The 60,643-nt window shown below is 58.8% G+C and overlaps 3 protein-coding genes and 1 long non-coding RNA gene across 5 annotated transcripts in view; all 4 read left to right on the forward strand.

Annotated features, from left to right (window-relative positions):
* Window positions 1-4,165: 4,165 nt before the first annotated feature.
* LOC311164451 lies at window positions 4,166-5,024 on the forward strand. The gene is made up of 3 exons (XR_014616859.1): window positions 4,166-4,191; window positions 4,261-4,321; window positions 4,671-5,024. It is a non-coding gene; the product is annotated as an uncharacterized lncRNA (long non-coding RNA).
* A 1,417-nt stretch (window positions 5,025-6,441) lies between these two features.
* SAMD1 (sterile alpha motif domain containing 1) lies at window positions 6,442-12,329 on the forward strand. The gene is made up of 6 exons (XM_084223819.1): window positions 6,442-6,836; window positions 6,885-6,995; window positions 8,725-9,007; window positions 9,263-9,356; window positions 9,972-10,083; window positions 11,117-12,329. The coding sequence occupies exons 1-6, from the start codon at window positions 6,465-6,467 to the stop codon at window positions 11,279-11,281; spliced, it is 1,137 nt and encodes a 378-aa protein (XP_084079945.1). The 5' UTR covers window positions 6,442-6,464; the 3' UTR covers window positions 11,282-12,329.
* Window positions 12,330-13,439: 1,110 nt separating this feature from the next.
* On the forward strand, window positions 13,440-35,141 carry MAP2K7 (mitogen-activated protein kinase kinase 7). Of its 2 annotated transcripts, XM_084223900.1 has the most exons (13): window positions 13,440-13,586; window positions 15,796-15,843; window positions 18,798-18,933; window positions 20,140-20,206; window positions 20,931-21,044; window positions 22,328-22,447; window positions 24,036-24,143; window positions 26,350-26,529; window positions 28,671-28,751; window positions 31,365-31,507; window positions 32,648-32,693; window positions 33,745-33,875; window positions 35,010-35,141. In XM_084223900.1, exons 1-13 carry the CDS (start codon window positions 13,463-13,465, stop codon window positions 35,053-35,055), a joined length of 1,344 nt encoding a protein of 447 aa, XP_084080026.1. In that variant the 5' UTR covers window positions 13,440-13,462; the 3' UTR covers window positions 35,056-35,141. The 2 variants fall into 2 exon arrangements, with proteins under 2 accessions (XP_084080026.1, XP_084080027.1); XM_084223901.1 differs by lacking the exon at window positions 15,796-15,843.
* Window positions 35,142-58,022: 22,881 nt separating this feature from the next.
* LOC311164381 (adhesion G protein-coupled receptor L1-like) overlaps window positions 58,023-60,643 on the forward strand; it is a gene marked incomplete at both ends in the record, with an annotated part of 38,133 nt that continues 35,512 nt past the window's right edge. The window contains one exon of the mRNA XM_084223820.1: window positions 58,023-58,102. Coding sequence (XP_084079946.1) covers window positions 58,023-58,102 — 80 coding nt within the window. The remainder of the gene's footprint in view (window positions 58,103-60,643) is intronic.

Here is a 60,643-nt window from a genome sequence, read left to right on the forward strand (position 1 = left end):
CCCGGACCCCCCCGTACCTGCGGGTTCAGCTCCATGCGGCGATCGCGGCGCGACCCCCCCGCACCGCCCCGCGCCCGCGGGCTCCCCCCGCCGGCGGCCGCCGGAACTGCGGGACCCCCGCCCGCCCCTCCCGGCCGCCGCAGCGCCGCCCGCGGCCCGCCGCCGGAACTGCAGCCCCCCCCTCCCCCCACCCCATCCATCACCGCCCCCTCCCGGTCACCGCCGGAACTGCAGCCACCGACCCCATCCCCCACCCTGACAGCGCCGCCCGCGGCCGCCGCCGGGACTGCAGCGACCCCTCCCCCACCCCAGCACCGCCCCCTGCCGGTCACCGCCGGAACTACAGGGACCACCCCCCACCCCTCCCCCACCCCAGCACCGTCCCCTCCTGGTCATCGCCGGGACTGCAGCGACTCCTCCCCACCCCAGGACCGCCACCGTCCCCTCGTGGTCACCGCCCCCTCCCCCACCCCGCCCCGGCCCCTCCCCCCAGGGTCACGGCTGGGACTGGACTGCTGGGACCCCTCCCCCATCCCCCCCATCCCACTACCGCCCCCCGCGGCCACCGCCGGGACTGCAGGGACCCCTCCCCCTCCTGAGCCGGCCTCTGTCCCCCCGTGGTCACTGCCCTGCCCCTCCCCCACCCCCTCACTGTCCCCTCCGTGGTCACTGCCCTGCCCCTCCCCCACCCCCCGCTGTCCCCCCCACCCCCGACCCTCCCCCTCCATCGCCCCCCCGCGGCCACCGGCGGGACTGCAGCGCTGCCGGGCCAGTGAGGGTTGCTAATGAGGGTTGCTAATGAGGGGGTGTTAATGAGGGCAGGGTGTTAATGAGGGGTGCTAATGAGGGCAGGGTAAATGAACGCGGTAATCAGGGACAGTGAATGCGGTTGGTAAGGGAGGAGCGTTAATGAGCAGCGCTGCTAATGACGGGCATTAATGAAGATGGGTGGGGGCAGGAGTGAGCCAGAGCTTCAGTGATGGGGAGTTAATGAGGGAGGGGGCTAATGAGGGGCGTTAATGAAGGTAGGTGTCAGTGGGGGGAGCTTTAGGGAGGAGTCTTAATAAGGGGGAGCATTAATGGAAATGTTAATGAAGAAGCATTAATGAAAAAGGTGAATGAGATGTGGGTTGTGACTTGAGGCTCCTTAAGCCAATTAACAGGCAGGCCCATCCCAGCTAATGAGTAATTAAGAGCAGCAGGAGCCCTGCTAATCGCTGTCATCAGCCATATATTAGCATATGCTAATGAGCTGGGGTAATTAAACAGGAGCTTGTTAATTGTGCAGGGACAGGGAAGGAAGGTGCATTAATTGACACGGAGGACAGAGCAGGGTTTATTGGGGGCCTCATTAGTTTAATTAAGGGGGTTAGTTAATGAGCCCTAGTGCAAGGCACGAGGCTGAGTGCAAGCCACGCCTCTGGCCCACCCAGTCCCTCCCCTCCTCTGTCAATCACGGATGTCCCGCCCCTTTGAGCAAACCCCGCCCAACACATGTCAATCCCGCTCGGCCCCGCCCCCTGTCCGAGGCCCCGCCTCTCGGCGGGTTCGAGGTTAATGAATGGGGCAGGGGCGGGGCGATCTCAGACTGACGGCAGCTTCAACCAATGAGAAGGTGAAGGGGTGGGACTCAGGGCCACACTGGCCAATGGGACAGTGGTGGGTGGGACTCGAGGCCCCGCTGGCCAATTGAAAGCGGGGGCCGGGCGGCGCAGCCAATGAGAGGCCGGAGCGGGGGGTGGGCGGGGCCAGCGGGAGCCCCGGGCCCGTGAGGGGAAAGGCGGCGGGAGCGGGAGAGAGGTGATGAGGTATCGGGATATCGCGATAGAGACCGCGATAGACAGCGAGATATGGGGATAGAGACCGCGATACACAACGCGATGCACTCCGGGATATCGGGATAGACACCGGGTTAGACAGCGGCATAGACAGCGAGATATCGGGAAAGCGGGTACCGGGGAGTGCGGAACTCCGGGATATCGGGACATCGGGATATCGGGACATCGGGATATCGGGACATTGGGGTACCGGACTGCACTGAGCGGGGGTGGAGAGGGTGAGCGGGATACGGGGGTACAGGGGCTGGGGCACCGGAGCACCCGGAGAGCCGTGAGCGGCGGGAACGGGACCGGGGGCCGGCAGGAAAACAGAGCGGGAGGGGGAGACCGGGGGCACCGGGGAAGGGACCGGAGGAGACCGAGGGGCGCCGTGGGCACCGGGGGGCAGAGAGAGCGGTGAGCGGCGGGAGCGGCCCGGGGGCTCCGGAGGCACCGAGGCCGGGGGTCCCGTGCCCCGGTGGGCGAACCGGGGGTCCCTGGGCAGCGGGGGGGGCTGGGCAGGGCCTGCGGGGGGCGGGGAAGGGTCTGGGGTCCCCTCCCCCCCAGGGGGTGTCACCCCTCCCCAGAGGGGCGGGGCCTCAGGAGGGAGCGGGCGTTGCCATGGGACTGCGTGGGGGCGTGGCCTGGGAGGGGGCGCGGCCTGAAGGTGTAATAATACATAAGGGGTGCGTCCCGCCAATGGGCGTGGCCTCGGAATGGGCGCGGCGCCAGTGTTGCCATAGCGACAGAGGGCGCGCGGGGTTGCCGTGGGGACGGGCGCGGTCCCTAGAAGGGGGCGTGGTCGGTTGCTATGGTGATGGGGCGTGACTGAAGAAAGGGGCGGTGCCAACGTGCTGTTGTCATGGTGATGTGGGCGTGGTTTGTGGAAAGGGGAGTGGCCATGCAGGGCGTGGTCCCGGGGGGGGGGGGGGCCCTGCCGCTGCCCTCGGGATGGATTTGGGGGGGCCCGGGGGGCGTGGCCGGGTCAGGCCCGACCCTCCCCCATTCCCGGGGCTCGGGAACAAAGCCGGGGGGCACGGGCGGCACCGGGAAACCGGGGGGGACAGGAGGGGACAGCGGGGGGACGATGTCCCCCGGGTGGCCCGGCTGGGGCTGGGACCCCCCGTTCCAGCTGTGGGTGCAGGCGCTGCTCTGGGCGCTGCTTTTGGGGCGCCTCATCCGCTACGGGGGGGGGCAGGGCCGGGGGGAGCCCCCGCGGGACCAGCCCGGGCCGGGGGCCCCCCAAAACCGGGGAGAGACCCCCTCAGAGTGACCCCTGATTAGGGGGGGGACAGAGGGACACCCCAAAGATCCCTCCTTGTGCCCCCGAGTCGTTTGGGGGGTTGCTCCTGCCTCAGTTTCCCCGATCGGGGAGTCAGTGCCCCCCCAGCGGGGTCACTGGTCCGACTGGGCCGTACTGGGAGCCCCCGGGGACAGCGCCCGGCGACAGCTCCAGACACGGTGAGGGGGGCCGGGGGATGTGGGGTGGCCTCGGTCCCTTTTGGGGTCCCCCCTGTCCCCTCCCGTTCCTCGGAGTCCCTCTGGGGGTGCCCAGTCTGCTCTGGGGGGGCTCTGTGTTTTGGGGTGTCCCACGTCCCCTGGAGCGCTTCCATGTCCCTTTCAGGGGTCCCCTGTCCCCTTTTGGGGTGTCCCTTGTTCCCTCTGGGGTGTCCCCTGTCCCTTGGGGACACTCCCACATCCCCCTGTCCCCTCGATGTCCCCAAGGACCCCTCTCCAGTGCTGTCCCTGTCCCTCCCGGTGGTTTTGGGGTCCCCCCCGTGGTTTTGGGGTCCCCAAAGCGGGGCCAGCTCGGGGCACGGGGTCTCTCGGCTGGGGACGGGGGGGGAAAACGGGGACAGGGGGATGGGGACAGAGGGGACAGTGGGGACAGGGGGACCCAGGGACAGAGGGGATGGAGGGGACACTGCCATGAGGGTGCTGGACAGGCAGAAGGGGACACAGGGGGACATCAGGGGGACATCAGGGACACAGGAGGGGACACGGGGGGACAACCCCAGCATGGGGAGGTGACAGAGGAGGGGACTGGGAATGCAGGGGGGTTGTGGGGACACTGGTGACGTCGGGTCTGGGGACATTAATGTCCCTAGGGGGGGACAAGTGTTGGTGTCCTTGGCCTCGAGGGGACGCTGGTGTCCCCAGCACGGGCGGGGGAGGGGTCTGGTGGCACCTCGGTGTCATCGCTGGCTGTCCCCAGGCACAGGGAGGTGACCGGGATGTCCCCAGGATGGTGGCAGTGTCCTCAGGGGTGTGACAGTGTTCCTGTCCCCAGGGGTGTCCTTGCCCCCAGGTGTGTGACAGGCTGGCCCAGGTGTGACAGTGTCCCTGTCCACAGGTGTCCCCAGGTGCCACACAGGTGGCACACAAGTGGCACAGAGGTGTCCCCAGGTGTCCCCAGGTGCCACACAGGTGTCCCTGTCCCCAGATGTCCCCAAGTGTCCCCAGGTGTCCCTGGGTGTCTCCAGGGCTGCCGGTGGCCCTCCAAGGTGTGTCCCCATTGTCCCCAGGTGTCCCCAGGTGTCCCCACGCCCCCCAGGATGGTCCCCAGGGCCATCCCTGTCCCCCCCACTGTGTCACCCTCCTCATCCTTGGCTGTCCCCAAAGTGTCCCTTGTCCCTCTGGGTGCTGGGTGTCCCCAAAGTGTCCCCTGCCCCTCCAGAGAGTCCCCAGGGTGTCCCTTGTCCCCTTGGAGTGTCCCCAGGGGGTCCTGGAGGTTCCTTGGGGACTTCTGGGGGATCCCTGGGGGGGTTTGGGGGTCTCTGGGGGGTTTTGGGGGTTCCCAGGGGGGGATTTGGGGAGGTTTTGGGGGATTTTGAGGCTTTTTCTGCCCCCCAGATCCTGCTGAGCTTCAAGGACCTGCCAGGACCTGACCCCAGAGCACCGAGGGGCACCCGAAATGCACAGCTGGACCCCAAAACTGCACAGCTGGACCCCAAAATCCTATCAAGCACCCCATAAAGCCTGAACCCCCAAACCTGGAGAGGCCTGAAGTACACCTGAACTCCAGGGGGCTTGGGGGGTCCCGGGACCCCTGTTTTGGGGTTTTGGGGTGTCCCTGGGTGGTGTTTGGAGGTCCCAGGGCTGTGACCCTGCTTTTGAGGGTTTGGGGTGTCCCAGGGCAGTGACGCCCCGGTTTTAACCCTCCCAGATGGAAGCCTGCCCCCTTTGTCCCCAAATGGGGGTCCCCAAAACCGGGGGGGGTCCCCATAAGGCCCAGGAGGGGGCCCCAGCCTCCCCCAAGGTTCCTGTTGTAAATGAGTTTGGGATGAACCAATAAAGTTTGGGAGAGAAATCGTGTTTGGAAATTTTGGGGTCCTCCCAAAGTGGGGGTTCCATGGCTTGGGGGAACCCCCTGGGTTTGGGGGGCCCTGGAATTGGGGTGACCCGTGGGTTTGGGGTGACTTTGTGGGTTTGGGGGTGCTGCATAGGTTTGGAGTGACCCCGTGGAATTGGGGTGACCTCATGGGTTTGGGGTGATCCCAGTGAGTTTGGGGGGGGTCCATGGGTTTGGGGGTGACCCCATGGGTTTAGGGGGGCTCCATGTTTTGGGGGGGGGTCCATGGGTTTGGGGGAGCTCCATGGGTTTGGGGTGACCCCATGGGTTTGGGGTGATCCCAGTGGGTTTGGGGGGGCTCCATGTGTTTGGGGGTGACCCCATGGGTTTGGGGGGGCTGCATAGGTTTGGAGTGACCCCGTGGGATTGGGGTGACCTCATGGGTTTGGGGTGATCCCAGTGGGCTTGGGGTGATCCCAATGGGTTTGGGGGGGGTCCATGGGTTTGGGGGTGACCGCATGGGTTTAGGGGGGCTCCATGGGTTTGGGGTGACCCCATGGGTTTAGGGGGGCTCTATGGGTTCAGGGGAGCTCCAGGGGTTTGGGGTGACCCCATGGGTTTGGGGTGATCCCAGTGGGTTTGGGGGGACCCCATGGGTTTGGGGGGGGTCCATGGGTTTGGGGGTGACCCCATGGGTTTAGGGGGGCTCCATGGGTTTGGGGTGACCCCATGGGTTTAGGGGGGCTCTATGGGTTCAGGGGAGCTCCAGGGGTTTGGGGTGACCCCATGGGTTTGGGGTGATCCCAGTGGGTTTGGGGGGACCCCATGGGTTTAGGGGGGCTCCATGGGTTTAGGGTGACCCCATGGGTTTAGGGGTGCTCCATGGTTTGGGGGGGCTCTATGGGTTTGGGGTGATCCCAATGGGTTTGGGGTATCCTTGCCATTGGGGGTCCCCATTTTCGGGGCTCGGGGGATCCCAGCGGTGGGCGTGGCCTCTACCAAGGGGCGTGGTCTCCACTGGCAAGGGGCGCGGGCTTGAAAATCTGGGCGTGGTTTAAACCGATAGGCGTGCCTTAATGCCAGAGGGGGCGGGACAGCTGGACGTGGGCGTGGCTTTCCAGATATGTGGGCGTGGCTTAGCTGGAGTGGGCGTGGTTTAAACATCGTTTGTGGGCGTGGCTTTCAGTGGGCGCGGCCGTGCAGGGAAGCTCCACCCCGAGGCGCGCGCGCGCGGCGGCCGCGGCTCCTCCTCCGAACGGGCGCGCGCGGGCGGGGCGGGGGCGGAGGAGGAGGAGGAGGAGGAGGAGGAGGAAGGGGCGCGGGAGGGGGGGGCCGGCGGTGCCGCGGGGGGGGCCATGGCGGTGCCGCCGCCGCCGCCGCCGGGCCCCGAGCAGGCCCCGCGGTACCAGGAGTGGATCCTGGACACCATCGACTCGCTGCGTTCGCGCAAGGCGCGGCCGGACCTGGAGCGCATCTGCCGCATGGTGCGGCGGCGGCACGGCCCCGAGCCCGAGCGCACCCGTGCCGAGCTGGAGAAGCTGATCCAGCAGCGCGCCGTGCTCCGCGTCTCCTACAAGGGCAGCATCTCGTACCGCAACGCCGCCCGCGTGCAGCCGCCGCGCCGCCCGCCGCCGCCCGCCCGCCGCCCGCCGCCCGTCAGCCTCCGCGACACCGCGCGGCTGCTCGGCGGCGACGGCCGCCTCACCCGCGGCCGCCTCCAGGGCTCGGCCGCGCCCGGCGGCGGCGGGGGGGCGGCCGGGGCGGCCCCCGGGGCGGGCGGCGGCGGCGGAGCGGGCGGCGGGGCCCGGCCCGAGCGCACCCGGCTGGGCGCCATCGCCACGGCCCGCGGCGAGCGCGGGAGAGCGGCCGCGGGGAGGGCGCGGAAGGTGAGGAGGGGGCGTGAGGGGAGCGGCGAGGGGCTGAGGGGAGTGGGGGGCCCCGCGCATTGTCAGGGGGAGCGCGGGAAGCGGGGGGGAGCCGTGAGGGGCTGGCAGGAATAGGGGTCTGGAGGGGGCATCGGGGGCTGAGGGGACCCCGAGGGGGCATCGGAGGGAGTCATGAGGGGCTGGGGGGGCGGGGGTCGTGAGGGGGCACTGGCGGGGACGGGACCGGGAGTCGTGAGGAGGAGCCCGGGAAGAGGGGGAGCGATGAGGGGCTGAGGGGAATGGGGGGTGCGGGGGTCGTGAGGGGGCACCGGGAGGGTGCTGGTCGTGAGGGGCCGAGGGGAGCGGGGGGCCCTGAGGGGACGCTGGGGAGGGGCCCGGGGGTCGTGAGGGGGAGCGCGGGAAGGGAACGAGACATGAGGGGAAGAGGCGGGTCCGTGGACAGGGGATGGTGGGGGCACCCTGAGGGGTGCGAGGGCCGTGAGGGGGAGCGCGGGAAGGGCCGGGGGGCTCGGGGGGCTGAGAGGAGCGGAGGGGCCCGGGGGTCGTGAGGGGGCACCGAGCACTGAGAGGAACGGGGGGCGCGGGAAAGGTTCGGGGGTCGTGAGGGAGCACCCGGGAGGCCTGAGGGAATCCTGAGGGTGTGAGGGTCGTGAGGGGGAGCGCGGGAAAGGGGGGGACATGGGGGACCCGGGGGTCGTGAGGGGGAACGGGGGGCTCTGTGAGGGGGGGGCCTTGAGGGGACACTGGGGAAGGGGCCGTGAGGGGTTCGAGGGTCGTGAGGGGGAGCCGGGAGGGCTGACGGAGCCCTGAGGGCATGGAGGGGACTGGGGGGCTCTGGGAGGGTGACCCTGAGGGGGCCAGGGGTGAGGTGGTGGGAATTTGGGGCTGTCCAAGGGGGCCGGGGGGTACTGGGGGAACTGGGGACAGGGGTGGTGAGGGGACACTGGGGACATGAGGGGACCCCTGAAGAGTTGGTGGGGACACGAGGTGGAGGGGACCTGGCAGAGGCAGGACACAGGACACAGAGAAAGGGACTTGGGGAGAGAGCCCGAGGGGATTTAGGGATCCCCTGAGGGAACTGGGGCAGCTGAGGGAACCTGAGGGGGTCTCCTGAGGGGGTTGGGGACACCCTTTAGGGACCTCTGAGGGGATTGGGGGCCTGAGGGGACAGCAGAGATCTCAAGGGGATGTTGGGGACCCCCAAGAGGACTTGTGTGACCTGGAGAGGGGGGAACAGAGACAGGGGAATTTAGGGGACCTGAGGTGACAGTGGGGATCTGAGGGGACAGTGGGGTCACCAAGAGCCAAGACTGGCTGAGGGTGGGGGGCCCAGAGGTTGGGGAAACCCCAGGACAAGTTGAGGGGGGACGGTGACAATTCTGGCGTGACAGCTCTGGGGGAGGGGGTGTAGAATTGGGGGATCCGGGGTTTGAGGGGGAAACCTGCAGGACTGTGGCGGGTTCATTTTTGGGGGTGTCCTGGATTTGGGAGGGTGACTTTCAGGACTGAGAGTGTTCTGAAGCTTTTGAGGGGGCAGTGTCACACTGTGGGGGGTCAAGGAGCAGCTTTGGAGCCCCTGTTTTGGGAGAGCTGTCGATCTTGGTGTCAGGGCTATACATTTTTCGGGGACCACAGACTTTTGGGGGGCCATGGATTGTCGGGAGGGGGGAAGAGTCTCGGCTCCTGGGGTTCTGTGTGGGGTGACGCTCATGGTTTTGGGGACCCCCAGCCCCCCTGCAGCAGCAGCGAGGCCTCGGCACGGGAGGAGGAGGAGGAGGAAGAGGATGAGGATGAAGAAGACGAGGACGGGACGGGCTCGGAGGCCTCGGAGGACGCGGGGCCCCCCCGGCAGCTGAACGGGGAGGGCCGGGGGGGGCCCCCCCTGCGCCCCCCGGGGCAGCCGCCCCCCGAGCGGCCCCCCCAGCCCAAGGCCTGCGCCCCGGGGGAGGGGGGCTGCCAGCACATGGCCCCCCTCAAAAAGGAGGGGGCCTTCGGGCAGCCCGACAGAGCAGGTACTGAGGGGGGCAGGAGGGTTTGGGGGCGATGGGGGCAGTTTTGGGGGTACTGAGGGCAGGTGTGGGGGCAGTTTGGGGGTGGGGGTGTGTAAGTTTGGGGGTGCTGGGGGGCAGTTCAGGGCAGAGGGTGGATGGTCAGGTTGTGCTGGGGGTCACTCTGGGGGTCAGTTGGTGCTGGGGGTCACTCCGGGGTCACTCTGGCTGGGTGGTCACTCGGGGCTGTCCCAGGGTAACCCGTTGCTGTCCCCGCAGTGTCCCCGGCGCTGGCGGGGGCTGAGCCCTCGGTGCCGCTGTCTCCAGGCCGGCCGGGCCCCCAGGCTGCTGAGGGGGCCCCGTTCAGCTGCACGTGAGTCAGGGGCCAGTGTCCCCTTGTCCCTCTGTGTCACCTGTGTGCCACCCAGTGTCCCTTGTGTCCCTCTGTGGCACCCATGTCCCACCCAGTGTCCCCCTGTGTCACCCATGTGCTACCCATTGTCCCCTTGTGTCCCTCTCTGTCACCCACACCCCACGCAGCGTCCCTTGTGTCCCTCTGTGTCACCCGTGTCCCCCCAGGTGCCCCATGTCCCCCCCAGTGTACCCTTGGTCACCCATGTCCTAGCCAGTGTCCCTTGTGTCTGTGTCACCCTTGTCCCATCGAGTGTCCCTCTGTGTCCCACTCAGTGTCCTGCTGTCCCCATCACCATTGTCCCCATGTCCCCCTGGATGTCCCCTGTCCCTGTCACTATGTCCCTGTGTCGCTCCCCTGTTGCTGTGACCCTGTCTCCAGTGTCCCCTGTCCCAGTGACTGTGTCCTGGTGTCCCCCTGTCCCTCCCAGTGTCCCAATGACCGTGTCCGTGTGTCCCCCTGCATGTCCTCGTGACGCTGTCCCTGTGTCCCAGTGACCATGTCTGTGTGTCCCCACGGTGTCCTCATCGTGGTGACCGTGTCTGTGTGTCCCCGTGACGCTGTCCCTGTCCCCAGGGCCGGGCGCAAGGACAAGGCCATGGACCCGGTGGAGTGGTCAGTGCGGGACGTGGTCGAGTACTTCACCGAGGCCGGCTTCCCCGAGCAGGCCGGGGCCTTCCAGGAGCAGGTGGGGCCACCCCTGTCCCCTCTGTCCCCCAGGTGTCCCCACAGTGTCCCTGGGGATCCCTGCCACCAAGAACAGTCCCCTCCCTGCAGAATTCCTCCGTGGCCCCCCCTGCCCCCTCCCGCTGTCCTCCGGGTGTCCCTTCTGTCCTTGCGGGTGTCCCCAAGCTGTCCCCTCTGTCCCTGGGGCTGTCCATCCCCAAGGTGTCCCCTCTGTCCCTGGGGCTGTCCCCTCTGTCCCTGGGGCTGTCCCCTCTGTCCCTGGGGCTGTCCCCAAGGTGTCCCCCATATTTTCCCCATAGGTCCCCACCCCTCCCCTTTGCACCCATCCCCATCCCCCAGGGTCACCCTGGGTGTCCCCTCTGTCCCTGGGGTGTCCCCAGTCCCCCTGACCACACCTCCTCCCTCCACCCTCCCTGGGGTCACCCCAGGGTCCATCCCCCCTGTCCCCTGGGTGTCCCCCCACTGTCCCTCCCTGAGGTATCCCCACTGTCCCCGTGTCCCTTTGTCCTTGCAGGTGTCCCCAAACGCCATTTCCCCCACAGATACCCCCCCTCACCCCACCCTCCCCCATTGCCCGGGGCTGCTCCAGCTTCTGTCCCCTGGCTGTCCCTCACTGTCCCCTGGCTGTCCCTCACTGTCCCTGTGGCTGTCCCCTGTCCCTGTGGCTGTCCCCTGTCCCCGTGGCTGTCCCTCACTGTCCCCAATGTCCCCAATGTCCCCAGGAGATCGATGGCAAGTCGCTGCTGCTGATGCAGAGGGCCGATGTGCTCACAGGGCTCTCTGTCCCTGTGTCCCCCGAGTGTCCCCTGTCCCTGTGGCTGTCCCCTGTCCCCGTGGCTGTCCCCTGTCCCTCACTGTCCCCAATGTCCCCAATGTCCCCAGGAGATCGATGGCAAGTCGCTGCTGCTGATGCAGAGGGCCGATGTGCTCACAGGGCTCTCTGTCCCTGTGTCCCCCGGGTGTTCCCTGTCCCTGTGGCTGTCCCCTGCCCTGTGGCTGTCCCTCACTGTCGCCAATGTCCCCACTGTCCCCAGGAGATCGATGGCAAGTCGCTGCTGCTGATGCAGAGGGCCGATGTGCTCACGGGGCTCTCCATCCGCCTGGGCCCCGCGCTCAAGATCTACGAGTACCACGTGAAGCTGCTGCAGCGCAGCCACTTCCAGGACGAGGAGCCCCCCCCGGAGCCCTTCCCGGCCTGAGAGACCCCCCCGGAGCCATGGGGGCCCCCCCAGACCCCCCGGGCTCCCCCCGGACCGGTGGGGACACCCCCAGACCCGTGGGGACACCCCCAGACCCGCGGGGACACCCCGGGATCCTGGAGGGCTCCTCCCTCCCCCCGCTGCTGCACACAGAGACTTTGGGGGGTGGCTGAGGGTCGGGAGAGGGGGGTCCCACCCCTTTTTTGGGGAGCCCCACCTCTCTTTGGGGGCTCCCACCGCTTTTTGGGGGGACCCACCTCTCTTGGGGGGGTCCCATCCCTGTTTAGGGGGTTCTTGCCTCTCTTTAGGGTCCCACCTCTAATCTGGGCGGGTCTGCTCTCATTTGAGGGGCCCCACCTCACTTTGAGGGGGTCTCATCTCTGTTTTGGGGGGTCCCACCCCTCTTTGTGGGGGTCTCTCTTTGGGGGGGGCACTGCTCCAGGGAGACACCCTTCTTTTGGGGGGGTCTCACCCTTGATTTGGGGGGGCTTCTCTTTGGAGGGTCATTTCTCCTTTGGGGGGGTGCCACCCCTCCTTTGGGGGGCTTCTCCTTGGGGACCCCTCTTTTAGGGAGGTCACTTCTCTTTAGAGGGGACACCCCTCTCTTTTGGGGGGGTCCCACACCCTGAGGGGGTCACCCCTCTTTTTGGGGGGTCACCCTTCTCTTTTGGGGGGTTGTCACCCCTCTCTTTTGGGGGTCTCTCTGGGGCACACTGGGAGTGGGGACACCCCGCTCCTTGTGGGGTCACCCCTCTTTTTGGGGGGTGCCCCTCTGGGGGCGGGGTCACCCCTCCTTGAGGGAGCCCCCTTTTTAGGGGATCCCCCTTTTCTTGGGGGGGATTTTTACCGCGGGGGGAGGGGGTTGGGGGGCTCTGCCCGGAGATGTTTTAACCTTCCCCAGCCCGTGCCCCCCCCCCCAAATTGGGGTGCGGCCCCCCCACCCCTTGGCCACGAGGGGGGGAGCCCCTCCAACCCCCCCCCCCCGCAGTCTGTGCCCCCCCCTCCTTCCCCGGGCCTGGCTCGTTTTGGGTTTTTTTTAAATAAAAACGGAAAAATGAAATAAAATCAACATAAAATCTCGGAGTTTGGGGCTTTTGGGGGGTTACCCCCATTTCGGGGGGTACTCCCACCTTAGAGACCACCCAAAAGGGGTTGGGGTGGAATGGGGGGGGGCAAGGGGGGCATTTGGGGGTCTCGGGGACCCCCAGTGAGAGGAGGGTGCTGCGCATGCGCTGGTCCTCCCGCCCGCCAGGGGGCGCCGTTGGTCCCACAGGAGCCGCTCCCTCCGCTGCTGGGCCAGGGCCGTACAGCGCCCTCCTCTGCGCATGCGCCCTGCAGGAGCAGCTGGAGCTGCCGCGCCTCCTACGGCGGCCGGCAGGGCCCAAAAAGCGCGCTCCATAAACAAGCCTCAAAAATGGCCTCAACTTCTCCAAACAGCCCCAGAAAAGCCTCAGGCGCCGCTAAAACCACAAATGCCCCAATGTTCTTCGAGCCGCTGTGAATCATGCTCTGCCTCCCCACGGCCCCTCCGAACGACAGGACCCCCAAACAGTCCCCTGCTGCCCCCACATGCCCGGAAGGCCCCATAAACGTTTATATGGGATCGCTCCCCTCCGTGTGCCCCTACGGGGGCCGGACAGGCCCAAACTCCGCTCTGTTTTCTCCCCAAATAAGCTCCACGTCCCTCTTTCCTACAGCGGCCGGAGAGGTCCAAAGTCCGTCTGCTACGCGCATGCGCAATAGCAGTTTCCCGGTGAAGATGGCGGCGTCCGTGTTCGCTTTTTCCGTACGGCGGCCAGCGGGGCCAAAAAGCCACGTGCCCTCTCCCCACCCCCTCATCCCGCGTTCCGACAGCGGCCAAAGGAGCCGAAAACCCCTCCTTGTCCTCCCTTCAGCTCTCCCCCATCTCCAGCGGCAGCCGAGGCACACAACGCCCTCCCGTCAATCGCGCATGCGCAATAACGGTCCCAGGGCAAAGATGGCGGCGACCACAGGCACTCTCTTCCTACGGCAGCCGGTGAGACCCATAATTCCCAACACCGCGCCGAGCGCATGCGCATCGCCCGTTTCAGCGGGAAGATGGCGGCGCCCTCCGCTCCCTCCCTCCGTACGGCGGCCGGCGGGGGCTCCCAGCCCCGCCCCTCGCGGGCCCCGCGCATGCGCGACGCGGGGGGGGGGAAGATGGCGGCGTCCTCGCTGGAGCAGAAGCTTTCGCGGCTGGAGGCGAAGCTGAAGCAGGAGAACCGCGAGGCGCGGCGGAGAATCGACCTCAACCTCGACATCGGCCCCGCCCGCGCCCGCCCCAGTGAGCGGGGCCGGGGGGCGGCGGGAGCGGCCCGGGGGGGGCGGGGCGGCCGCGGGGAGGCCGCGCTGGGGGTGAGGGGGGGGAGCGGGGCCGTGAGGGGAGAGCGGGGCTGGGGGCGAGGGGAGCGGGGGGGAACGGGCGGTGTGGGGGGAGGAGGCCGGGACAGCGGTGTCCGGGGCAGGTTTGGGGTGCTCGGGGCAAATTTGAGGAGTTTGGGGCAAATTTGGGGTGTCCGGGGCAGGTTTGGGGTGCTGGGGGCAAAATTGGGGAGTTTGGGGCAAATTTGGGGTGTCCGGGGCAGGTTTGGGGTATTTGGGACAAATTTGGGGAGTTTGGGGCAAATTTGGTGTGTCCGGGGCAGGTTTGGGGTATTTGGGACAAATTTGGGGAGTTTGGGGCAAAATTGGTGTGTCCGGGGCAGGTTTGGGGTGTTTGGGACATCTTGGGGCCGTTTTAGGGCAGTTTGGGGCCATTTTGGGGCAGTTTGTGGGGCCGGGGGGCTTTTAGGGGGCTCCGAGTCCGTTTTGGGCTCTTTAGGACAATTTCGGGCTCTTTGGGGCGGTTTAGGGACGTTCTGGGGCAGTTCTGGGTCCTCAGGGGCGGTTTTGGGGTGTTTGGGGCAGTTTAGGAGCATTTTGGGGTAATTCTGGGGTTTAGGGGGGGTTGTGGTAGTTTTGAGCTGTTTGGGGCAGTTTTGGGGTGTTTGGGGCAGATTTGGGTCACTTTGGGGGTGTTTGAGGCAGTTTTGGGCCATTTTAGGGCCGTTCAGGTTTTTTGGGGTTTTTTTTTGGGGGGGGGCGGTTTTGAGGATGTTCAGGATGGTCTGGGTCAGTTTAAGGGGTTTAGGGACAATTTGGGGCAGTTCTGAGTGGTTTGGGGTGCTGGGGGTATTTGGGGGCTTTGGGGACATTTGGGGCAGTTTAGGGGCGCTTTGGGGTTGTTTGGGGGGGCTCTGTGGGGGGATCCGAGGCTATTTCAGGGTTTTAAGGACAATTTGGGGCAGTTTAGGGTCATTTTAGGTCAGTTTTGGGGCGCTTTAGGGACTTCTGGGGCAGTTTGGGGCCATTTGAGGGCAGTTTAGGGGGACACAGGGGTTTGGGGGGCTGGGAAGGGATTTTGGGGGGGAATTTGGGGGTTCCCAGTGGGGTTTTGGGGGGCTCTGGTGGGGGGAGGTCGGGAATGGGATTTTTTGGGGGGGTTTCCCTCCAGTTGTCACCTCGAGGATCCCCCTCCAGGTAGGAATCCCAGGACCATTCCCAGCAGATTTTGGGGATTTTTTGGGATTTTCCAGGCCGGGGGGAGAAGCCCCTCCCCCTACTTCCTTTCCCCTCCCCCCCTTCCAAATTTAAGCTCACTTTTATCCCCCCAAATTTAAATTTTTCCTCAAATTCATTCCTTAGCTCCCCAATTTAATGTGATTTTTTATCCCTAATTTGAATTCAGTTCTTTGCCCCCAAATTTATTTTTCCCTCTGAATTTTGCTCCTGTCCCCCCCAGTTTCATCTCTGTTCCCTCCCCCAATTTAATTTCATTTAAATTTCATTTATATTTCTGTCCCTCCCAATTTAAACTCAATTTTGTCCCCCCCATTTCATTCCTGTCCCTCCAACTTCAGCTCAGTTTCATTTTCCCCCAATTTAAATTCATTTCTGCCCCACCCTAATTAAAGCTCATCCCCCCAGTTTAATGAATTCCCCCAATTTAAATCCTTTTTTTCCTCTCAATTTAAATTCCTTTTTTTTAGTTGAAGTACATTTAGCTTTCTGCCCTCAATTTCAATTGTTCTTCCCCCATTTAATTTCATTCCCCACAATTTTAATCGATATCTCCTTAACTTTCAACTTCAGTTTATTTCTTCCAATTTAAATTCATTTCTCCTCCCCAATTTAAATTCTTTTCTACGCCCCAATTTAAATTCATTCCCCCCAATTAAAATTCATTTTTGCCCCAAATTTAAATTAATTTCCTCCAATTTAAATCCATTTTTGCTACCCAATTTATTCCCCTGAATTTAAATCCAGTTCTGCCCCCAATTTAAATTCATTCCCCCAATTTAAATTCATTCCCCTAATTTAATTAACTCACCCCACCCCCAATCTCTCCCTTTTTAATTTTTTCTCTTTTTCTTTCTGTTTTGTTTTTTTTAATTTATTATTTTTATTTTCCCCCCTTTTTTTATTTTCACCCCGTGCCCCTCCCCCATCTCCAGTCATCGTCATCACCCTTAGCCCCGCCCCCGCTCCGTCCCAGCGAGCAGGTACCTCCCCTCCCCCTCCCCAAACTGGGGACCCCCTCCCCATTTTAACCCCTCCCCCCGTGCCTCAGTTTCCCCCTCGTGGCAGCTTTGCCCCTCCCCCCCCAATTTGGGGACCCCTCCCCCCATTTAACCCCTCCCCCCCCCGTGCCTCAGTTTCCCCCCTTGGAGCATCTTTACCCCTCCCCCCCCCCCCCCAATTTGGGGACCCCTCCCCCCATTTAACCCCCCCCCAGCGGTTTCTTTGCCCCTCCCCCACCCCGGAATGCCCCTCCCCCCTGGAATGTGTCCCCTCCCCCCGGAATGTCCCCTCCCCCCCCCCCGTGTCCCCTCCCCCCCCTGGCTGTGGCATGGAGTGTCCCCTCCCCCCCCCGGCCCCTGCAGCATGCGGCCGGCCCGGGAACGGAACGGGGAAAAACGGGGGAAAAACGGGGGGGAAACGGGAAAATCTGTGAGGGAAACAGGAAAAACGGGGGGAAACGGGAAAAACGGGGGGAAAATGGGAAAAATGGGGGAAAACGGGAAAAACGGGGGGGGGGAACGGGAAAAACAGGGGAAACGGGAAAATCTGTGAGGAAAAACGGGGGAAATGGGAAAAATTGGGGAAAAATCAAGGGAAATTGTGGGGAAATTGGAACAACTGGGAGGAAAATGGGAAAATGGGGGGAAATGGGGAAAAAATTGGAGGGGAAATAGGGGGGAAATGGGAGGAAAAGCAGAGGAAATTGGGGGCAAATTGTGAAAAATGGGAAATTGGGAAAAATGGGAGAGAAATTGGGAGAAATGGGAGAAAAGGGGGAAAAATTTGGGAAAACTGGGAGAAAAATGGGGGAAATGGAAAAAATGGGGGAAAATGGGGAAAATTGTGAAAAACTGGAGGGCAATGGGGAAAACCACGGAAATTGGGGAAAATTGGGAGAAATGGGGGAGAAAATGGAAAAAACGGGGGAAAACAGGGAGGATTGGGGGGAAATGGGGGAAAATTTGGAAAAACTGGGAGAAAATTGAGGGGGAAATGGGGGGAAATTGGGAAAAATGGGGGGAAAGTGGGAGAAAATGGGGAAAAAATTGGAAAAACTGGGAGGGAAATGGGGAGAAGTTTGGAGGAAATGGGAATTGGGGGAATTGGGAGAAATTGGAGAAAAAATGGGGGGGGAAATGGGAGAAAATGGGGGAAAATTGGGAGGGAAACGGGGGAAATGGGGAAAATTTGGGAGGAACTGAGAAAACAGGGAGATGGGGAGAAATTGGGGGAAACAGTGGGAAATAGGGGGGAAGTGGGAAAAATGGGGGGAAATCAGGAGGAATTGGGAAAGATTGGGGGGGAAAATGGGAAAATCCAGGGTAAATGGGGAAAAACGGGGGGAAGTGGAAAATTGGGAAAAGTGGGGGGGGAAATTGAGAAAAATAGGTGGGAAAATTGGGGGAAATGGGGAAAACAGGGAAAAATGGGGCAGGAGAGGGAGCTGGGAATGGGGAAAAAATGGGGAGAGAGGGAAATGGGATGGGAAGGGGAAAAAATGGGGCAGGAATGGGGAAAATTAGGGGAAATGGGAAATAATGAAGGGGAAGAATGAGGAAAAGTGGGGCAGGAATGGGGGAAATGAGGAAAAATTGGGGGGAATTGGAGAAAAAATGGGGCAGGGAGGGAAAAAATGGAAAAGAATTTGGGGACACGGGGCAAGAAAAGAAGATGAAATGGGGGCTCCCTGTGCCCCCCCAGTTTATGGGGTTCTGACCTTTCTTCCCCCCAAGTTTTCGGGTCTTGACGATTTTCTCCCCCCTATTTTTGGGGTCCTGATGTTTTTCCTTCCATTTTTGGGGTTCTGACATGTCCCCCACCACTTTTGGGGTTCCTGACACCTCCATTCTCTATTTTTATGTTCCTGACAAGTCTCTCCTCAGTTTTGGGTTTTTTTTTTGTCCCCCCCATCCCAGTTTTGGGGTTCCTGACCAGTTTCTCTCTCCCCCCACATGGATTTTGGGGTCCCTGCTGTGTCTCCCCCTATTTTTAGAGTTCTCTCCCCATTTTTGGGGTCCCTGGTCCTTCTCTCCCCGTTTTCAGGGTTCTCTCCCCACTCTTGGGGTTCTCTCCCAAATTTTAGGTTCTCTCCCTAATTTGGGGTTCTCTCCCCCATTTTTTGCATTCTCTGCCCAAATTTTGGGGTTCTGTCTCTCTCCATCTTTGGAGTTCTCCTTTTTTAGGTTTCTCTCCCCTTTTTTGGGGTTCTCCATTTTTTGGGACCTCTCCCCTTTTTTGAGATTCTGTCCTCTTTTTGAGTTTTCCGTTTTTAGGGTTCTCTCCCCATTTTTTAGGTTCTTGCTCATCTTTGGGGTTCTCTCGCCTTTTTTGGGTTCTCCATTTTGTTTTGGGGTTCTCACCCCATTTCTGGCATTTATTCCCCTTTTTTTGGACTCACCATTTTGGGGTTCTGTGAACCATTTTTGGGGTTCTGTGCCTCCCCATTTTTAGGTTTCTCTCCCCTTTTTTGGGTTCTCCCCCCCTTTTTTGAGGTTCTCCCTGGTTTTGGTGTTCTCCATTTCTGGGGTTCTCCCTGGTTTTGGGGTTCCCTCCCCATTTCTGGGGTTCTCTTCCCATTTCTGGGGTTCTCCCCCCCGTTTTTTGGGTTTCCCTCCCCATTTTTTGGCTTTCTCTCCCTGTTTTTGGGGTCCCCTCCCCATTTTTTTGGGTTCCCTCCCCATTTTGGGGGTTTCCCTCCCCGTTTTTGGGTTTCTCTCCCCATTTTGGGGTTCCCTTCCCATTTTTTGGGTTTCTCTCCCTGTTTTTGGGGTTCCCTCCCCATTTTTTGGGGTTCCCTCCCCATTTCTGGGGTTCTCTCCCCATTTTGGGTTTCCCTCCCCGTTTTTTGGGTTTCTCTCCCCATTTTGGGTTTCTCTCCCCGTTTTTGGGGTTCCCTCCCCATTTTTGGGGTCTCTGACTCTGCTCTCCCCCCCAGCCCTGCAGCTGCCCCTGGTGAGCGAGGGGGGCCGGGGGGGGCCCCCCGAGAGCCCCCAGCCCGCGCCCCCCCCCCGGCCCCGGCAGATGCTGGGGCTGCCCCCGCCCCCCTTCCTGGTGCCGCGCAGCCTGGAGAGGTGAGGACACGCCCCCGAGCCCTCATTGGCTGATGGGGAGGAGCCCGGAAGCCGATTGGTTGGTTGGGGAGGGCCCGGAAGCTGATTGGGGAGAGTCTGGGTGCTGATCAGCCAATAGGGAGGAGCCTGGAAGCTGATTGGTTCATTGGGGAGAGCCTGGGAACAGATTGGCCTGAGGGGCTGGGGATCCTGTGCCCTGATTGGCCAGAGGATTGGGGAAGTCTTGTGCCCTGATTGGCCAGAGGATTGGGGAAGTCCTGTGCTCTGATTGGTCAGAGGTTTGGGGAGGTCCTGTGCTCTGATTGGTCACAGGTTTGGGGAAGTTCTGTGCTCTGATTGGTCAGAGGTTTGGGGAGGTCCTGTGCTCTGATTGGTCACAGGTTTGGGGAAGTCCTGTGCTCTGATTGGTCAGAGGATTGGGGAAGTCCTGTGCTCTGATTGGGTCAGAGGTTTGGGGAGATCATGTGCTCTGATTGGCCAGAAATCAGGGAGGATTCCATGCCCTGATTGGGTAGAATTCTAGGGTGATGACGTGAGCTGATTGGCTGAGCAGGAGGCTTATGCTAATTGGCTGGATAGACAGGAGTCGACAGGTGGTGATTGGCCAGAGATTCCAGGGAGAGCTTGTGCTCTGATTGGCTGGAGATCCAAGGGGCCGTGTGTTCTGATTGGCTGGGCTGGAGGGTTTGCGCAGCAGTTGGTCGGATGTTCAGGAGCTGTGGGCGCTGATTGGCCGCTGCTCTGAGGCCTTGTAGGCCCTGATTGGCCAGAGCTCAGGGAGTGGTGTGTTCTCATTGGCCAGAGCTTCAGGGTGATCTTAAACAGTGATTGGCTGGAGCAGAGCTTGCAGCTGCTGATTGGTTGATGGTTCAGACGATCCCAGCTGCTGATTGGCCTGGTGGGCAGGAGTGCTGTGCGCTCATTGGCCAGGAGTAGAAGAGCCCCCTGGGTGCTGATTGGTTAGCTGGCCCAGGAACCCCTGGGTGCTGATTGGCCAGGCAGGCAGGATTCCTGTCACGCCTTTGGCCAGAGCTGTGATTCCCTGTGAGCTGATTGGCTGGGCTTTCCCATAACCCTAATCTGATTGGCTGGGCTCTCTCCATTTCCTGAGCTGATTGGCTGAACTCTCCTAGTGCCCTGAACTGATTGGCTGAGCTCTCCCCATGCCTTGAGCTGATTGGCTGAATTCTCCCATTGCCTCCCTAGCATTGAGATCGACCAGAAGCTGCAGGAGATCATGAAACAGACGGGGTACCTGACCGTGGGGGGCCAGGTGAGTCAGGGGGGTTACCTGGCTGTGGGGGGCCAGGTGAGTCAGGGGGGTTACCTCGCCATGCAGGGGACAGGTGAGTCAGGGGGGTTACCTGGCCATGAGGGGGGGGGGCAGGTGAGTCAGGGGGGTTACTTGGCTATGGGGGGACAGGTGAGTCAGGGGGGTTACCTGGTAATGGGGGGCCAGATGAGTCAGGGGGGTTACCTGGCCATGCAGGGGACAGGTGAGTCAGGGGGGTTACCTGGCCATGGGGGGGGGGGGGCAGGTGAGTCAGGGGGGTTACTTGGCTATGGGGGGGGGGACACAGGTGAGTCAGGGGTGTTACCTGGCCAAGGGGGGGGCCAGGTGAGTCAGGGGGGGGTTACCTGGCCATGGGGGGACAGGTGAATTGGGGGGGTTACCTGCCTGTGGGGGGGAACAGGTGAGGATGGGGGGGCATGTGGGCATGGTGGGGGCCCAGGTGAGGATGGGGGGGGGGGGGGTGTTTACCTGACTGTGGGGGGGTTCCTGGCTCTGGGGGACACAGGTGAGGATGGGGGGGGGTTACCTGGCTGTGTGAGGGGTTACTTGGCCATGGGGTGCACAGGTGAGGACTGGGGGGGGTTACCTGGCCGTGGGAGGGGTTACGTGGCCGTGGGGTGCACAGGTGAGGACTGGGGGGGTTACCTGGCCGTGGGGGGAGCCCGGGCTGTCCCAGGTGGGCCCTGACCCCCCTCCTCCCCAGCGGTACCAGGCGGAGATCAACGACCTGGAGAACCTGGGCGAGATCGGCAGCGGCACCTGCGGGCAGGTGTGGAAGATGCGCTTCCGCAAGACCGGCCACGTCATCGCCGTCAAGGTGCACACTGGGCCCGCCCTGGGGACACCGGGGGGGACACCTGGGACCACCCCCCCGTGACACCTGGGACACCTGGGAACCCCCCCGACACCTGGGACACCTGGGACCACCCCCGACACCTGGGACACCTGGGACCACCCCGTGACACCTGGGACGCCCCCAGGACACCTGGGACCCCTGTGGGACACCTGGGAACCCCCCCATGACACCTGGGAACCCCCCATGACACCTGGGACCCCCTCAGTGACACCTGTGACCCCCCCCGATGACACCTGGGACCCCCCCCATGACACCTGGGACCCCCCCATGACACCTGTGACCCCTGGTGACACCTGCAACCCCCTGTGACCCCTGGTGACACCTGTGACCCCTGGTGACACCTGCAACCCCCTGTGACACCTGTGACCCCCAGTGACCCCTGGTGACACTTGTGACCCCCCCGAGACACCTGTGACCCCCCATGACCCTTTGTGATACCTGGGACCCCCCACAACACCTGGGACCCCCCCATGACACCTGTGGCCCCGGTGACACCTGGTGACACCTGCAACCCCCTGTGACACCTGTGACACCCCTGTGACACCTATGACCTGTCTGTGACCCGTGGTGACACCTGTGACCCCCTGGTGACACCTGTGACCCCTGGTGACACCTGTGACCCCCCCACCCCGTGACCCCTGGGACACTTGGTGACACCTGTGACCCCCAGGACACCTGTGACCCCCCCTGTGACCCCTGGTGACACCTGTGACCCCCCACAACACCTGGGACCTCCCTCTGGCACCTGTGACCCTGGTGACACCTGCAACCCCCTGTGACACCTGTGACCTCCCTGTGACTCCCTGGTGACACCCGTGACCCCCCATGACACCCGTGACCCTCTGTGACCCTCAGTGACACCTGTGACACCCCCCCCCCCCCCCACCCCGTGACCCCTGGGACACTTGGTGACACGTGTGACCCCCTGGTGACACTTGTGACCCCCTGGGACATCTGTGACCCCCCATGACACCTGTGACCCCCAGTGACGCTTGTGACCCCCTGGGACACGTGTGACCCCCCTGTGACCCCCGGTGACCCCTGTGACCCCCCTGTGACCCCCGGTGACACCTGTGACCCCGCATGACACTCGTACCCCCTGGTGACACCTGTGACCCCATGGGACACCTCTGACCCTCCCATGACACCCGTGTCCCCCTGTGACCCTTGGGACCCCCTGTGACCCCTGATGACCCTCTGTGACCCCCTGGTGACACCTGTGACCCCCCCGGTGTCCCCCGCAGCAAATGCGGCGCTCGGGGAACCGCGAGGAGAACAAGCGGATCCTGATGGACCTGGACGTGGTGCTCAAGAGCCACGACTGCCCCTACATCGTGCAGTGCTTCGGCACCTTCATCACCAACGTGAGCACCTGGGCACACCTGGGGGGCCTGGGGACACCTGGGGACAGCTGGGGGGCCTGGGGACACCTGGGGACACCTGGGGACAGCTGGGGTTATGGGTACCCCTACATCGTGCAGTGCTTCGGCACCTTCATCACCAACGTGAGCACCTGGGCACACCTGGGGGGCCTGGGGACACCTGGGGGGCCTGGGGACACCTGGGGACACTTGGGGTTATGGGTACCCCTACATCGTGCAGTGCTTCAGCACCTTCATCACCAACGTGAGCACCTGGGCACACCTGGGCGGCCTGGGGACACCTGGGGACACCTGGGGGGGCCTGGGGACACCTGGGGGGGCCTGGGGACACCTGGGGACAGCTTGGGGGGCCTGGGGACACCTGGGGTTATGGGTACCCCTACATCATGCAGTGCTTCGGCACCTTCATCACCAACGTGAGCACCTGGGCACACCTGGGGGGGCCTGGGTGGGCCTGGGGACACCTGGGGACACCTGGGGACAGCTGGGGTTATGGGTACCCCTACATGGTGCAGTGCTTCGGCACCTTCATCACCAACGTGAGCACCTGGGCGCACCTGGGGGGCCTGGGGACACCTGGGGGACACCTGGGGGGGTCTGGGGACAGCTGGGGACACCTGGGGACAGCTGGGGTTATTGGTACCCCTACATCGGGCAGTGCTTCGGCACCTTCATCACCAACGTGAGCACCTGGGCACACCTGGGGGGCCTGGGGGGGCCTGGGGACACCTGGGGGACACCTGGGGGGGCCTGGGGACAGCTGGGGACACCTGGGGTTATGGGTACCCCTACATCGTGCAGTGCTTCGGCACCTTCATCACCAACGTGAGCACCTGGGCACACCTGGGGGGCCTGGGGACACCTGGGCACACCTGGGGGACACCTGGGGGGGCACCTGAGGCACTCAGGGGAGCCTGGGGGGGGGGAGGGGGGGCGGGTCTGGATTGCCCTCCCAGTGCTCCCTTTGCCCTCCCAGTACACCCAGTGCCCCCCAGTGCTCCCCAGTGCCCCCCAGTACCCCCAGTGCCCCCCAGTACACGCAGTGCCCTCCCAGTACCCCCCAGTGCTCCCAGTGCCCCCATTGCTCCCAGTACCCCCAGTGCCCCCCAGTGCTCCCAGTGCCCCCCAGTACCCCCAGTGCCCCCAGTGCTCCCAGTCTCCCCCCAGTGCCCCCAGTACCCCCAGTACCCCCAGTTCCCCCAGTGCTCCCAGTCCTCTCCAGTGCTCCCAGTGCCCCCAGTGCCGCCAGTGCTCCCAGTACCCCCAGTGCCCCCAGTACCCCCAGTGCCCCCAGTGCTCCCAGTGCCCCCAGTGCTCCCAGTGCTCCCAGTACCCCCAGTGCCCCCAGTGCCCCCAGTACCCCCAGTGCCCCCAGTGCTCCCAGTGCCCCCAGTGCTCCCAGTGCCCCCAGTACACCCAGTACCCCACAGTGCCCCCAGTCCCCCCCAGTACCCCCAGTACCCCCAGTGCCCCCCGTGCCCCCCAGTGCCCCCCGTACCCCCAGTCCCCCCCAGTACCCCCCAGTCCCCCCCAGTGCTCCCAGTGCCCCCAGTACGCCGTCCCTCCCCAGACCGACGTGTTCATCGCCATGGAGCTCATGGGCACCTGCGCCGAGAAGCTCAAGAAGAGAATCCAGGGCCCCATCCCCGAGCGCATCCTGGGCAAGATGACGGTGGCAGTGAGTGACAGTGGGGACATTGGGGACAGCGGGGACGGGGGGACACTGGGGACAGCAGGGACATCTGGGGGATTGGAGACACCAGGGACATTGGGGAAACCGGGGACACTGGGGACACTGGGGACAGCGGGGACATTGGGGGCACTGGGGACATTGGGGACATTGGGGACATTGGGGACAGCAGGGACAGCAGGGACATTGGGGACATTGGGGACATTGGGGAAACTGGGGACACCTGGAGCCTTGGGGACAACTGGGGACACTGGAGATGATGGGGACAGGGGGGACACTGGGGACACTGGAGACATTGGGGAAACTGGGGACACTGGGGACACCTGGAGCCTTGGGGACCCTGGGAACACTGGGGACGACAGGGACGGGGGGACACTGGAGATATTGGGGACACTCGTGACACCTGGAGCCTTGGGGACACTGGGGGTATTGGGGACATTGGGGACGACCAGGACAGGGGGGACACTGGGGACATCTGGAGCCTTGGGGACACTGGGGACAAGCAGGACAGGGGGGAGGGGGACACTGGGGGCATTGGGGACACTTGTGACACCTGGAGCCTTGGGGACATTGGAGAGATTTGGGACATATGGGGATGGGGGGACACTCGGGACATTGGGGACACTCGGGACATTGGGGACAGGGGGACACTGGGGACACTCGGGACATATGGGGATGCTGGGGGCACTGGGGACAGGGGGGACATTGGGGACATTGGGGACAACGGGAGCATTAGGGACACTGGACAAGCCGGGTGGCTCTGGGATTTTGGGCAAGGTGACGGTAGCAGTGAGTGACAGCAGGGGGACACTGGGGACATTGGGGGCACTGGGGGGACATTGGGGACACTGAGGACATTGGGGGTACTGGGGACACGTGGAGCCTTGGGGACATTGGGGAGGTTTGGGACATATGGGGACACTGAGGACATTGGGGACAGTGGGGCCATTGGGGATACCGGGGACACTGGGGGCACCCTGAGCCTTGGGGACGGGGGGGACACTGGGGACATTGGGGACAACAGGAGCCTTGGGGACACTGGGGGCAGTGGGGATATTGAGGACACGCAGGGTGGCCTTGGGGTTCTGGGCAGGATGACAGCGGCAGTGAGTGGCCCTTGGGACAGTTGGGACATTGGGGACACCAGGGACACTGGGGACAGGCAGAGGGGTCCTGGCATCCTGGGCAAGATGGTGGTGATGGTGAGGGACAGTGGGGCACTGGGGACATTGGGGACAACAGGAACATTGGGGACAGTGGGGACAGCAGGAGCATTGGGGACAGTGGGGACAACAGGAGCATTGGGGACAGTGGGGACACCAGGAGCATTGGGGACACCAGGAGCATTGGGGACAGTAAGGACAGTGGGGACACCAGGAGCACTGGGGACAGTGGGGACAGTGGGGACACCAGGAGCACTGGGGACAGTGGGGACAGTGGGGACACCAGGAGCATTGGGGACAGTGGGGACAGGCAGGGGGTCCCCTGGATCCAGCACCCCATTCCCAAGTGGGCAGGGTGACAGTGACAGCAAGCAGAGGTGACACTTGGGGACTGTCACTGCTGTCCCCACGGATGGTGAAGTCGCTGCTGTACCTGAAGGAGAAGCACGGGGTGACCCCCAGGGGACACTGGGGACAGTCAGGGTGTTGTGGGCAGGGTGATGGTGGCGCAGAGGTGACACTGGGGACAGTCAGGGTGTTCTGGGCAGGATGGTGGCACAGAGGTGTGACACTGGGGACAGTCAGGGTGTTCTGGGCAGAGTGATGGTGGCACAGAGGTGACACTGGGGACAGTCAGGGTGTTCTGGGCAGAGTGATGGTGGCGCAGAGGTGACATTGGGGACAGTCAGGGTGTTCTGGGCAGGGTGGTGGTGGCGCAGAGGTGACATTGGGGACAGTCAGGGTGTTCTGGGCAGGGTGGTGGTGGCACAGGGTGGCACAGAGGTGACTCTGGGGACAGTCAGGGTGTTGTGGGCAGGGTGGTGGTGGCACAGAGGTGACATTGGGGACAGTCAGGGTGTTCTGGGCAGAGTGATGGTGGCGCAGAGGTGACATTGGGGACAGTCAGGGTGTTCTGGGCAGGGTGGTGGTGGCACAGGGTGGCACAGAGGTGACTCTGGGGACAGTCAGGGTGTTGTGGGCAGGGTGGTGGTGGCACAGAGGTGACTCTGGGGACAATCCCTGTCCCGCAGATCGTGAAGGCGCTGCTGTACCTGAAGGAGAAGCACGGGGTGATCCACAGGGATGTCAAACCCTCCAACATCCTGCTGGACGAGCGGGGCCAGGTCAAGCTCTGCGACTTCGGCATCAGCGGCCGCCTGGTGGACTCCAAGGCCAAGACCCGGAGCGCGGGCTGTGCGGCCTACATGGCGGTGAGGGGACACGGGGACATCCCTGGGGACATGGGGACAGGGTTGGGGACATCCCCTGGGACATGGGGACAGGGTTGGGGACATCCCCTGGGACATGGGGACAGGGTTGGGGACATCCCTGGGGACACGGGGACAGGGTTAGGGACATCCCGTGGGACATGGGGACATCCCCCAAAGCGCGGGCTGTGCGGCCTACATGGCGGTGAGGGGACATGGGGACATCCCTGGGGACATGGGGACAGGGTTGGGGACATCCCCTGGGACATGGGGACAGGGTTGGGGACATCCCCTGGGACATGGGGACAGCCCCTGGAGCGCAGGCTGTGCGGCCTACATGGCGGTGAGGGGACGTGGGGACATGGGGACAGGGTTGGGGAGATCCGCTGGGACACAGGGACAGGGTTGGGGACATCCCCTGGGATATTGGGAACATCCCCCAGAGCGCGGGCTGTGTGGCCTACATGGCGGTGAGGGGACATGGGGACACTGGGACAGGGTTAGGGACATCCCCTGGGACATGGGGACACGGGGAGAGCCCCTGGAGCGCGGGCTGTGTGGCCTACATGGCGGTGAGGGGACACGGGGACAGGGCTGGGGACATCCCCTGGGACATGGGGACAGCCCCTGGAGTGTGGGGTGTGCGGCCTACATGGCGGTGAGGGGATGTGGGGACATGGGGACAGGGTTGGGGACATCCCCTGGGGCACTGTGGACATCCCCCAGAGTGTGGGGTGTGGGACACTGGGGACATCCCCTGGGACATTGGGGACATCCCTCAGAGTGCAGGATGTACAGCCTACATGGCGGTGAAGGGACATGGGGACACTGGGGACACTGGGGATGTGGGGACATGGGGACATTGGGGATAGGGGGACACTGGGGACATTGGAGACACTGGGCACAGGGGAGACATGGGGACATTGAGGGGGACACTGGGGACATTAGAGGGACACTGGGGACATTGGGGATGTGAGGAACATGGGGACGTTGGGGACATTAGGGGAAACTGGGGACGTTGGGGGGGCCATTGGGGACACTGGGGACATGAGGAACATGGGGGACATGGGGACATTGGGGGGCCACAGGGGGCATCAGCCCCAGAGCGGGCCTTTGGGGGGGATTGGGGAGTGTTGGGTCCCCAGGATTGGGGGGCTGCACCCCGGCCTTGGGATGGGGCCCCCCAGGTTTGGGGCTGTTGGGGATCCCCTGAGGTTTGGGGGATCCCCCCAGGTTGGGGGTTTGGGGGTTCCCAGGTTTGGGGTTCTGGATGTTTGGGGGTTCCCAGGTTTGGGGTTTGGGGGTTCCCAGGTTTGGGGTTTGGGGTTCCCAGGCTTGGGGTTCTGGGTGTTTGGGGGTTCCTAGGTTTGGGGTTTTTGGAGTCCCCCATGCGTTAGGGGTTTTGGGGTCCCTGCCAGGTTTGGGGGTTCCCAAGTTTGGGGTTTTGGGGTTCCCAGTTTTTGGTCTTTGGGGGTTCCCAGGTTTGGGGTTCTGGGTCTTTGGGGTTCCTGGGTTTGGGGTTTGGGGGTTCCCAGGTTTGGGGTTTTGGAGTCCCCCACACATTTGGGGTTTTGGGGTCCCTGCTGGGTTTGGGGGTTTTGGGGTTCCCAGTTTTTGGTCTTTGGGGGTTCCCAGGTTTGGGGTTTCTGGATCTTTGGGGATTCCCACGTTGGGGTTCTGGGTGTTTGGGGGTTCCCAGGTTTGGGGTTTGGGTCTTTGGGGGTTCCCAGGTTTGGGGTTGGGGCTTCTGGGTGTTTGGGTGTTCCCATGTTGGGGTTCTGGGTTTTTGGGGGTTCCCAGGTTTGGGGTTTTTTGAGTTCCCCACGTTTGGGGTTTTGGGGTCCCTGCCGGGTTTGGGGGTTTTGGGGGTTCCCAAGTTTGGGGTTTTGGGGTTCCCAGTTTTTGGTCTTTTAGGGTTCCCAGGTTTGGGGTTTGGGTCTTTGGGGGTTCCAAGGTTTTGGGTTTGGGGTTCTGGGTGTTTGGGGGTTCCCATGTTTGGGGTTCTGGGTGTTTGGGGGTTCCCATGTTGGGGTTCTGGGTGTTTGGGGGTTCCCAGGTTTGGGGTTTGGGGGTTCCCAGGTTTGGGGTTGGGGGTTCTGGGGCCCTGCCCCCACCCCGTGGCCCCAATGCTGCCCCTCCCCCAGCCCGAGCGCATCGACCCCCCCGACCCCACCAAGCCCGACTACGACATCCGCGCCGACGTCTGGAGCCTCGGCATCTCCCTGGTGAGCCCGGCCCCACAGCGTCCCCAAACGTCACCCAGGGTCCCCACAGTGTCCCCAGGGTCACCCAGGGTCCCCAAACGTCACCCAGGGTCCCCAAAGCATCCCCAAACGTCACCCAGGGTCCCCACAGCGTCCCCAAACGTCACCCAGGGTCCCCACAGTGTCCCCAGGGTCACCCAGGGTCTCCAAACATCACCCAGGGTCCCCAAACGTCACCCAGGGTCCCCAGTGTCCCCCAATGTCACCCAGGGTCCCCAGAGTGTCCCCAGTGTCACTCAGGGTCCTCTGAGTGTCCCCAAATGTTACCCAGGGTCCCCAGCATCCCCAAACGTCAACCAGGGTCCCCAGAGTGTCCCCAGGGTCCCCAAAGCGTCCCCAAACGTCACCCAGGGTCCCCAAACATCACCCAGGGTCCCCAGAGTGTCCCCAAATGTCACCCAGGGTCCCCAGCAACCCCCAATGTCACCCAGGGTTCCCAGTGTCCCCCAATGTCACCCAGGGTCCTCAGAGTGTCCCCAGATGTCACCCAAGGTCCCCAAAGCCTCCCCAGTGTCACCCAGGATTCCCAGTGTCCCCAAATGTCACCCAAGGTCCCTAAAGTGTCCCCAAATGTTACCCAGGGTCCCCAGCATCCCCAAGCGTCACTCAGGGTCCCCAGAGTGTCCCCAGTGCCATCCAGGGTCCCCAAACACCACCCAGGGTCCCCAGCATCCCCAGTGTCCCCCAATGTCACCCAGGGTCCCCAAACGTCACCCAGGGTCCCCAGAGTGTCCCCAGTGTCCCCCAGTGTCACCCAGGGTCCCCAAACGTCACCCAGGGTCCCCAGAGTGTCCCCGACCCACCCAACTGTCCCCAGAGTGTCACCGAGCTGTCCCCAAAACGCCCCGACCCACCCGGTGTCCCCAAAGCATTACCCAGCTGTCCCCAGAGTGTCACCGAGCTGTCCCCAAAGTGTCCCTGCCCCCCCCCAGTGTCCCCAGGCTGGCCCCGGCCACCTCTGGGTCCCGAGTGTGTCCCCACGGTGCCACCTCAGCCCTGCAGTGCCACACCTCCCTACGACACCTGTCCCTGTCACAGCTGTCACACCTGTGCGTGTGCCACACCTGTCACCTGTCCCTGGCACAGCTGTCACACCTGTGCGTGTGCCACACCTGTCACCTGTCCCTGGCACAGCTGTCACACCTGTGTCACACCTGTCACACCTGTCACCTGTCCCTGGCACAGCTGTCACACCTGTGTCACACCTGTCACACCTGTCACCTGTCCTTGGCACAGCTGTCACACCTGTGTGTGTGTCACACCTGTCACCTGTCCCTGGCACAGCTGTCACACCTGTGTCACACCTGTCACACCTGTCACCTGTCCCTGGCACAGCTGTCACACCTGTGTCACACCTGTCACACCTGTCACCTGTCCCTGGCACAGCTGTCACACCTGTGTCACACCTGTCACACCTGTCACCTGTCCCTGTCACCGCTGTCACACCTGTGCGTGTGTCACACCTGTCACCTGTCCCTGGCACAGCTGTCACACCTGTGTCACACCTGTTACACCTGTCACCTGTCCCTGTCACCGCTGTCACACCTGTGCGTGTGTCACACCTGTCACCTGTCCCTGGCACAGCTGTCACACCTGTGCATGTGTCACACCTGTCACCTGTCCCTGGCACAGCTGTCACACCTGTGTCATACCTGTCACACCTGTCACCTGTCCTTGGCACAGCTGTCACACCTGTGTGTGTGTCACACCTGTCACCTGTCCCTGGCACAGCTGTCACACCTGTGTCATACTTGTCACACCTGTCACCTGTCCCTGGCACAGCTGTCACACCTGTGTCATACCTGTCACACCTGTCACCTGTCCTTGGCACAGCTGTCACACCTGTGTGTGTGTCACACCTGTCACCTGTCCCTGGCACAGCTGTCACACCTGTGTCATACTTGTCACACCTGTCCCTGTCACAGCTGTCACCTGTCCATGTCACAGCTGTCACACCTGTGTGTGTGTCACACCTGTCACACCTGTGTCACCTGTGTCCCCAGGTGGAGCTGGCCACAGGGCAGTTCCCTTACCAGAACTGCTGTCACACCTGTCACACCTGTGTCACCTGTGTCCCCAGGTGGAGCTGGCCACGGGGCAGTTCCCCTACCAGAACTGCAGTCCCTGTGTGTGTCACACCTGTGTCACCTGTGTCCCCAGGTGGAGCTGGCCACGGGGCAGTTCCCCTACCAGAACTGCTGTCCCTGTGTGTGTCACACCTGTGTCACCTGTGTCCCCAGGTGGAGCTGGCCACGGGGCAGTTCCCCTACCAGAACTGCTGTCCCTGTGTGTGTCACACCTGTGTCACCTGTGTCCCCAGGTGGAGCTGGCCACGGGGCAGTTCCCCTACCAGAACTGCTGTCCCTGTGTGTGTCACACCTGTGTCACCTGTGTCCCCAGGTGGAGCTGGCCACGGGGCAGTTCCCCTACCAGAACTGCTGTCCCTGTGTGTGTCACACCTGTGTCACACCTGTGTCACCTGTGTCCCCAGGTGGAGCTGGCCACGGGGCAGTTCCCCTACCAGAACTGCTGTCCCTGTCACACCTGTCACACCTGTGTCACCTGTGTCCCCAGGTGGAGCTGGCCACGGGGCAGTTCCCCTACCAGAACTGCAAGACGGATTTCGAGGTGCTGACCAAGGTGCTGCAGGAGGACCCGCCCCTGCTGCCCCCCGCCATGGGCTTCTCCGGGGACTTCCAGGCCTTCGTCCGAGACTGGTGGGGACAGCGGGGACAGGGGGGACACGGGCATGTGGGGACACACGGGGACATGGGGAGACAGGGACATGGGGGACATCGGGGACAGGGGGGGACATGGGGGACATGGGGACACATGGGGACATGGGGGACATCGGGGACAGGGGGGGACACGGGCATGTGGGGACACACGGGGACATGGGGGACATGGGGACACACAGGGACATGGGGGACATGGGGACACACGGGGACATGGGGACACACAGGGACATGGGGACACACAGGGACATTGGGACACACAGGGACATGGGGATACACAGGGACATGGGGGACATGAGGACACACGGGGACATTGGGACACACAGGGACATGGGGGACACACGGGGACATGGGGACACATAGGGACATTGGGGACATGGGGACACACAGGGACATGGGGAACACACAGGGACATTGGGGATACCATGGGGACATGGGGGACATAGGGACACACAGGGGACATGGGGACACACAGGGACATGGGGACACACAGGGACATGGGGGATACCATGGGGACACACAGGGACATGGGGGACATGGGGACATTGGGACACACAGGGACATGGGGACACACAGGGACATGGGGGACATGGGAACATAGGGACATGGGGGACATTGGGACACATGGGGGACAAGGGGGATACCATGGGGACTTGGGGATACAGAGGACATGGGTGACATGGGGACATTGGGACACACAGGGACATGGGGGATACCGTGGGGACACACAGGTGACGCCACGGACACACAGGACATAGGGACACAGGGGGGACGCGGGGACGTGGGGAGCACAGGGGGACAAGGGGACACACGGGACACAGAGACATGGGGACACACAGGGGACAAGGAGGGTCCCCAAGATGCTCTGGGGACTTCCAGGCCTTCATCCGTGACTGTTGGGGACACGGGGGGGACATGGGGGGGCACAGGGGACATGGGGGGGACAGAGCCCCAGGGGTCCCCAAGGTGCCACCCCCCCTTCTCTGGGGAGCTCCAGGCCTTCGTCTGGGACTGGTGGGGGACGGGGGGGACATGGGGACAGGGGGGGACATGGGGACAGGGGGGGCATGGGGACGTGGCCCCAGGGTCCCAAAGGTGCTCACCCCCCGTCCCCTCCCCCAGCCTCACCAAGGACCACAGGAAGAGACCAAAGTACAACAAGTTACTGGTGAGTGGCACTGTCACCTGTCACTGTCACACCTGTCACTGTCACACCTGTCACACCCGTTACCTGTCCCTGTCAGTGCCTCACCTGTCATACCTGTCACCTGTCCCATCACATTTGTCTCTTTCCCTGTCACTCGTGTCCCTAGGGCCACCTCCCCATCACGGCTGTCACCAGAGCCACGGCCACCCCCTCCCCGTCCCTGGGGGTCCCCAAGTCCCTGTCACCTCCCCTATGTGTCTGCAGCTGTGTCCCTGTGTCTGTCCCCATGTCCTTGTGCCTGTGTCCCCGTGTCCCCAAGGCCTTATCCCTGTCCCGTGTCTCCGTCCCCACCTTGTCCCCAAACCCTCAGTGCTCTGTCCCCATGTCCCCAAGCTTTGTCCTCCGTGTCCAGTGTGGTTCCCTTGTCCTCATATCCCCCAGTGTCCTGATGTCCCCATGTCCCCACATCCCTGCTGTCCCCATGTCCCCGATGTCCCTGCTGTCCCCAATGTCCCTGATGTCCCCTGCTGTCATCCCTGCTATCCCCATGTGTCTGCTGTTCCCAGCGTCCCCATGTCCCCTGATGTCCCCATGTCCCTATTTCCCCAATGTCCCTGATGTCCTGTGCTGTCCCCGATGTCCCCATGTCATGTCCCCGCTGTCCCCCGCTGTCCCCAGTGTCCCCATGTCATGTCCCTGTGTCCCCTGCTGTCCCCTGTGTCCCCAATGTCCCTGATGTCCCCTGCTGTCATCCCTGCTATCCCCATGTGCCTGCTGTTCCCAGCGTCCCCATGTCCCCTGATGTTCCCATGTCCCTATTTCTCCAATGTCCCTGATGTCCTGTGCTGTCTCTGCTGTCCCCGATGTCCCCATGTCATGTCCCCGTGTCCATGTCCAGTGTGGCTCCCTTGTCCTCGTATCCCCCAGTGTCCTGATGTCCCCATGCCCCACGTCCCTGCTGTCCCCGCTGTCCCCATGTCATGTCGCTGTGTCCCTGCTGTCCCCGTGTCCCCGCTGTCCCCACGTCATGTCCCTGCTGTCCCCGATGTCCCCATGTCCCCTGTCCCCACAGGAGCACACCTTCATCAAGCGCTACGAGACGCTGGAGGTGGATGTGGCCACCTGGTTCAAGGACGTGATGGCCCGGACAGAGTCCCCGCGCCCGGGGGGTGGCCTGGGCCACCACCTGCCCTTCTTCACCAGGTAGCGCCCGCCCGGCGCCACCACGCCCGGCAGGGGACACCGGGGACAGCCGGGACACCCCTGGGACAGCCCGGGGACACTGCCTGGTGCCACCACGCCCGGCAGGGGACACCGGGGACAGCTGGGACATTCCCTGTGGCACACCACAGGGACAGCTGGGACAGCCCTGGGACAGCCACACCCAGCACAGGGACACCTGTGACACCCACTGGGGGTGGTGACATCTGTGCCACCCCCCCGTGCCACCCCCCTGTGACACCCAGTGTGACGGTGACGCTTCCACAGCCGCCACAGCCCTGGCCTGGCCTGCAGTGTCCCCAGCGTGTCCCTGCCATCCCAGCTGTCCCCTCCCACTGTCCCCACCTTCCCGAGGCCAGGGGACACCCCTGTCCCCTCTGTGTCCCCCTGGCCCTGCCTCAGTTTCCCACAGGGTCCCGTGTGGGGACAGGACAGGGAGGTGGCACCGAGGGTGTGACACTCTGGGATGTGACACTGAGGTGACACTCGGAGGTGACACTCTGGGAGGTGGCCCAGGGACACGGAGATGGCTGGGGGATGTGACACGGGTGTGACGCCGGGGCCTGGGGATGTGACACTCGGCCCCAAGGGGACATTGAGGGGACACGGAGGTGGCAGCAGGACATGGGGACGTGACACGGAGATGGCACTCGGGGACACGGAGATGGCGCAGGAACGTGACACAGGGGACAGCGTGGAGAGCCAGCACGGGGATGTGACAGCGAGGGACAGCGAGGGGACATGAAGGATGGCACAGAAATGGCACTGGGACGTGACATGGGGATGGCACTGGAACGTGACACGGGGACACAGGACAGAGATGGCACCGGGAAGTGACATGGGCACACAGGGATGGCACCAGGATGGCACCGGGAAGTGACACAGGACACAGAACAGAGGTGGCACCGGGAAGTGACATGGGGACACAGGAGTGGCACCAGGATGGCACCGGGATGTGACACAGGACAGAGGTGGCACCGGGATGTGGCACAGGGATGGCACCGGGAAGTGGCAGAGGACAGAGACGTCCCCAGGCTGTGGCAATGGGGACATGGCACTGAAGGACACCAAGTGGTGGCCTGGGGACACGGACACGTCACGGACATGACATTGCAGGGCCCAGTCCCACGATGTGACACCGAGATGTGACACTGGAATGTGACACCAGAGATGTGACACCAAGGATGTGACACCAGAGACGTGACACCGCGATGTGACACCGCGATGTGACACCGAGATGTGACACTGGGATGTGACACCAGAGATGTGACACCGGGATGTGACACCAAGGATGTGACACCGCGATGTGACACTGGGGACATGGCCCGAGGATGTGACACTGGGCTGTGACACCATGATGTGACACCAAGGATGTGACACCGCGATGTGACACTGGGCTGTGACACCGGGGATCTGACACTGCGATGTGACACCAAGGATGTGACACCGGGGCTGTGACACCACGATGTGACACCAGGGACACAGCCCAGGGATGTGACACCAAGGATGTGACACTGGGGACATGGCCCAGGGCTGTGACACCAAGGATGTGACACCAGGGCTGTGACACCGCGATGTGACACTGGGGACACGGCCCAGAGCTGTGACACCAAGGATGTGACACCGGGGATGTGGCACCAGGATGTGACACCAAGGATGTGACACCAAGGATGTGACACCGCGATGTGACACCAGGATGTGACACTGGGGACACGGCCCAGGGCTGTGACACCAAGGATGTGACACCGGGGATGTGGCACCAGGATGTGACACTGGGGACACGGCCCGGGGTGGCCCTGGGTGGCGGGGCCATGGTGGCACGGTGACAATCAGGGCCGGGCCGTGTCCCCGCCGTGTCCCCGCTGTCCCCAAGGCCAGCAGGTGCAGTTTTAGTGCATTGGGGGCGCGGGCGGCGCCGCCCCCCGTCACCCTCATTAATTATTATTATTAATTATTATTATTAATTATTATTATTATAAATGCGCATGTGGAACCCGAGGGGCTGCGTCGGCGTCAGGCTCTGGGGACACTGGGGGACACAGGGACATTGGGATGGGGACATTGGGGACATTGGGGTGGACATGGGACACGGGGAAATATGGGGGGACATTGGGAGATGGGGACATTGGGGACACTGGGATGGGGAGGGGGGACATTGGGGACATGGGGAGGCACAGGGGGACATTGGGAAAGGGCATGGGGACACTGGGAGATGGACATGGGGACACTGAGGACAGGGACAGGAAAGTGGAGGGTGGGGACATTGGGGACACGAGAGATGGGACACTGGGGACAGGAGATGGGACATTGGGGACAGGAGATGGGACATTGGGGACAGGGTGACATTGGGATGGGGATGGGGGACAAGGACACAGATGGAGGTGGCACAGGTGGACCTTGGGGACATCGGTATGGGGACAGGGACAGGAAGGTGGAGGGTGGGGGCATCAGGATGGGGACATCGGGGCTGGGGACAGCAGAGGGACACGAGTGACACAGGGGACACCAGTGACGTGGGGGGGACACGGGCACAGGAGGGTGGCAGAGGCCACTGCGGGGGCTGGGGACACGCAGGACAGCAGGGACAGCTGGAGGATCCAGGTGACAGCGGGGGAGGGCACTGGGGACATCGGGGCGGGGACACTGGTGGCACATCAGGGACACGCGGGGGCACTCGGGTGCCACCCCCGTGACGTCCCCGCGGCCCAAGGGTGTCACCGGGGCGACGGGGAGGGAGGGGACACGGGGACATCCCCCCTGCGTGGGCGGGAGCAGTGGGGACAGCGGGGACACCGCGGGGACACCTCGGGGACAGCGGGGACAGGATGGCAGCGCCACCGAGCGCCCCCCGGGCCCTCCCCGTCCTCATCCTCATCTTCCTCCTGCCCGGGGGGGGACCCGCAGGTGGGGGGGACAGGAGGGGACGGGGCGGGACAGGAAGGGACAGAGGGGACAGGGGAGGGGTCCCAGGTGGGCGGGGGGTCCCGAGGGGGGACACTGGGGGGAACCCAGGACACGGGGGAGGGGTCCTGGGTGGCGGGGGGGGAGGGGCCCGGGTGGCCTCGAGGGGACACCCAGAGGTGTCACCGCCCCCAGGCCCCCCCCCGGGCTGGCCGTGGGGTGACCCTGCCCCCACCCCGCCACCCCCGGGACCCCCGGTGTCCCCCCCGGGAGCTCCGAGGCCGCGCTGCAGCGGGGACCGGCCCGGGGTGAGTGCGGCACTGGGGGAACTGGGAGGAACTGGGAGGGAACTGAAGGGCAGCGGGAGGGGGCACTGGGGGTGACTGGGGGGAACTGGGAGCGCTGGGAGGAGTCGAGGAACACTGGGAGGGGACACTGGGAGGTCATTGGGAGCACTGGGAGGTCATTGGGAGCACTGGGAGGTCACTGGGAGCACTGGGGGATCACCGGGAGTCACTGGGAGGTCACCGGTGGCACTGGGGGTCACTGGGAGGTCACCGGTGGCACTGGGGGTCACTGGGAGGTCACCGGTGGCACTGGGGGTCACTCGGGGGTCACTGGTGGCACTGGGGGTCACTCGGGGGTCACCGGTGGCACTGGGGGTCACTCGGGGGTCACCGGTGGCGCTGGTGGCCCCGGTGGCATCGGGGGCGGGGCCCGCGCTGACGCCGCCGCCGCAGCCCCGGTGCCCGCCCCGCTCCCCCCGGCTCCGCCTGGACGTCGCCCCCTCCCCCGAGTTCGGGCCGGCACCGGGACCGAGAGCGGTGCCCGCGGGGGGACGCGTGTTCCTGCAGGTGAGGGGACACGGGGGACGCGGGGGACACGGGGGACACAGGGGACAGGTGAGGGGACAGGGCAGGGAACGCGTGTTCCTGCAGATGAGGGACAGGGACAGGTGAGGGGACACGAGAGGGGAACACGGGGACACTGGGGGGGACACGGCGGGGGGACACCGGAGACACGGGGGGCGTGTTCCTGCAGGTGAGGGGACAGGGCGTGTTCCTGCAGGTGAGGGGACAGGTCAGGGGACAGGGGACAGGTGAGGGGACAGGGACAGGTGAGGGGACACGAGAGGACACGGGGGCGCGCGTGTTCGTGCAGGTGAGGGGGGAACGGGAGGGGGGTCCCGATCCCCATCACTCCCGTGTGTCCCCCACGAACCCCCCGTCCCGTGTCCCCCCCCGTGTCCCCCCTGTGACCCCTCCCCTCTGTCCCCCCCCCCCCGGTCCAAGTGTCTCCCCCCGCCGTGACCCCCCCTCTGTCCCTGTCCCTATCCCGGTGTCGCTGTCCCACCGTGACCTTCCTGTCCCTGTCCCTGTCCGTGTCCCCGCAGGTGTCGCTGTCCCCCTGTGACCCCCCCGTCTCTGTCCCTGACCGTGTCCCCGCAGGTGTCGCTGTCGCTGTCCCTGTCCCTATCCCGGTGTCGCTGTCCCCCCGTGACCCCCCTGTCCGTGTCCCCGGAGGTGTCGCTGTCTCTGTCCTTGTCCCGATGTCGCTGTCCCCCTGTGACCCCCCTGTCCCGGTGTCTCTGTCCCACCGCGACCCTCCTGTCCCTATCCCGGTGTCGCTGTCCCCTCGTGACCCCCCTGTCCGTGTCCGTGTCCCCGCAGGTGTCGCTGTCCCTGTCCCGGTGTCGCTGTCCCCTCGTGACCTCCCTGTCCGTGTCCCCGCAGGTGTCGCTGTCTCTGTCCCTGTCCCTATCCCGGTGTCGCTGTCCCCTCGTGACCCCCCTGTCCCTGTCCGTGTCCCCGCAGGTGTTCACTGTCTCTGTCGCTGTCCCTGTCCCGGTGTCGCTGTCCCCTCGTGACCCCCCTGTCCCTGTCCCTGTCCGTGTCCCCGCAGCTGTCCCTGTCCCTATCCCGGTGTCGCTGTCCCCTCGTGACCCCCCTGTCCGTGTCCCTGTCCCCGCAGGTGTCGCTGTCTCTGTCCCTGTCCCTGTCCCTGTTCCGGTGTCGCTGTCCCCTCGTGACCCCCCTGTCTGTGTCCGTGTCCCCGCAGGTGTTCACTGTCGCTGTCGCTGTCCCTGTCCCGGTGTCGCTGTCCACTCGTGACCCCCCTGTCCGTGTCCGTGTCCCCGCAGGTGTCGCTGTCCCGCGCGCCCCCCGGTCTCGGTTTCTCCCTCCGCCGCTGTTTCGTGTCCCCGCGCTCGTCCCCGGGCCCCCCCCGGGGTCCCCCCCCGGTGCCGCGGCCGCTCGTGGTGCTGCGGGGGGGCTGCGGCGCGGGGGGGGCGCGGCGGCGTCTCCGGGGCTCGTTCGTGCTCCCGGCGCGGTTCCCGGAGCCGCTGCAGTTCCTGCACTGCCGCCTGCGCCTCTGCCGCCGCCGCGGCACCGGCACCGGCACCGGCACCCCGCCCGGGCTGCCCACGGTACCGGCCCGGCGGCGGCGCCGCGGCGGGACGGGGGATAACGGGATAACGGGGGTGGGATAACGGGATAACGGGGATGGGATAACAAGGATAACGGGAGTGGGATAACGGGGGTGGGATAACGGGATAACTGGGGAGGGATAACGGGAGTGGGATAACGGAGATGGGATAGCGGGACAGCGATGGGATAACAGGAGTGGGATCACGGGATAACCGGGGAGGGATAACGGGAGTGGGATAGCGGGACAGCGATGGGATAACGGGGGTGGGATAACGGGATAACGGGATAACGGGGGTGGGATAACAAGGATAACGGGAGTGGGATAACAGGGGTGGGATAACGGGACAGTGATGGGATAACGGGATAACGGAGTGGGATAACAGGGATGGGATAACGGGGATGGGATAACGGGGATGGGATAACAGGGATGGGATAACGGAGGTGGGTTAACGGGATAACGGGAGTGGGATAACGGGGATGGGATAACGGGGATGGGATAACGGGACAGTGATGGGATAACGGGATATGGGGGGTAGGATAACGAGGATAACGGGATAACGGGAGTGGGATAACAGGGCTGGGATAACAGGATAGCAGTGGGTTAACGGGGATGGGACAACGGGGGTGGGATAACGGGGGTGGGATAACGGGGATGGGATAACGGGACAGCAATGGATAACGGGATAATGGGGGTGGGATAATGGGATAACGGGCGTGGGATAGTGGGGATGGGAAAACGGGACAGTGATGGGATAACGGGATAGCAATGGGATAACGGGAGTGGGATAATGGGATAGCGGGATAGCAGTGGAATAACGGGATAATGGGAGTGGGAAAATTGGGATGGGATAACAGGATAGTGACAGGATAACGGGGGTGGGATAACGGGGTTGGGATAACAGGATAGCAGTGGGATAATGGGATAACGGGGATGGGATAACGGGGATGGGATAACGGGATAACGGGGATGGGATAACAGCAAGACCATGGTGGGATAACGGTGGTGGGATAATGGGGATAACAGGATAACGGGGATGGGATAGAGGGGATGGGACAACGGGACAGTGATGGAATAACGGGATAGCAGTGAGATAACGGGAGTGGGATGGCGATGGGATAACAGGATAGCAGTAGAAAAACGGGTGTGGGATAACGGGATAACAGCAGGGTAGTGCTGGGATAATGGGATAACGGGATAGCAGAGGGATAACGGGATAACAGGAATGGGATAACGGGAGTGGGATAATGGGGATAAAGTGATAACGGGATAATGGGATAGCAATGGGATAACCAGGATGGGATAATGGGGATAAGGGGAGGGGGATAAGAGTGGGATAGCGATGGGATAATGGGGATAGTGGGAATGGGATAAGGGGGATTATGGGAGTGGGATACCGGGGATAATGAGATAACGGGAATGGGATAACAGCAGGAGAGCAATGGGATAACGGGGATAGCAGGGGTGGGATAGCAGGATAACAGGAGTGGGATAGTGATGGGATAAGGGGGCAAGGGGGATGGGATAATGGGGATAACGGGATAATGGGGATGGGATAACAGGGGTGGGGTGACAGCGGGATAGTGATGGGATAGCGGGGATGGCAGGAATGGGATAACGGGATAAGGGGGGTGGGATAACAGGGATGGGATAACGGGGATGGGATAACGAGAATAGCACGGGTGGGATAACGGGTTAAGGGGGGTGGGATAACAGGGATGGGATAACGGGGATAGCAGGGGTGGGATAACGGGAGTGGGATAGCAGGACAGCCGGAATGGGGATAAGGAGAATGGGATAATGGGGATGGATAACGGGGACGGGATCATGAGAGTGGGATAAGGGGATAGCAGTGGGATAATGGGATAACGGGAATGGGATGGTGGGGTAATGAGGGTGGGATAACGGGGATGGGAAAGTGGGGACGGGATAACAGGGATGGGATAATGGGGATGGGATAGTGGGGACGGGATAACGGGAGTGGGATAATGGGGATGGGATAACGGGGATGGGATAACAGGATAACAGCGGGGTAACAGAACCCTGGGAATGGGATAACAGGAATGGGGATAACGGGAATGGGGATACAATGGGATTACAACGGGATAACGGGAATGGGCTACAAAGGAAATGGAGGACACGGGGGATGGGGAATATCAGGAATGGGGGACACCAGGAATGGAGACAGCCCTGAACCAGGAGCGAGACACTTTGGGGACACGCACCGGGAACAGGGGACAGCGGGAGAGGGACGGCGGAGGCACCGGGACAGGGGGACACCGGGCGGGGGCACCCGGGGCACCGGGACAGGGGGACACCTGGGTGGCACCGGGGACACCGGGGGCTCTGGAGGTGTCGCCCCCTGGTCCCGCCCCCGTTAACCCCGCCCCTCCCCCAGTGCCAGGCCGAGCCTTGTCCCCGCCGAGGGGGCGGAGCCTACGGCTCAGGGCCCCGCCCCCGGCCCCGCTCCGGTGCCGCCCCCGGGCGCGCGCTGCGCACCGTGACCCGCCCGATCGTGGTGACACTGGGGACACCCGCGACCCCCGCGCCTGGTACGGGACCCCCGGGCGGGGACACCCCCGGGACCCCCCTCGGGACCCCCGGACCCCAAACTCCGCTCCAACCCCGGGACCCTCTGACCGGGACTCCCACATTGGGACCACCCCCCCGAGACCCCGGTGCGGGGACCCACCCCCCAAACCACCCCGGGACCCCCAACCGAGACCCCCCTGGGGACCGCCCGTAACCCGGGACCCCCTGACAGAGACACCCCCCCACCCCGGGACAGCCCCCGCCCAACCGGGACCCCCCCCCCCAACCGGGGTCCCCAATTTTCCCCCGCGGGCAGAAGGGACCCCCCGCTCCCGGTGTCCCCCAATAACCGCCCCTCCCCCCAGGTGCCCCCCCGGGGCTCCCCCCGCTGCCGTTCCCGCCGCCCCCGCCCTTCCTGCGCCCCCCGCCCCCACCCCGGGAGCGGCCCCGGGCCCCCCCCGCGGGTGAGTGACGGGGATGGGGGGGGGGGGCACCGGGACCCCCGGGACTGGGGAATCTGGGGGGCCCCGGAGCCCTGATTGTCCTTTTGGGGGGGTCCCGGAGCCCTGGGTCCTTCCTGGGGGAGTTTGAGGGGGTGGGGAGGAGACCCCCGGCTCTTTTTGGGGGGTGGGTCCCAAATTCCGGGGTCCCTTTTGGGGGAGGGGGGGATTTTGGGGGTTCCCGGACCCCTTGGGGGGGTTTGGGGGGGCTGTGGGGCGGGTCCCGAATCCCTGGGTCCTTCCTGGGGGGTTTTGGGGGGCTGGGGGGGTCTCGGGGCTCTGGTTTGCCTTTGGGGGGGGGGGTCCCGAACCCCGGAGTCCCTCGGAGGGCATTAGGGGGGAATTTGGGGGGCTACGGCCCCAGGGTGGGTATGGAGGGGAATTTGGGGGGTCCTGGCCCCCAGATTTGGGGGGGTCACGATTCTGGGGGGCTGACGCTGCCCCCCAGCCCCCCCCGTGCCCCCCGGGGCCGTGGCCGCCGTTTCCTTCGGCGCCTTCGTGGTGGGGGCAGCGCTGGCGGGGGGGCTCTGGCTCGTGCACGGCCGGACAGGTGAGGGACCCCCCAAAATCATCCCTGTCCCCCCAAAATAATCCCCTCCATATAATCCCCCTCCCTAAATAACCCCCAACCCCCAAAAGACCCCCCCAACAATGCCCCACCCCAAATAATTCCCCTCCCCAAAATATCCCCCTCCCTAAAATAACCCAATCCCCCCAAATACCCCCCAAAATAATCCCCATCCCAAAATAACCGCCCCAAAATAACCCCCTCCCCAGAACAATCCCCACCCCCAAAATCCCCCCCCCGAACCCCATCCCTGGGCCCCGCCCCTCCCCCAGACCACCCCCAGCCTGGGACCCCCGCAAAACTCCCCCTTTGCCCCCCCCCAAACCCCCCCAGGACCCCCCAAACCCACCCAGGATCCCCCAGATTCACCCCCCCAAAATCCTCCCAGCCCCTCCCCCACATCCCAACAATTTGGGGTGGGACCTTCCCTCCCCCTCCCCTCCCTCCCCTCCCCCTCTGATCTCTGCCCCTCCCCCCCGCAGCCCCCCGGCCCCCCCCCGGCCCCAGCGCTGCCCCCCAGCCCGGGAGGGGCCAGGTACTGGGGGGACTGGGGGGACTGGAAATGGTTACTGGGAGCACTGGGGGCACTGGGAGGGACGTGGGGGGAACTGGGAGCGATATGGGGGATACTGGGAGTACTGGAAGGGGGGAACTGGGAGCACTGGGGGCACTGGGCGGGATCTTGGGGGAACTGGGAGGGGATACTGGGGGCAACTGGGAGGGACGTGGGGGCACTGGGGGGGGGTCACTGGAAAGGGATACTGGGAGTACTCGGGGAAACTGGTCATACTGGGGATACTGGGAGTGGCACACGGGGTACTGGGAGCACTGGGAAGGGACACTGGGGACACTGGGGGGGGTAGAGACCCCCAGGAGTGACCCGGGGGTTTTGGGGACCCCGTCGGGCCAGGCTGGGGCTGTGCGAGGGGGGTGGGCTGGGTCTGTCCCTGTCCTCACTGTCGCTGTCGCTGTCGCTGTCGCTGTCGGGCGGTGATTGGCAGCTCTGAGCGCTCGGCCTGAGGAATTCCCGAGGGAAAAGGGAATTCCGGCAGCGGGAGGCGGCCCCGGCAGCTCCTCCAGCCCCGAGGCATCGCTCACCTGCTCGGGACACGCCCCGGCCGCGGTTTGCGGGAGGGAAGAGCCGCGCCCCGGGATGATTCGCACGGCAGCGGGGAGGCAGAAGCAGCAAACTGGGATATTAATTAATCAAAAGTTATTAAAAGATATTAATTAATCGAAAGTTCTGCCGCCTGTAACCGAGGAGCGCTGAGGCCTTCGCTCGTTCAAATGTCCCGGTCGGGCAAAGCTTTGGGTGTGGGAGTGGGGAGCGGCCTCCGGGGAACCCCCAGCGCCTCTGTGAGCGTCGGGGGTCGGCTTCTGGGGACCCCAGCCCGTGGGGCACCCCCCACCTTTGGGGGAGCCCCCAGCTCCTGCTCTGTGCTGCCAATGAAATCTGCAATCGCCCCTCCGGGAGGGGGGACTCGGCTTCTCCGCCATCGCCGCGCTCCGGGCAGGCTCGGGGCGCCCTCCCGGCTGGGAACGGCCCGAGCAGCCCCAGGGTTTGGGGTTCGGTGGGAGGGGCGCGCTGGGGGCTGCAGGGGTCCCACGGGAGGCGACCGGGAGGTCCCAGGGGTCCCATCGGAGAAGGCTGGAGGCTCCGGGGGTGCCCAGTGAGAAGATTGGGGGGGCTCAGGGTGTGCAGGAGGCTCCCGGTGCAGAACACAGCGGCTGCCGAGGGTCCCCGTGCCAGGGAAGGGGCGGGCCAGGGGGGTCCTGGTTCAGGATGAGGGGGTACAGGGGGTCCCGGCGGCAGAGAAGGGAGGGCAGGGGGTCTCCGTGCCCGGGAACAGAGGTTCAGGAGGGTCCCCGTGCCCGGGAATGGGGAGTTCAGGGGGGTTCCGGTGCCGGGGGTCCCTCTGTCCCCTCGTTGCCCCCCAGGAGCCCCCGGAGCGCCCCCAGACCCAGCGCTGGAGCCATCGAGCGGCTCCGCCTCAGCCCCGCGCGACAGCCAATGGTAGCCAGCGACGCTCGTGACGTCACCAGTCGCTGGGCAGATCCCAGAGGCGCCGCTTGGGAGGCGCGAAAGTGACGGAGGGACGCGGGGGGGGCGGGGACGGGGAATCCCCGGGAATTCCCCCGGGACCCCCGGGATCGCCCCTGGATCACCCGGGACCCCCCGGGATCGCCCCGGGATCACCCGGGACCCCCGGGATCCCCCCGGGATCGCCCCTAGATCACCCGGGACCCCCGGGATCGCCCCTGGATCACCCGGTCCCCCTGGGATCGCCCCTGCATCACCCCGGTCCCCGTCCGTCCCGTCCCCGGGGTCCGTCACTCCCGGGGTCTCCCGTTCCCAGCGCACCCCCAATCCCAGTCCCAACCAGTGCTCCCAGTGCTCCCAGTAGGGTCCCTACTTCCCCTCTCTGCTCCCAGTTCACTCCCAGTTCACTCCCAGTGCTCCCAGTGGGACTCCCTGAACGCTCCCAGTTCGCTCTGAGCGCTCCCAGTTCGCTCCCGGCGTTCCCACTTCGCTCCCGGTGCCCCCTCCCAGTGCTCCCAGTTCGCTCCCAGTAGCCCTCCCTGGTTTTCCTGAATGCTCCCAGTTCACCCCCTGAGTGCTCCCAGTTCACTCCCAGTTCACTCCCAGTTCACTCCCAGTACTCCCAATTCATTCCCAGAGCACTCCCAGTTCGCTCCCAGCACTCCCAGTTCCAGCCAGTGCTCCCAGTTCACTCCCAGTTCACTCCCAGTGCACTCCCAGTTCACTCCCAGTGCACTTCCAGTTCACTCCCAGTTCACTCCCAGCACTCCCAGTTCACTCCCAATGCTCCCAGTTCACTCCCTGAGTGCTCCCAGTTCACTCCCAGTTCACTCCCAGCACTCCCAGTGCTCCCAGTTCACTCCCAATCCTCCCAGTTCACTCCCAGTTCATTCCCAGCACTCCCAGTTCACTCCCAATGCACTCCCAGCCCTCCCAGTTTGCTCCCAGTGCTCCCAGTTCACTCCCAGTTCACTCCCAGTGCACTCCCAGCCCTCCCAGTTCACTCCCAGTGCTCCCAGTGCACTCCCAGTGCACTACCAGTTCGCATTCCTGAAGGGAATGAACTGGGATAAATTCAGGGAATGAACTGGGATAAATTCAGGGAATAAACTGGGATAAATTCAGGGAATAAACTGGGATAAATTCACATGACAGCATTCCTGATGGGAATAAACTGGGATAAATGCAGGGAATAAACTGGGATAAATTCAGGGAATAAACTGGGATAAATGCACATCACAGCATTCCTGACGGGAATAAACTGGGATAAATGCACATGACAGCATTCCTGTGTGGGTTAAACTGGGATAAATTCACATTACAGCATTCCTGAAGGGAATAAACTGGGATAAATTCAGGGAATGAACTGGGATAAATTCAGGGAATAAACTGGGATAAATGCACATGACAGCATTCCTGATGGGAATAAACTGCTTTATGTGGGGGTCAGAGTGACTCTGTTATGGACATAAAGGTATAAAGGAAATAAAGATTTTTTTTATTGTTAATTGTTAATTTAGCTTGGACATGATCATTATTAGATACTCACATTATGAAATTGGCTTTCCACAGATGTTAAATGGATTTTACGTGGGTGGTGTTACAGTAACTTTGCTATTAAGGTACATTTTTATTTCTGGTGTTAATTAAACTTAGAGATTGTTACAGATAAAAATTATGATGCATATTACAGATAATATATGCATATAATATGTATATATGTATATAATGTGCATCTATAATATGTGCTATAATAGTATAATATTTTAAATATAATATAATGTAATATAATGTAATATAATGTAATATAATGTAATATAATGTAATATAATGTAATATAATATAATATAATATAATATAATATAATATAATATAATATAATATAATATAATATAATATAATGTTATATATCATGATATAAAATATCTATAATATAAATACATATAGATACATATTATAATATTGGCATTTCACAAATATTAAACTGGGATTTAAAAGTGCAGTGTTAAAGTAACTTTGCTATAAAGGTACAGATTTTATTTCTGGTGTTCATTAAACTTAGAGATTGTTATAGATAAAAATTATAATGCATATTACAGATAATATATGCATATAATGTGTATATGTGTATATAATATGCAGCAATAATATATACTATAATATAGTATAATATTTTAAATATAATATAATATAATATAATATAATATATTATAATATAATATTTTAAATATAATATAATATTTTAAATATAATAATATAATATAATATAATATAATATAATATAATATAATATAATATAATATAATATAATATATATGTTATATATCATTATATACAATATACATAATATAAATACATAATATAGATACATATTATAATATTGGCTTTTCACAAATATTAAAATTGAATTTTAAAGTGCAGTGTTACAGTAACTTTGCTATAAAGATACAGTTTTTATTTCTGGTCGTAATTAAACTTAGTGATTATAATAGATAAAAATTATTAGCATATTATAGATAATATATGCATATAATATGTATATATGTATATAATGTGCATCTATAATATGTGCTATAACAATATAATATTTTTAACATAATATAATATAATATAATATAATATAATATAATATAATATAATATAATATAATATAATATAATATAATATAATGTAATATAATCTTCTATTTTATTATATTCCATTCTATTCTATTCTGTACAATAATATAATATTTTAAAAATCATATCATATCATATCATATTTTACATCTAATATAACATAACATAATATATAATATAATGTAATATAATGTAATATGATATAATATGATATAATATGATGTGATGTGATATAATATAATATAATATAATATAATATAATATAATATAATATAATATAATATAATATAATATAATATAATATAATATGTGTTATATATCATTATATACAATATACATAATATAAATACATATTATAGATACATATTATAATATTGGCTTTTCACAAATATTAAAATTGAATTTTAAAGTGCAGTGTTACAGTAACTTTGCCATAAAGGTACAGTTTTTATTTCTGGTGTTAATTAAGCTGAGTGATTGTGATAGATAAAAATTAGAATGCATATCATAGATAATATATGCATATAATGTGTATATATGTTTATAATATGCATCTATAATATGTGCTATAATAATATAATATTTTTAATAGAATGTAATAGAATGTAATGTAATGTAATGTAATGTAATGTAATGTAATGTAATGTAATGTAATGTAATGTAATATAATATAATATAATATAATATAATATAATATAATATAATATAATATAATGTAATGTAATACAATACAACACAATACAATACAATATAATATAGTATAATTAATATAATATAATATTAAATAATATTCTATTCTATTCTATTCTATTCTGTACAATAATATAATATTTTAAATATCAGATCATATCATAATTTACATCTAATATAACATAACATAACATAACATAACATAACATAACATAACATAACATAACATAACATAACATATAATGTAATGTAATGTAATGTAATGTAATGTAATGTAATGTAATGTAATGTAATATAATATAATATAATATAATATAATATAATATAATATAATATAATGTAATATACAATATATATAATATAAATACATATTATAGATGTATATTCTAATATTGGCTTTTCACAAATATTAAAATGGATTTCACATTTGCAGTGTTACAGTAACTTTGCTATAAAGATACAGTTTTGATTTCTGGTGTTCATTAAACTTAGAGATTGTTATAGATAAAAATTATGATGCATTAGGGATGCATTAGATAGATAATATATGAATATAATATAGATAATATATGAATATTATATAGATAATATATGAATATAATATGTACATGTGTATATAATATGCATCTATAATATGCACTAAAATAGTATTTTAAATATAATATAATATAATATAATATAATATAATGTAATGTAATGTAATGTAATGTAATATAATATAATATAATATAATATAATATAATATAATATAATATAATATAATATAATATAATATAATATAATATAATATAATATAATATAATATAATATAATATAATATAATATAATATATAATGTAATGTAATGTAATATAATATAATATAATATAATATAATATAATATAATATAATATAATATATAATTAAGCTGAGTGATTGTTATAAATACAATCGATACTCCACATAATGGATAATATATGCATATGTATATAATATATGTATATAATATGTGTGTATATATATAGAATGTGTATGATAATGTACAATATGCATCTATAATATCTACCGGAATACAGATTATTGATATATTTTATAACCCTGGCTTTTTGCAGGTATTAAAGTGGATTTTACGTGTGTGCTGTTAAATTGACTTCGTTATAAAGAATTTCGTTTTAATTCCTGTTGTTAATTATCTTGGGCACAGCAGCCAAACAGCCCCGAGAACGACCCCGGGGCCGTTCTGGGAGTATGCAAATTAGTTCGGGAAATATGAATATGCATAAGGGGCTGTGAATATGCAACGGGCTGGTGTAATTAACAGGAGTTTAATTAGTGCTCTTGGCTGAGTGCCGAGGTCGCAGAAATAAAAAACATTTAATATTGGAGAAGGGCCAACATTATAATATGGATTTATAATATGTAATGTGCATTATATTTATTTTATATATATGTATGTAGTGTATTATATTGTTATGCATGTTATATTTGCATTATACACGACATATATAATATATAATGTGCACTATCATTCATGCTATAAATACACATTGTACACATAAATTCATATTGCATACACGCGCATAAATTATCTATAATACACATTATAATATGCACCTGTAACAATCATTGATCTTAATTAACACAGAAATAAAAATTGTGCATTTGCAACAAAGTTACTTCAACACCACACCTGTAAAATCCATTTCAACATCTGTGAGAAGCCAATATTATAGTACGGGTTTTATATAGATAAATAAATAAATAAATAAATAAATAAATAAATAAATAAATAAATAAATAAATATTATAAATAAATAAATAAATAAATAAATAAATAAATAAATAAATAAATAAATATTATAAATAAATAAATAAATAAATAAATAAATAAATAAACGTTTATATCTATAATATAAAATATATTAAAATATTACCATGCATATTACAGATACATCTTAAATACCTATATGCATCTATTATCTATAATATGTATTATAGTATGTATCTATAACATTTATTTTATTCTTTATATCTATGATATATTATAATATAATATAGAATATAGAACATACAATATAGAACATATACAATATATTTATATTATATATTGTATATAATATATTATTAAATATTATAAAAATATATTATATATTGTATATAATATATTATTAAATATTATAAAAATATACTATATATAATATATAGTATATAATATGTATTATAATAACTATTATAATATTAGATGCATATATACATATTATATGCCTATATTATCTATAATATGCATTCCAATATTTATCTATAACAATCACTAAGCTTAATTAACACCAGAAATTAAAACTGTATCTTTATAGCAAAGTTACTGTAACACTGCACTTATAAAATCCATTTTAATATTTGTGAAAAGCCAATATTATAATATGTATCCATAATATGTATTTATATTATATATATTGCACATTATTCTATTCTATTTAAAATGTTATGTTTAAAATATTATATTTTAAAATATTATATTTAAAATATTATATTATATTGTATTTCAAATATTATACTATTGTAGCAAATATCATCGATGCATAATTAAATTAAACACAGAAATTAAAACTGTATTTTTATAACCAAGTTCCTCCAACACCCCCCACACGAAATCCGTTTACATTTGCAAAAAGCCAATATTCTAACGTGGATCTCTTTAACATATATGCTAATGATATTCTAATTATATTCATGAGAGCCGTTCCCGGGCTGGGTCACCCGGAGCGGCGCTGAAGGAGTTCGGGAATTCCCGAGCTCCGGGACACCCAACTGCAGCCCCCAGCCCCAAATCCCGGGTGTCCCGCCGGAGGGAGCCGGGCCCGGAGCGCCGGGACCGGGAGAGACGAGACCGGGAGCACCGGGACCGGGAGCCACGAAATGGGAGCGACGGGACCGGGAGCACCGACACCGGGAGCGCCAGGACCCAGCAGTGCCGGGACCCGCGAGCACCGAAATTGGGAGCACCGGGATCAGGGAGCATCGGGACACGGGAGCACCGAAACCGGGAGCACCGGGACCTGGGAGCACCGGGATCCTGGAGCACCGAGACCGGGAGCACCGGGATCCTGGAGTGGAGAATCACTGGAGCACCGGGACCGGGAGCACTGAAACCGGGAGCACCGGGATCAGGGAGCAACGGGATCCTGGAGCACCGGGACCGGGAGCACCGGGACCCTGGAGTGGAGAATCCCTGGAGCGCCGGGACCCAGGAGCACCGAGACCGGGAGCACTGAGACCGGGAGCACCGGGATCTGGGAGCACCGGGACCCGGGAGCACCGGGACCTGGGAGCACCGGGACATGGGAGCATCGAAACGGGAGCACCGGGATCCTGGAGTAGAGAATCCCTGGAGCACCGGGACCTGGGAGCACCGGGACCTGGGAGCACCGGGACCTGGGAGCATCGGATCGGCATCCGGGAGTGGACAATCCCTGGAGCACCGGGATCCGGGAGCACTGGGACCTAGGAGCACCGAAACCGGGAGCACCGGGATCCGGGAGCACTGAAACCGGGAGCACCGGGATCCGGGAGCACCGGGACCTGGGAGCACCGGGCTGTGGGAGTGGACAATCCCGGGAGCACCGGGATCCCGGCGCAGGCAGTCCCCGGGCCCTCGGGATCCCTGAGCAGGACACGCCAGGGAGGTCGGGCCGGCCCCAGGAAGCCCCGGGAGAAGCCGGTGACACCTGGGGGTCCCTGTCCCTGTCCCTGTCCCCTCCCTGTCCCTGTCCCTGTCCCCATCCCTGTCCCCGTCCCTGCCCTGTCCCCGTGGCTGTCCCCTGTCCCTGTGCCTGTCCCTGTCCCCTCCCTGTGCCTGTCCCTGTCCCCATCCCTGTGCCCATCCCTGTCCCTGTCCCCATCCCTGTCCCCGTCCCCGTCCCTGTCCCTGTCCCTGTCCAATCCCTGTCCCGGTCCCTGTCCAATCCCTGTCCCTGTCCCTGTCCAATCCCTGTCCCCTGTCCCTGTCCCCATCCCTGTCCCTGTCCCTGTCCAATCCCTGTCCCCTGTCCCTGTCCCCATCCCTGTCCCCGTCCCCGTCCCTGTCCCTGTCCCTGTCCAATCCCTGTCCCGGTCCCTGTCCAATCCCTGTCCCTGTCCCTGTCCCCGTCCCTGTCCCTGTCCCTGTCCCCATGGCCATCCCACAGCTCCAGCTGGTGCCACCATGCTCGGTGTCCTTTCGGGAGGTGGCCTGGGGGCGCCTCTGCTCATCCAGCACTCCCTGACCTTCCTCCAGACCTTCATCCCAAAATCCATCCCCCACCTGCATCCACATCTTCGAACAGAGCTCCTGTACTGCCCTCCAGCCCTCACCTTCATCCCAAAACTTCATCCCAAAGTCCATCCCACATCTCCATCCCTGACCTTCATCCCAAACCTCCATCCCAAAATCCATCCCAAATCTCCATCCCCTGGCTGTGTCCTCCATCCCTGACCTTCATCCTGAAATCCACCTCCCACCTGCATCCACATCTTCGAACAGAGCTCCTGCACTGCCCTCCAGCCCTGACCTTCATCCCAGACCTTCATCCCAAAATCCATCCCAGAAATCCATCCCAAACCTCCATCCCAAAATCCATCCCATACCTTCTGCCCTAGCTGGGTCCTCCATCCCTGACATTCATCCCTGCCCTCCATCCCAGAAATCCATCCCACATCTCCATCCCTGGCTGTGATCTCCAAACTGACCATCCCTGGCTGTGTCCTCCATCCCTGACCTCCATCCTAAACCTTCATCCCAGAAATACATCCCAAATCTCCATCCATGGCTGTGTCCTCCATCCCAGACCTTCATCCCAAAATCCAGCCCTGACCTTCATCCCCGACCTCCATCCCAAAATCCATCCCTGCCCTCCATCCCAAACCTCCATCCCTCATCTCCATCCCAAACCTTCATCCCAGAAATCCATCCCTCATCTCCATCCCTGGCTGAGATCTCCACCCTGACCTTCAGTGCTGGCCACATCTTCCATCCCACACCTTCATCCCAGAAATCCATCCCAAATCTCCATCCTTGGCTGTGTCCTCCATCCCAGACCTTCATCCCAAAATCCAGCCCTGACCTTCATCCCCAACCTCCATCCCTCATCTCCATCCCAAACCTCCATCCCAGAAATCCATCCCAAACCTGCATCCCAAAATCCATCCCATACCTTCATCCCAGAAATCTATTCCTGCCCTCCATCCCTGGCTGTGTCCTCCATCCCAGACCTTCATCCCAGAAATCCATCCCAAATTTCCATTCCTGGCTGTGTCCTCCATCCCTGCCCTCCATCCCTGCCCTCCATCCCCAAATCCATCCCAAAATCCGTCCCAAACCTTCATCCCAGATCTCCATCCCTGGCTGTGATCTCCACACTGACCATCCCTGGCTGCATCCTCCATCCCCAATCTTCATCCCAAAATTCATCCCTGATCTCCATCCGTGCCCTCCATCCCTGACCTCCATCCCTGACCTCCATCCCTCATCTCCATCCCAAACCTTCATCCCAGAAACCCATCCCAAACCTCCATCCCTGGCCATGTCCTCCATCCCAAATTTTCATCCCAAAATCCATCCCTGACCTCCATCCCAAAACTTCATCCCAGAAATCCATCCCACATCTTCATCCCTGGCTGTATCCTCCATCCCAAACCTCCATCCCAAACCTTCCTCCCAAAATCCATCCCAAATCTTCATCCCAGAAACCCATCCCAAACCTCCATCCCTGGCCATGTCCTCCATCCCTGCCCTCCATCCCAAAATCCATCCCTGACCTTCATCCCCAACCTCCATCCCTCATCTCCATCCCAAACTTCCATCCCAGAAATCCATCCCAAACCTCCATCCCAGAAATCCATTCCTGCCCTCCATCCCTGGCTGTGTCCTCCATTCCAGACCTTCATCCCAGAAATTCATCCCAGAAATCCATCCCACGTTTTCATCCCTGGCTGAGATCTCCACCCTGACCTTCAGTGCTGGCCACGTCTTCCATCCCAGACCTTCATCCCAGAAATCCGTCCCAAATTTCCATTCCTGGCTGTGATCTCCATCCCAGACCTTCATCCCAAAATCCATCCCTGACCATCCCTCATCTCCATCCCAAACCTTCACCCCAAACCTCCATCCCAGAAATCCATCCCAAATTTCCTTTCCTGGCTGGGTCCTCCATCCCTGCCCTCCATCCCAAACCTCCATCCCAAAATCCATACCTGACCTTCATCCCTGACCTCCATCCCTGACCTCCATCCCTCCTCTCCATCCCAAACCTTCATCCCAGAAATCCATCCCACATTTCATCCCTGGCTGTGTCCTCCATCCCTGACCTTCATCCCTGACCATCATCCCAGAACTCCATTCCAAATTTCCATCCCTGGCTGAATCCTCCATCCCTGTCCTCCATCCCAAAATCCATCCCAGAACTCCGTCCCACATCTCCATCCCTGGCTGTGATCTCCAAACTGACCATCCCAGGCTGTGTCCTCCATCCCTGACCTCCATCCCAAACCTTCATCCCAGAAATCCATCCCAAATCTCCATCCATGGCTGTGTCCTCCATCCCAGACCTTCATCCCAAAATCCAGCCCTGACCTTCATCCCTGACCTCCATCCCAAAATCCATCCCTGACCTCCAGCCCAAACCTCCATCCCTCATCTCCATCCCACACCTTCATCCCAGAAATCCATCCCAAATTTTCATTCCTGGCTGTGTCCTCCATCCCCGACCTCCATCTCAAACCTTCATCCCAGAAATCCATTCCAAACCTCCAGCCCTGGCTGCGTCCTCCATCCCTGACCTTCATCCCAAAATCCAGCCCTGACCTTCATCCCCGACCTCCATCCCAAAATCCATCCCTGCCCTCCATCCCAAACCTCCATCCCAGAAATCCATCCCAAATCTCCAGCCCTGGCTGTGTCCTCCATCCCAGACCTTCATCCCAAAATCCAGCCCTGACCTTCATCCCCAACCTCCATCCCTCATCTCCATCCCAAACCTCCATCCCAGAAATCCATCCCAAACCTGCATCCCAAAATCCATCCCATACCTTCATCCCAGAAATCTATTCCTGCCCTCCATCCCTGGCTGTGTCCTCCATCCCAGACCTTCATCCCAGAAATCCATCCCAAATTTCCATTCCTGGCTGTGTCCTCCATCCCTGCCCTCCATCCCTGCCCTCCATCCCCAAATCCATCCCAAAATCCATCCCAGACCTTCATCCCAGATCTCCATCCCTGGCTGTGATCTCCAACCTGACCATCCCTGGCTGCATCCTCCATCCCCAATCTTCATCCCAAAATCCATCCCTGATCTCCATCCGTGCCCTCCATCCCTGACCTTCATCCCTGACCTCCATCCCTCATCTCCATCCCAAACCTTCATCCCAGAAATCCATCCCAAATCTCCATCCCTGGCTGTGTCCTCCATCCCAAATTTTCATCCCAAAATCCATCCCTGACCTTCATCCCAAACCTTCATCCCAGAAATCCATCCCACATCTCCATCCCTGGCTGTGTCCTCCATCCCTGCCCTCCATCCCAAAATCCATCCCTGACCTCCATCCCAGGAATCCATCCCAAATTTCCTTTCCTGGCTGTATCCTCCATCCCAAACCTCCATCTCAAACCTTCCTCCCAAAATCCATCCCAAATCTTCATCCCAGAAATCCATCCCAAACCTCCATTCCTGGCCATGTCCTCCATCCCAAACCTCCATCCCAAAATCCATCCCTGACCTTCATCCCCAACCTCCATCCCTCATCTCCATCCCAAAATCCGTCCCAAACCTTCATCCCAGATCTCCATCCCTGGCTGTGATCTCCACACTGACCATCCCTGGCTGCATCCTCCATCCTCAATCTTCATCCCAAAATTCATCCCTGACCTCCATCCGTGCCCTCCATCCCTGACCTTCATCCCCGACCTCCATCCCTCATCTCCATCCCAAACCTTCATCCCAGAAACCCATCCCAAATCTCCATCCCTGGCTGTGTCCTCCATCCCAGACCTTCATCCCTGACCTCCATCCCAAAATCCATCCCTGACCTCCATCCCAGGAATCCGTCCCAAATTTCCTTTCCTGGCTGTATCCTCCATCCCAAACTTCCATCCCAGAAATCCATTTCTGCCCTCCATCCCTGGCTGTGTCCTCCATCCCAGAACTTCATTCCAAAATCCATCCCTGACATTCATCCCTGCCCTCCATCCCAAAATCCATCCCTCCTCTCCATCCCAAAATCCATCCCTGCCCTCCATCCCAAAATCCATCCCAAATCTCCATCCCAAAATCCATCCCTGACCTCCATCCCAGAAATTCATCCCACATTTCATCCCTGGCTGTGTCCTTCATCCCTGACCTTCATCCCCAACCTCCATCCCTTATCTCCATCCCAAACCTTTATCCCAAACCTTCATCCCAGAAATCCATCCCACATCTCCATCCCTGGCTGTGTCCTCCATCCCAAATTTTCATCCCAAAATCCATCCCTGACCTCCATCCCAAACCTTCATCCCAGAAATTCATCCCAAATCTCCATCCCTGACTGTATCCTCCATCCCAAACCTCCATCCCAAAATCCATCCCACATCTCCATTCCAGAAATTCATCCCAAAATCCATCCCAGACCTTCATCCCAAACCTCCATCCCAAAATCCATCCCTCATCTCCATCCCAGATCTCCATCCCTGCCTTCCCTCCCCGCCCTCAGCTGCTCTGGGAATTCCATCCCAGCCCCACTCAGCCCAGGATTTCTCCCCAAATCCCCTCAAATCCCCCCAAAATCCCCTCAAATCCCCCCAAAATCCCCTCAAAAATCCCCCCAGATTCCCCAAATCCCCCCTAAATCCCCCCCAAACCCCTCCAAATCCCCCAAATCCCCTCAAATCCACTCGAATCCCCCCAGATCCCCCATAAATCCCCCCAAACACCCCAGATTCCCCCAAATCCCCCCAAATCCCCCCCAAATCCCCCCCAAACCCCCCAAAATCTCCCCTAAATCCCCCCTAAACCCCCCAAATCCGCTCAAAAATCCCCATAAATCCCCCCAAACACCCCAGATTCCCCCAAATCCCCCACAGTCATCCCAAAACCCCCAAATCCACCCCAAAATCTCCCCCAAATATCCCCAAATTCCCTCAAAAATCCCCTTTAATCCCCCCCAAACTCCTCCAAATTCCCCTAAATCCCCCCAGATCCCCCCCAAAATCCCCCAGATCTCTCAGATCCACCCTTTGTCCCAGGATTTGGGGGATTTGGGGCGGATTTGGGTTGGATTTGGGGAATCTGGGAGATTTGGGGGGATTTAGGGGGGATTTGGGGGAATCTGGAGGGGTTTGGGATGAATCTGGGGGAATTTGGGTTGGATTTGGGGGTGTCTGGGGGCGATCTGGGGGGTTTTGGGGGGATTTAGGGGAGTCTGGAGGGGTTTGGAGGGGTTTAAGGGGGATTTTTGGGGGATTTGAGGAATTTAGGGGGGATTTGGGTTGGATTTGGGGAAGATTTGGGGGAGAAATCGGGGGTGGATTTTGGGGGGCTCTGTGGGGGATTTGGTTGGTTTGGGGGATCTGGGGTGGATTTGGGGCGGTTTTGAGGGATTTTGGGGCGGTTTTGGGGGATTTAGGGCGGATTTAGGGCGGATTTGGGGTGGAAATTTCCCTGGTGGGGTCCGGATGAGCCTCTGAAGCCGCTTTTGCTCAAAACGACAAAGAAAAAAAGCTGCTTTGGGGAGAAAACTTTAATAAACATACAAACCTTATAAATTTATACACTCTAATAAATTTATAAACGTTTTCAATTAATAAACGTTAACCGTGAACATTTCCCGCCCGCTCCCCTCAGGCCCCGCCGCCATATTGGTCCTCCCAATGACGTCACTTCCGGCGCGCCTCTCTGACGTCACCCCCGGTTCCGGCGCGGCTGTGGCGGAGCGAGGAGGCCCCGGGAGGTACCGGGGGAGCCCCGGGCGGGCCCGGGCGGGATTTGGGGGTCCCGGGGGGGATTTTGGGGTCCCGAAGGGGCTCAGGAGGTGCAGGGGGGAGCGGAGGCGGTTCTGGGGCAGCGGGGGTGGAACCGGGACTGTTCCCGTTTCGCTGCCTCCGTTACCGACCCCGCTCCCTTTTCCTCTCTCTCCTTCCCCCCGTTCCTTCCCCGCTTCCCCTTTTCCTTCTCCTTCCATCCCTTTTCCCCTCTCTTCCCCTTTTTCATCCCTTTTTCCTCCTTTTCCTCCTCCTTCCCTTTTCCTTTCGCTTTCCCTTTTTTCCCTTTTCCCGTTTCTCGTTTCCCTTTCCCCCCCTCCCCCTCTCTCTCGTTCCCTCCCGGTTTTCCCCTTTTTTTCCTCTTTTTTCTCCTTTTTCCCTCCTCCTTCCCTTTTCCCTTTTCTCATTTCCCTTTCTCTTCCCCCTTCCCCCTTTTCCCCTTTTCCTTCTGTTTTTCCTTTTTCTCTTTCCCTTTCTCCCCTTTTCCCCTTTTTCCCCCATTCCCATTTCCCCTTTTCCCAATTTCCCCCTTTTTTTCCCATTTCTCCTCATTTTTCTCTCTTTTCTTTCCCATTCCCATTTCCCTCCTTTCCCCCTTTTTTCTTCCCTTTCCCCCTTTTCCCCATATTCCCATTTCCCCTTTTTCCCCATTCCCCCATTTCCTTTTCCCCAATTTTCCCCTTTTTCCCTCTTTTTCCCCTTTTTTCCATTCCCATTCCCCCTTTTTTCCTTATCCCCCACATTCCCATTCTCAATTTCCTTTCCCCCATTTCCCATTCCCACTTTCTCCCCCTTTTCCTCCCCTTTATCCCTCTTTTCCCTCTTTTTCCCCATTTTCATTTCCCATTTCCATTCCCTCATTCCCATTTCCCCTTCTCCTCATTTTCTCCATTTCCCATTCCCTTTTCCCTCTTTATCCTCATTTTTTCCCATTCCCACTTTTCCTTCATCCCCATATTCCCCTTTCCCCCTTTTTTCCCCTTTCCCCCATTTCCTTTTCCCCATTTCCCCTTTCCCACTTCCTCCCCTTTTTCCTCCTTTCCCCCATTCCCATTTCCCCTTTCCCCTCATTTTTCTCTTTTTTCCATTCCCATTTCCCTTTCCCCCCTTTTTCCCATTCCCCCTTTTCCCCCCTTTTTTCCTCCTTTTTTCCCATATTCCCATTTCCCTTTTCCCCATTTCCTTTTCCCCCCTATTCCCCCATTTCCCCTTTTCCCTTCATTCCCATTTCCCCTTTCCCCCCTTTTTTCTTCCTTCCCCCCCCTTTTTTCCAATTTCCCCTTTTCTCCCATTTTTCTCCTTTTTTTTCCCATTCCCATTCCCCCTTTCCCATTTCCTTTCCCCCCCATTTTCCCCATCCCCATTTCCCACTTTTCCTCGTTTTTCCCTTTTCCCTCCTTTTCCCCTTTCCCCCCATTTCCCATCCCCTTCCCCCCCTTTTCAATCCCCTTTCCCCCCTATTTTCCCCATTTCCCCTCTCCCCCTTTTTTACTCCTTTTCCCCCTTTTTTCCCCTTTTCCCTCATTTCTCTTTTTTCCATCCCCATTTCCCTTCCCCCCCTTTTTTCCTCCCCTTTTCCCCCTTTTTTCACCATTCCCATTTCCCACTTTTCCCCTTTTTCCCTCCATTTTTCCCTTTTCCCCCCCTTTCCCCCCTTTTTCCCCCTTTTCCCCCTTTTCCCTTTTCCCCTCTTTTTTCCCCCTTTTCCATCCCTCTTTTCCCCATTTTCCCCTTTTCCCCATTTCCCCCCTTTTTTCCATTTTTCCCCCTTTTTCCCATTTTTTCCTCTTTTCCCCCCTTTTCCCCTTCTTTCCCTTTTCCCCCCTTTTTCCCCCCTTTTTCCCCCCTTTTTCCCCCCTTTTTCCCCCCTTTTTTCCCCCTTTTCCCCCTTTTTTCCCTTTTCCCCCTTTTCCCCCCTTTTTCCCCCTTTTCCCCCCTTTTCCCTTTTCCCCCTCTTTTTCCCCCCTTTTCCATCCCTCTTTTCCCCTTTTCCCCCCTTTCCCCCCTTTCCCCCCTTTCCCCCCTTTTCCCCTTTTTTCCCCTTTTCCTCCTTTCCCCCCCCTTTTTCCCCCTTTTCCCTCATTTTTCTCTTTTTTTCCATTCCCATTTCCCTTCCCCCCCCTTATTCCCATTCCCCTTTTTTTCCCCTTTTCCCCCCTTTTTCCCTTTTCCCCCCTTTTCCTCTTTTTTCCCCTTTTTTCCCTCTTTTCCCCCTTTTCCCCCGTTTTTCCCCCTTTTTCCCTTTTTTCCCCTTTTTCCCCTTTTTTCCTCTTTTTTCCTCTTTTTTCCTCTTTTTTCCCCTTTTTTCCCCTTTTTTCCCCTTTTTTCCCTTTCTCCCCTTTCTCCCCTTTTTCCCCCCTTTTCCCCTCCTTTTTCCCCTTTTCCTCCTTTTTCCCCTTTTTTTCTTTTTTTTCCTTTTTCCCCCCTTTCCCCCCTTTTTCCCCTTTTCCCCTTTTCCCCTTTTTTCCATTTTTTCCCCTTTTTCCCTTTTTTCCCCTTTTCCCCATTTT

The sequence above is a fragment of the Fringilla coelebs genome (assembly GCF_963513975.1).
Source record: "Fringilla coelebs genome assembly, chromosome: 32".
Classification (NCBI taxonomy): Eukaryota; Metazoa; Chordata; class Aves; order Passeriformes; family Fringillidae; genus Fringilla; species Fringilla coelebs.

What these genes read in the sequence shown, in the direction of transcription:
- SAMD1 (XM_084223819.1), top strand. Translation starts at nt 6,465, where the DNA reads ATGGCGGTGCCGCCGCCGCCGCCGCCGGGCCCCGAGCAGGCCCCGCGG. An exon ending in GCGGCCGCCTCCAGGGCTCG is followed by an intron (nt 6,837 to 6,884) that starts GCCGCGCCCGGC and finishes GCCCCCGGGGCG; the next exon opens with GGCGGCGGCGGCGGAGCGGG. An exon ending in CCGCGGGGAGGGCGCGGAAG is followed by an intron (nt 6,996 to 8,724) that starts GTGAGGAGGGGG and finishes GGGGACCCCCAG; the next exon opens with CCCCCCTGCAGCAGCAGCGA.
- MAP2K7 (XM_084223900.1), top strand. Translation starts at nt 13,463, where the DNA reads ATGGCGGCGTCCTCGCTGGAGCAGAAGCTTTCGCGGCTGGAGGCGAAG. An exon ending in CCCCGCCCGCGCCCGCCCCA is followed by an intron (nt 13,587 to 15,795) that starts GTGAGCGGGGCC and finishes CCCCATCTCCAG; the next exon opens with TCATCGTCATCACCCTTAGC. An exon ending in ACCTGACCGTGGGGGGCCAG is followed by an intron (nt 20,207 to 20,930) that starts GTGAGTCAGGGG and finishes CCTCCTCCCCAG; the next exon opens with CGGTACCAGGCGGAGATCAA.